This window comes from Thamnophis elegans, chromosome 16 (genome assembly GCF_009769535.1).
Source record: "Thamnophis elegans isolate rThaEle1 chromosome 16, rThaEle1.pri, whole genome shotgun sequence".
NCBI lineage: Eukaryota > Metazoa > Chordata > Lepidosauria > Squamata > Colubridae > Thamnophis > Thamnophis elegans.
In genome coordinates, this window is record NC_045556.1 from 27,867,073 (window position 1) to 27,929,402 (window position 62,330).

Genomic DNA, 62,330 nt, shown 5'->3' on the forward strand with positions numbered 1-62,330 from the left:
GTGATCACAGAAGCTTAATAGACATAAAAGGATCCACACAGGAGAAAAACCATATCACTAGCCTGGAGTGTGGAAAAGAGCTTCAGTCATAGCAGCAGCCTTTATACACATCAAGGATCCACTCAGGAGAAAAACCCTATAGATGCTCTGAGTGTGGAAAGAGCTTCAGTAGGAGAGGATCTCTGTATAGACATCAAATGCTTCACACAGGAAAAGAAATCATATCATGGCCTGAAGTATGGAGTTTCTAGGACAGCGGAAGTCCTTATAACAATCAAGGAATCCACATGGGAAAATAACCAGATACAGCCAGTCCTCGACTTCATTTGATGACATTTGAAGAGAGTGGCTTAATGGCTGTTTTTCACACTGACGTCACTTAATCAAAATTCAGATGCTTGTAAACTGACTCCTTTTTATGACGGTTGCAGTGTTCCCGGGTCATGTCGTCTTTTCAGATCTTCCCGCAAGCAAAGTCAATGGGAAAACCAAATTCACTTAACGCTGTTACAGTTGGAGTGATTTACATAACTGGCAAGAAAGGTCGTAAAATCCACTTCAGTGTTTCACTTAACAAGAAAAATTTGGGACTGAATTATAATTGGTAAATTGAGGGTTGCCTGCAAATGCCTGGATTGTGGCAAGCGATTCACTTCACAGCAATCCCTTAATTCACATCAAAGAATCTACAGAGGAGAAGAACCCGTATAAACCCATTGAATGAGTAGCGCTTCCTTCGATATAAAAGGATTCACATTAAAAAAAAAATATATGTATGTCTGAGTATTTGAGAGTAGAGTAGAATTCTTTATTGGCCAAGTCTGATTGGGCACACAAGGAATCTGTCTTTGGTGCATAAACTCATTGTATATAAAAGCTATGTGAATATCATGATCATAGTAATAAAACTACATGTCAAATTAAATATTTATTTGGTCAAGTGTAATTAGACATGCAAGAAATAAGTCTCCAGTGCAGATACTCTCGGTGTACATGCACAGCAACACAATAAAAACCATAATTGGAAGGAATCCAATCTTTTGGCCCTATACCAATGATAGCTAACCTTTTTCTAAAGGTGTGTGCCCACCCAGCGCTGTATGCGGACGCGACCCTCCATGCGGGGAGGGATTTTTGCCCTCAACAGATTCTGAAGGCTTTCTTGAAGTTGGGGTGGGGGGATCGGGAATGCCATTTTCACCCTCCCTAGGCCTCAGGAAAGCCTCCAGAGCCCAGGGAGGGTGAAAAATAGACCCAACTGGAAGAACAAACTAATTGGCCTATTGGACCTGTTTTTCACCCTCTCCAGGCCTTCCTGAAACCTGGGGAGGACAAAAAGCCAAACACAGGGACGTGCAGTCAGGGGAGGCAGGGCCTCACCACTGTCATCATGAAAAGAAAAGAAAATCTAAAAGGAAAAAGGCTGAGGTAGTTGCTGCCAGAGTCACCATGGATGACTCTGCTTAGTACTTAACTGTAAAAAAGCCTCTAACAAAGTTCCCTCTACAGGAGGCAGCAGGAGAACAAGGTGCCTCATTTAGTCTGACTTTATGATCACTCGAGCAGAGCTAAGCAAGGGTTAAAAGCCAAAAAGTTCCTTATGTAGATGAGGCACCTGGTTCTCTCCCCTCCTGTAGAGGGCATTTTTTAAACTGTCCTCTTGATTATTCATGAGCCAATTCACCCTTTTCTCTCCCCTTTGCCTCCAACATTATCCAGTGTTACCTTTGCTCTCTTGTTAGCAATTCAATTTATGCGTTCCATAATGAGTTTCTTGTACTTCCTTTTAACTTTTATATTTTTATCATAATCTTGTAATACAGAAAGTTTCTAGATACTTCTAGCTTTTCAACTGTCCGAGAAGGGACTTTCTCAGGCTGAATAATAAAGGACTTTTTTGATTGTACTCGCTATAAAGTTTCAGTTGATGAAAATCATCAGGACGCTTAGGAGACTCGTGACACCTTTTCCCATGCGAGGGTTCTTTTAGTACAATGCTCATTTCAATGCTGCCCCATGCAGTTAATGTGGCTCTTGCACCCTCATCCTGGATTTGCTTGCCATTTTCATTTCTCCTCCTGGAATTGATGAGATGGGCAGCTTTAGTTATTGGTTTGATCACCCACTAAAGGCATTTGCCTAGCATTGGTATGTGTAGAAAGGATGGAACAGGTGAGCTTTGGAAGCGACCTGTCAACTCCATTGGAATTCTGATGGCTCTATGACCTCATCCATGCAGGCTAAACTGCCAGTTGTCAGAGTGAAGATGCCCTCCAAGAGGTAAGTTAGTCTTCAGAAGGACTCCCGAAGTCTGGGAAATCATCCCTCTATTTGCAGCCAATTTATCAGAGTTGTATTGCAAGAGCGAAAATGCCCATTTGGGCCCTTCTTACAGGGAAGCAGGGTGAAACTGAGAGCACCCAGCTTTTTTTCTGTTGCTTTTCATTATTTGAATTCTTTTTTTTTTTTCATAGCAATAGCATAGACTTATACCGCTTCATAGGCCTTTCAGGTCTCTCTAAGCGGTTTACAGAGAGTCAGCATATTGCCCCCAACAATCTGGTCCTCATTTTACCCCCTCGAAGATGGAAGGCTGAGTCAACCCTGAGCCGGTGATATTTGAACCGCTGACCTGCTGATCTAGCAGTAGCCTGCAGTGCTGCATTTAACCACTGCGCCACCTTTTTAATCAAGTATTAATCTCCAACCCGACACCATGTTTTCTATAGTTTATATAGCTTATATATATATTGATTACCTGAATTTGAGAGACTTGAGAGGAGCAAAGGGGCTTTTTGTCCCCCTGAAAATTGGAGATCATCAAAAATCCAAGCAAGCAAAACATTTATGAAGGATGGGGTTTCAAATGGTACTTCGATTCAGGGGCAGTAAAGCATGATGAAAAGATAAAATACACTGATTGCTGGTGAAGTTTAAACAACAAAGATATTGATTCTAGATAATATTCCACAAGGGACGTAAAGTCATGGTTACATTAGTCTCCCCCAGTTGGGTTGGGGTGTTTTCTTGAAAGTTGCAGATGTATGTGAAAGAAACTCAGAATATTCTGTTGTGTAGTTCCTGAAAAAGCAAGTTCTCACATACAGATAAGAGCCTTAGTCAAGGAGGAAAACATGCAAAAAACGGGATACTGCATGTTAAAATGCCATTTAAATTAGTGATGAAGGCTAAAATGGAGGCAAAGGGATCAATCAACTTGCTTTCTTAGGCTTTGCCTCAGTTTTCTCCTCTCTTCTAGGCCTTTCCTTAAGGAGTTTTCTTGCTGGGGGATGGGAGATGGGAGGGATGCTGGTTGTATAGGACATCTGTAGGAGGATGTTCAACGTTTTCCAAAGGAACCAATATACCCAGTGCAGGATACTAATAATTATAGGGAGCAAAGGGGAAAATCAATTCTTTATATCTAAAATTATTACTATTCCTGGTTCCTTGTGTTTGGGAGCTTTTGCTCTCTGATGGGGGACTGTGAGAGGTAGTGTAGGGAATCAACCAGAGAGATTTATAGAGAGGAGCATCTCTCTCTTTCCCAAATGAAAGGTTGCCCAGAGATGGAGCGTAGGCCGAGCCTTTTCTGAGCCACCACACACAGTTAACCATAATGTTTATAAGTCACTTGTCAGGGATTTCTGTTCTCTGAAACAAACAATGCATTGTTAAGCTATCAGCATTAATAAGGAAACCAAGTTGCTTATATGAAACAAAATAAAGCTGCATCAAAAGCTTTTTGGAGGGAAGGGTTGAATCTGGTAATAGGAAACTACCAGGAAGGAAGCAGCTTTGGACACTGCAACCCACACATCTGCCTTCCTTGGCTTCTTGCCTACCAGCTGTGTTGGGACAGATGTGTTCCAGGCAAGACAGAAGGCCGAGATGCCAGTGGATTCTTCCATGAAAAGGAGGCAGAGGGGTGTAGACCAACCCTGCTGAGAGATACATTAAATACAGCACTATTGAGTGGCTGAATTACATTTGCGAGGGAGATATAGGAATGTACACTGAATACAGTTGAACTCACATCCCTTGCACAATCTGCAAGAGTTACAGCGCTTATTTTATTTATTTATTTATTTATTAGGACTTGTATGCCGCCCACTCCCTAGGCTAGGGACTCTGGGCGGCTCACAACAATAAAAATAAAGCATTTAAAATATTTAAAAATACAGAATTAAAAACAATACAACGTCCATTCCATCAAGTGGGGCTGGAAATACTCAACAGTCCCAGGCCTGCTGGAACAGCCAGGTCTTGGTTGCTTTACGGAAGGCCGGGAGAGTGGTGAGGGTCCGGATCTTGGCAGGTAGTTCGTTCCACAAGGCCGGTGCAGCTACAGAAAGGCCCTCCCAGGGGAGCCGCCAGCCGACATTGTCCGGTCGACGGCACCCGACGATGCCCAACTTGTGCAATCTTATTGGTCATTGGGAGGTAAACGGCAGGAAGCAGTCTCTCAGGTAGCCAGGTCCAATACCATGTAGGCTTTAAAAGTAACGACTAGCACCTTGAAGCGGGTCCGGAGACCAATGGGAAGCCAGTGCAGCTCAGAGGATAGGTATAACATGGGTGTACACCCATTATCGCTCGCGCGGCTGCATTCTGGACCAGCTGTAGTCTTCGGACACTCTTCATGGGTAGCCCCATGTAGAGTGCGTTACAGTAATCCTTTCTTGAGGTGACGAGGACGTGAGTGACTGTATGAAGTGCCTCCTGGTCCAGACAGGGCCGCAACTGGTGCCCCAGGCGAACCTGGGCAAAGGCCCCCCTGGTCACAGCCGACCAAAGAAAACATGCGATGACACAAAACAATTTTTAAATAATTGGTGATGTGAGGCCAGTTAAACTATTGAGGTAAGAGAGAATAGGGAAAACACTGAACATACCATAAGAATAAAGGAAATAGTGAAACGGTCCTTCTACTGAAGCTGAAACCAATAGTAAAGCTTATATTTTTTGACCCACGAAATATGGCCTTGGGCTTATTAGAGGGGATGGGACTATTATTTTTCCAGTGCAGGAAGCAGCAAGCACACCAGCCCCACCCTCTCCATCCCACCATCTGCAAGTTCTCTTTGCATCCTGGCCTTTGCCTGCCCTGCTTGCCTGCTGGGGGCGGGGGGCTGTTCCTGGCAGAACGAACAAACACACACACCAAACATACACACTCCCCTTCCAAGGCAGCCACATCCCTTCACTAACTTGATTTCTAGCTCCATTCTCCGCTCCACGTGCAGGACAAGAAAAGTAGACACTGTGCCTATGGTAAAAAAACAAAAACCAGAAAATACCTTCCAAGTCCTCACAAAAAAATAATAAGATCTCGTTAAGTTGGAAGTAAACTAACAAACTACTTTTCTTGCCCTGCACCTGGTAGTGGAGGATGGAGCAGGAAAGCAGGTTACTGGAGGGATGTGGCTTCCTGGGGAGGGGGGGGGTTAGGGATCTCTTTCTCACACACATACACAACATCCTTTCCTTGGTCGCTCTCTACAGACACAGAGAAGGCTTTGGATAGAGCATTTGGGGTATGTGCGTCTGCGATGAGATTCCCACGTAAAGAATGATTGCCAGCAAAGGGGGGGGGGGTGAGTTTGCCTCTTATCCTGTTCTGAGTCTGCTGAGCTTCAGAACAGGGTAAAAGGAAGGAAAATCTCCCCATTTTCAAGCTGTTCGCAAAAATGCCTCATTCCAAGCCTTCAGTCCTGCAATATGCTGAAGGTTCGACATGGAACGTTTTTGCAAACCGTTTGAAAATATGGAGGGGGCTATTCCTGCCTCTCCCCTTGTTCTGAAGGTAACAGACTAAAACAGGATAAGAGACAAAATCCTCCCTCCCGCCTGCCTTCAGTCCTAGAATATGCTGAAGGCTCGAAATGGAAATTTCAAATTTTCAAACCTCTTGAAAATAGGGAGGGGAGATTCTGTCTCTTATCCTGTTCTCAGTCTGTGCTGACCTTCAGAACATGGGGGGGGGGAGGCAGGAATATCTCCCTCCCCATTTTTCAAGCCATTTGCAAAAACTCTCCCTTTCGAGCCTTCAAAGTGAATATGCAGGTGAGAAGCGACCTTTTGTAGGCATTAAAATCCATACATTTGGGACATCGGAATACCTGCGAAGATATGCTGCTGCCGAAGTGCAGGAAATCTACACACACACACACCTGCAGATCGTCCTTTCAAAGAGGAGTTTCACCAGGACGAAGGTGGCTGAAGGCGGCATTTGTGTCGCCTTCATCCTGGTGAAACTCCTCTTTGAAAGGACGATCTGCAGGAAAGTGGGGCGAGATTTCCTGAACTTCGGCAGCAACATCTCCTTGCAGGGCTTCTTCCATTGTCCCAAGTGTATGGATTTCCATGCCTTCTTCCACTCGTGGGCCTGTCTCGCCAAGAACCAAGGGGTGTTTCATGTGAACCCCCCTTACACGTGAAGAGCTGTCAGGAGTCCTTATGGCCTTTGCAAGCCAGTCCTCCCAACTGCTTCCGCATTTCTGGCCCCAGTCAAGGCTCATGGCTTGAAAACAGGGGCAGAGAATGATGGAGAAACTCTTGGCCCACATCCCCCAAACTGACCAACCCTCAATCTCCCAGGTTTTAGCTTTTCAGGCCCCCAGAATTGAATACCTTATTTCAAGTGTGGGGGATGGATGCATGTATGACATTTACACAAGGACACGCTTTAATAGAAGCAGAAAAATAAGATAGAAGCCAATGAAGACTCTGCCAGCTCCTCCAAACACAGCATATTCCTACTTGTCTGGGAATATCCTGAATGTCTATGGAGATTCTCCGTCATCCACGTCCTGGTTGTCCCAAAGGTGATTTTTCAAGAGGCAGCTGGACTTTCTGGTTTTCCTTTGAAGGTGTTTTGCTTGTCATCCAAGAAGCTTCTTTGGTATGAAAGAACGGAGGAAGCTTCTTGGATGAGAAGTGAAACGTCTTAAAAAAAAAGCAAATGAAGTCCATCTGCCTCTTGAAAAAGCACCTGTGGGATAAGATCTCCTGCTTGAGAAGGGGGTTGAACTAGAAAGCCTCCAAGGCCCCTTCCAGCTCGCTTGTTCTTACTCTGTTAGCTGACAGGGGAACTTCCTCCAGAGGTCTAAAAACGCCTTCAAGATCTCACTGGGCTCCAGCCTCAGACACCTCAGGGATTTCCTGCAAAAACAAGAACATTAAAATGAAGTCAAACCTTGAAAGTTGCCATTGGGGAGATGGTTGACAGGGTTAAAGACTTATGGAGGGGCTCCATCAGGATTGCCTCCCAGCCGAGGAGGAGCTGCAGTGCAAGAGAGCAGAAGGACCAGGAGCCCCTCCAGCCTTTGGGGCGACGCATCAACCAGGAAAAGCCCCCCAAGGCGGTGGGGGCCCTCCAGTCCCGGGCCCCTCTTCCTGGGGAGGGAGGGGGCGAGTGGGGGGAGATGGGGATGGGCTGCAAGGGGCCTTCCTGGAGGCCAGAAGAGGCTGAGTGTCCACATATTAAGGCGAGGGTCCTGGGGGGATTCTGCGGCCCCGGCATATTTGCAAAGGGGGCTTTGGGGGCTTAGGAGCTGCAGGGAGGAGCCCCCACCCCAGATTGCCACCCCACCCTGCCTAGGGAGAGACCCCGGTATCTCCAAGGTCAAATGGAGATCTCCGCTTCACCTCCGAACGGAAGGAAAGCAATCCTCGGCACTGCACAGGGGCTCTCTGGCTTGAAGGAAAACGGAAGCCGATTGGTCTCTCTGGAGATTGGCAGGATGACTCTTAGGGGCGGAACCTCTGAAAAAAAAAAGGGCGTGAAGCCTCCACTTCCGGAAAAGAAACGGGAAACGAGGGAGCTGCCTGAAACGGCGACAGAGGAGCCCGGATGATGCAGGTTTGGCGCAGGGGATGCTGGGAGTTGCAGTCTGGGAGAGTCTCTTATGCGTCCGAAGGCTGCGGAGGCTTCGGCCTGGGCCTCTCCTGACGGGAAGCGGGCGGTACTGTGACACCCCCCCTCTCTCTCTCTCCCCCTCTGCAGGAGGACGGAGGAGCCCGGCGGGGAAGGAAGGAAGGAAGCGCCGCCTGGGAGTAGGAGATCGCGGCGCAGCTTCTCAGGAAGACGGCGGGGAAAGGCCGGAGGCTCCGGGGCTGCAGGAGGGATGAGCCCAGGGGCCCCGGGAAAGGAGCTGCCTGGAGGGCGATGCGGGAAGGAAACGGGCGGAGACCGCGAGACGGTCCTGGAGAGCGAGAGTCCTTCGGAAGACCCCGGAAGACCCAAAGGATCCAGGAGGAAGGAAGGAAATATCAGTGCCCGGAATGTGAAAAGTCCTTCAACAAAAACGACCATCTTGAGAACCATCTAAAAATCCACTCATTTGGAAACCCATATAAATGCTTTGAGTGTGGAAAGAGCTTCAGTCATAGCAGCAGCCTTTATACACATGAAAGGATCCACACAGGAGAAAAACCTCATACATGTCTTGAGTGTGGAAAGAGCTTCAGTGGGAGGGGCAACCTTTATCAACATCAAAGGATCCACACAGGAGAAAAACCTCATACATGTCTTGAGTGTGGAAAGAGCTTCAGTCAGAGGAGCAACCTTTATCAACATCAAAGGATCCACACAGGAGAAAAACCTCACACATGTCTGGAGTGTGGAAAGAGCTTCAGTATAAGGGCCAACCTTTATCAAATCAAGGGATTCACACAGGAGAAAAATCTCATATATGCCTGGAATGTGGAAAGAGCTTCAGTCAGAAGAGCAACCTTTATAGACATCACAAGATCCACAGGAGAGAAACCTCATAAATGCCTGGAGTGTGGAAAGAGCTTCAGTCACAGGAGCAGCCTTTATCAACATCAAAGGATCCACACAGGAGAAAAACCTCATGAATGCCTGGAGTGTGGAAAGAGCTTCAGTCAAAGTCGCAGCCTTTGTACATCAAAGGATACACAGGTGAAAATCCTCATAAATGCCTGGAGTGTGGAAAAGCTTCAGGCAGAGATCAAAACTTACCCAACATGCAAGAATACATACCGGAGAGAAACCATTTCAATGCTGGAGTGTTTAAAGAGCTTCAGTCAGAAGAGCCACCTTAATGAACATCAAAGGATCCACACAGGAGGAAAACATACATGCCTAGAATGTGGAAAGAGCTTCTGTCAGAGGAGCAAGCTTTATCAACATCAAAGGATCCACACAGGAGAAAAACCTCATACATGTCTGGAGTGTGGAAAGAGCTTTGGTCATAGCAGCAGCCTTAATAAACATCAAAGGATCCATAGAGGAGAAAAACCTCATACATGTTTGGAGTGTGGAAAGAGCTTCAGTCAGAGGAGCAACCTTTATCAACATCAAAACATACACACAGGAGAAAAACCTTATATGCCTGGAGTGTGGAAAGAGCTTCAGTCAGAGGAGCAACCTTTATACACATCAAAAGATCCACACAGGACGGAAACCTCATAAATGCCTGGAATGTGGAAAGTGCTTCAGTCGGAGGGACAGCCTTTATAACATCAAAAGATCCACACAGGAGAAAAACCTCATATATGCCTGGAGTGTGGAAAGAGCTTCAGACGAAGGGCAACCTTTATCAACATCAAATGATCCACACAGGAGAAAAACCTCACAAATGTCTGGAGTGTGGAAAGAGCTTCAGTAACAGGAACCATCTTTATACACATGAGTGGATCCACACAGGAGAAAAACTTCATAAATGCCTGGAGTGTGGAAAGAGCTTCAGTCAGAAGAGCAGCCTTTATACACATCAAAGGATCCACTCAGGAGAAAACCTCTTAAATGCCTGGAGTGTGAAAGAGCTTCAATTGGAGGAGCAACCTTTATCAACATCAAAGGCGCCACACAGGAGAAAAACCTCATAAATTCCTGGAGCGTGGAAAGAGTTTCTAGGAGAGCGGAAGTCTTTATAAACATCAAAGAATCCACATGGGAGAATAACTAGATACCGTCAGTCCCCAACTTACAGCAGTTCATTTAGTGATGTTCAAAGTTACAATGGCTCTGAAGAGAGTGGCTTATGGCTGTTTTTCACACTGACGTCACTTGATCAAAATTCAGACGCTTGTAAACTGACTCCTTTTTTTTTCTTTTTATAAATTTTTATTTTAAACACACAAGCACATCAACAGAAACAAACACATGAGTTAAAAACAACATAGGAACAATAGTTCCATCGAATATCATACAGAAGTTCCGAATCGGTTTCTTTGCAGTAGTGTTTTCCCTTCTGTACATTTCTATCTTGCGTTCATAATCTCCTTATTCGTTATCCATTTTTATGTACAATTCTTTATTTATTTATACTTAGCTACTTATGACCAAATATTATTTACCTATATTGTGGTTTATATTTTTACTGTCATTTATTCTCTTATGTACAGTTATAGGTATATAGGTTCTTTTTCTTTGCCATTCTTATATTATTATTCCATTTAAAAGGTTATAAGGTATAGTTTGAAATGCTTTGTTTACCATCTTCGCACCTGCTATGATACCACCTTATTTTCTCTTTCTTTTCTTCTCTCCCTCCCTTCCTTCCTCTACTTCCCCTTCTTCCTTCCCTTACCTCTCCCCTCTACCCTACCCTCTTCTCCTTCCTACCCTCTCTCCTTCTTTCTCTCTTCCTCCCTCCTCTCCTTCTCTTTCTCTCCCTTCCACCCACCTCTCCTTACCTCTTTCTTCTTCCCCTACCTCTCCTCCACACTTTTTCTTCCTCTCCTTCTCTTCTCTCTCTTCCACCCTCCACTCTTTTCCATTCCTTCGTCCCTCCATTCTCTACCTTCCTCCCCTCCTTTCCTTCCTCCTTCCCTTCCTTTCTTTTTCTATTGTTATAGGTGTCTCTTTCAAATCCCAGTTTATGTTCATTTGGGGATGGTATTTCCACAAGCCCATTTTGTTTCATATCATTTCCTTTTTTCTCTATCATTCTACAGTCTATATGCCAGCTATCGTCCTGATTTGATTTCACAATCAGGACCACCAAGCTATCGTCCTGATTTGATTTTCACCAATCATGACCCCCTTGTTTTACTCATAACTATTATTTTTGAGTGTTGTTCTATTCTTTCATTGCTTTTATTTCTTTGCTTCATCCATCTATACCAATTATCCTATATTTGGTAGAATTCTGAGTCAGCATATTGCCCCCAACAATCTGGGTCCTCATTTTACCCACCTCGGAAGGATGGAAGGCTGAGTCGACCTTGAGCCGGTGAGATTTGAACAGCCGAACTGCAGAACTGCAGTCAGCTGAAGTAGCCTGCAGTGCTGCATTTAACCACTGCACCATCTCAGCTCCTTTTCCTGTATTTCTTTCGTTAATTTATCCATTTCGCACAGTCCATAATTTTTCTTATTATTTCATCTTCATTTGGGGTTAGTTTGTTTTTCCACTTCTGGGCAAAAGCGATCCTTGCTGCTGTAAGTATATGCAGTATTAGATATTGTATTTCTTTTTTGTATTTCACCGACATAATTCCTAATAGAAAAACTTCAGGTTTCCAATCTAATTAAACCCTTGTTATTTCCTCCAGCCAATTTTTGATCCTTTTCCAGAATTTTTTTGCCTCTTCACAGGTCTATCATAATGATAATATGTTCCATGTACCGAATCACATTTCCAGCATTTTGGGGAGGTATTTGTTGAAATTTTAAACTGACTCCTTTTTGGGACAGTTGCAGTGTTCCGGGGTCATGTCAACTTTTGTGACCTTCCTGCAAGCAAAGACAATGGGAAAACCATATTCACTTAACGCTGTTACATTTGGAGTAATTTATGTAACTGGCAAGAAAGGTGGTAAAATCCACTTCAATGTTTCACTTATAAAGAAAAATTTGCGGCTGAATTGTAGTTGTAAATCGAGGGCTGCCTACAAATGCCTGGATTGTGGTAAGCGATTCACTTCACAGCAATCCCTTAATTCACATCAAAGAATCCACAGAGAAGAACCCGTATAAACCCATTGAATGAGTAGCACTTCCTTCGATATCAAAGGATTCACATTTTATATATACATGTATCATGACTGAAGGTCTTTCCACACTCAGGCAATATATATATATATACTTACCTGAGTGTGGAAAGACCTTCAGTCATGATACATGTCTGAGTAATTGAGAGGAGAGAGTTTTTTTTGTCCAAGTCTGATTGGACACACAAGGAATCTGTCTTTGGTGCATAAATTCATTATACATAAAAACTATGAGATAATCATGATCATAGTAATAAAACTACAGATCAAATTAAATATTTTATTTGGTCACATTAATTAGATATGCAAGGAATATGTCTCCAGTGCAGAAGCTCTGGGTGTACATTCATAGCAACACCATAACAATGGTGTATGCCCACCCACCTATACATGCACGCGAACCTCCATGCGGGGAGGGATTTTTGCTTTCAACAGCCTCTGAAGGCTTTCCTGAATCCGGGGGAGGTGGCCGGGGGAGGTTTTTAGAGACACTTGACAGTCACTTGCCTGAGATGGTCTGGGCTCTCCTGCTTGAGCAAGGGGCTGGGATAGAAGACCTCCAAGGTCCCTTCTAGTTCTTTCTGAATTTTCTTTGCTCCAGAAGGTGGTCTAGGAACAATGGTTTAAATTACACATATTTTTATAGACTTTGGGGGCTCTAGAGGCCTTGTCTGGGTGTTAATCTGTCAGTAGTTCAGAAATTGGATTCCCAATTGGGCAGCTGTGGACGAGATGCTTGCCTGATCCCTGTCCAAGGACTGCAGTTGAGAGCTGCTCTGACACGGGGTCCAGTCCTCCCTCTACCCGGCCTAAAGCCAGTGCTGCTGTGCCCGGAATTGTAGGCTGTCTGCCCCAAATGGAGATCAACACAATCATCCAGCCATTAATTCAATCCAGTTCACAATTTGAGGAGAAAAATTCTCTCCCCATCTTTAAACTCTGCACCATCTAACAATACTTTGGAGTTCAGAAAAAGGTTCTCAGCTAAGCAGAAATAATGGAGGAAGCTCATCTGTGATGGAACACAACAGCATGGCAGCACAAAAGGAATGCGATGGGAAGTTCATCCAGAGCTACTTTAATGAGTGGAGTTTCCCTTAACAAAGACAGTCTACATCCAAAAGTAAGCCTTTTGTGCAAAACTCAGAGAAATGGGCAGTTTTAGTTATCGGTTTGGTCTCTTACTAAAGACATTTGCCTAGCATTGGTGTATGTAGAAAAGGTGGAGCAGGTGAGCTTTGGAAGCCACCTGTCAACTCCTTGGGAATTTTGATGGCTTTATGACCTCATCCATGCAGGCTAGAAAGCCAGTTGTCAGAGTAAAGATCCCCTCCAAGAGGAAAGTTAGTTTTCAACGGACTCCCGAAGTCTGGGAAATCATCCCTTTATTTGCAGCCAATTTATCAGGGTTGTATTGAAAGGGCGAAAATGCCCATTTGGCCCCTTCTTAGAGGGAAGCAGGGTGAAAATGAGAAGACCAGCTCTTTTTCTGTTGCTTTTCATTTCTGATCCTTTTAAATCAACTCTTCCTCTCCAAACTCAGGCACCAAGATTACTATAGAACTTGATTACCTGAATTTGAGAGACTGAGAGGAGCAAAGGGGCTTCTTTGTCCAACTGAAAATGAAGATCATCAAATAATCCAAGCCAAGCAAAAACATTTATTAAGGATGGGGTGTCAAATGGTACATACATTCAGTGTCAGTAAAGAAATAATGAAAGGATAAAATACACTGATTGCTCGTGAAGTTTAAACAACAGAAGACATTGATTCTAGATAACATGCCACAGGAAACAAATGTATGGGCTACATTAGTCTTTCCCAGCTGGGTTGAGGTGTTTCTTGAAAGTTGCAGATGGATTCAAAGACGGTCAGAATACTCTGTTGAGCAATTCCTGAAAAAGCCAAGTTCTCACACACAGAATAAAGGGCCTTAGTCAAGAAGAAAAACGGCACACTGCCTGTTAAAATGTCATTTTAAATTGCCTCAGTCTTCAACTTCTCTCTTCTAGGTCTTTTCTCAAGGGGTTTTTCTTGCTAGGGGAGGGAGATAGAGGGGATGCTGGTTGTATGGGACATCTATGGGCTGATGTTCAAAGGTTTCCAGAGGAACCACTGTACCCAAGGCAGGACACTAATTATAGAGATCAAAGGGGGGGGGGGAGAATATATCTAAAATTATTACTATTCCTGGATCCTTGTGTTTGGGAGAGCTTTTGCTCTCTGATGGGGAACTATGAGAGGTAGTGTAGGGAATCAACCAGAGAGATTTATATAGAAGGAGCCTCTCTCTCTTCCCAAATGAAAGGTTGCCCAGAGATGAAAAATAGGCCAAGCCTTCTCTGAGCTACCAACTCAATTAACCATAATGTTTATAAGCCACTTGTCAGGGATTTCTGTTCTCTGAAACAAACAATGCATTGTTAAGCTATCAGCATTAGTAAGGAAACCAAATTGCTTATATGGAACAAAATAAAGCTGCATCAAAAAGTTTTTTGGAGGGAAGAGTTGCATATGGGCACTAGGAAACTACCAGGAAGGAAGCAGCTTTGGACACTGCAACCCACACGTCTACCTTTTTTGGTTTCTTGCCTACCAGCTGTGTTGGGACAGATGTGTTCGAGGGAAGACAGAAAGGCAGAGATGCCAGTGGCTTCTTCCAGGAAAAGGAGGCAGAGGGGTGTAGACCAACCCTGCTGAGAGATACATTGAAATACAGCACTGTTGAGTGGCTGAATTAAATTTGCGAGGGAGATATAGGAATGTACACTGAATACAATTGAACTCACATCTCTGGCACAATTTGCAAGAGTTGCAGCCCTTCAAAGAAAACATGCGATGACACAAAAGAATTTTTAAATAATTGGTGATGTGATCCCAGTTAAACTATTGAGGCAAGTGAGAATAGCGCAATCACTAAAGAAACCATAAGAATAAAGTAATTGGTAAAATGGTCCTTCTCCTGAAGCTGAAACCAATAGTAAAGCTGAACCAATATTAACCGTGGTTGTTGTTTTGCAGTTGAGGGGCTGCCCTACCTCGCAGGGGTGATTACTGGGGAAACGGAGAAACCATGATGGTCTCCTGCAAAGGGAGAGACACACCTGGGGGGAGAACAGCTGTTGATGGCTCCCCAGGTGTTTTCCCACCAGATGCGACCCCTGGGAAGGGAAGCACCCACGGCTGCATTTGCATGGCCTGCTCAGCTTGGCAGGTGTCAGGTTAGCTTTCCTTGCAGTCAGCCTGTGAACCCAGCCGGGGCTCAGGATGTGCAAAGCCAGGAGTGGGAGGTGTGTTGTGTGAATGGGGTGTCTGGTCCCACCGAGTCCTTTCAGGCAATGGCCTAGTTCACCTCCTTCCCCGTGAACGGCCTTGAGCAAATATGTCTCCCTTGGCTTCCCTATTTCTGCTGGCTGCAAGGATGGCATGGAGGGCTACTCTCCCTGCTGCTTCCCCTCCCTCCTGCTTCAAAGGCGGAGCCCCCCCTCCACTGCTTCCAATCTTGGGCCTCTGTCTCTCCAAGAGCCAAGGGGCGCGTTTCATGTGAAGCCGCCTTACATGTGAAGAGCTGCCAGGAGTCCTTATGGCCTTTGCAAGCCAGTCTTCCAAATTGCCCCTGGGGAGGAAGGGGACGAGTGGGAGAGGGAAGCTGAGGTGCCTGCAGGAGCCTTCCTGGAAGCCAGTAGAGGCTGAGGGTGAATTTCAAACATAAATGATTATGTTTGAAATTCAAAAATTACTAGTAGCAACAGAAAAAATTGAGAAGAGATTGGAGAACATGGAATACAAAACAGAAAATTTGATGGAAAAATTGAGGATGTTTATCAAATGAAGAAAGTGGAGAACAGAGTTCAGAAAAATGAAGAAAAAAATGGCAAAGAGGTAGGAAAATTGTGGATACTGACAACAATTGAGTGTGGGTGGAAATGCAAGAGTGGAATATGGGAAGGGGAGATAGATGGACTGGAACTCTACCTCAGATTTCAAAGTATAGAAGGAGAAAAGAGAGAAAAATTAATGGAGTTAAGGAGAGAAATCTTGAACAGATACTCAATGATAACCAGACAAGCTGATAGAAGGAGCAGATGGTGGGTTCGAGCAGAGGTGGGTTCCTACCAGTTCGCACCTATTCGATAGAACCGTTCATCAAATCTACGACACTGGTTAGAAGAGGTTCCACCAGTGGACCCGGAAAGCAGGCCACACGTACAGAAGAGGTTCCAATTTTTTTTAAAAACCCACCACTGGTTTCGAGGTTTCATGAGATACGAAATGAACATCACGTTGTGAAGAAGAAGTCCATACAAGACTTATCAAGAAAGTAACAGAACACTAATGCTACAAATGTCGAGAAATAGTAAGACTGTACTATTACTGGAAACATACAGGTTGATGAATGAAAGCGTATAATAAAAATTAAGTTAAATCTAGTTAAATTAGAGTATTATGCTTGAAGATGTGATAATAGTTTATAGTCAGATGATTAATAATGATAATTGAATGCATATATATATATATTAGTTTGATACATGAATTTTATATAAACTACAAATGGAGATTATGAGAGAGGTTTAAAGCTTTGGTATTTAAATATAACAAATTTTTACTTAGAACATGTTATAAAGATGCAATGTTATGGATGATTTTAGGAAGATCTAATAGAATGCCATTATATATTTTACTTTAGATTAGAATAGTTCATATAACAGGATGTTAAAAACAATCATAGTCAAATTAGTTTGGGTACAATAATCGATATATATCGGCTGATTATAAATATTCTGTGCATCCCTTCCATAGTCATCACCAATTCATATCAAATCACATATTTTTAAAATCAAATATATATATACACACTTTTACAATTTATAATGATGCGTTTATATATTTTGTTTTTGTTAGGTTCTTTTTGGTGTATTTCAAAAATTAAAAATGTTTATAAAAAAAGGAGGCTGAAGGTCCTCATATTAAAGGGGGGGGGTCCTCGAAGGGATTCCCCCACTGCAGATGTGCAAAGGAGCCCCCCCCCAGCCCCTCCGCCTTGCCTAGGGGAAAAGACCCTGGTGGGGGAGCGGAGCACAAAAGGGGGGGGGGAGAAGATGCACCCAAAAGATCAAAGGGAGGACCTCCGCCTCACCTCCCCGCGGGAGCAAAGCCAACCTCGGCACTGCGCAGGAGCCCTCTGCTGGTTTGAAGGAAGGCGGAAGCCGATTGGTGGCTCTCGTGAGGGAGGCGATTGGCAGGAGGATTTTTTGGGGCGGTTCCCTGCAAAGGAACAGGCGGATCTTCTGGAACAAAAAGGGCGTGAAGCCACCACTTCCGGAAAAGAAACGGGCAACGAGGGAGATGCTTGAAACGGCGACTGAGGAGACCGGATGGTGCAGGTTTGGCGCAAGGTATGCTGGGAGTTGCAGTCTCGGAGATTAACTCGGGGAAAGGAGGCCTGGGAGGCCGAGGTCTAGTCTGACGGAGGGGCGGGCGAGAAGGCTCATGAGAGGCGGAGGCTGCGGAATGCAGCCGTCACCCGCCTCTCTCTCTCCCGCACCCCCCTCCAGGAGGACGGAGGAGCCCGGCGGAGGAAGGAAGGAAGCGCCACCTGAGAGCAAGAGGTCCCGGCGTGGTTTCCCGGGAGACGGCGGGGAAGGCCAGGCGCCTCCGGGCTGCAGGAGGGATGAGCCCAGGGGCATTCCGAAAAAGGTGGTTGCGTGGAGGGCGATTGCGGGGAGTAGGAAACGGGCGGAGACCCCGAGACGGTCCTGGGGTGCGGAGGGGTCCTTCGGAATGACCCCGGAATCGCCAAAGGAACCAGAGGAAGGAAATGGAAATGCCCGGAATGTGGAAAAACCTTCAAGAGAAACGACCTTCTTAAAAGGCATCTAAGGATCCACACAGGAGAGAAACCCATTTAAATGCACGGAGTGTGCAAAATCCTTAAGGGAAAAGACTTCTTCAAAGCCAATCTAAAAATCCACATGGGAGAAAAGAAATACCAATGCCCAGAATGTGGAAAAACCTTCAAGAGAAGTGAACATCTTCAAGGCCATTTAAAAATCCACTCAGGAGAAAAGGAATATCCATGCCCAGAATGTGAGAAATACTTTAGAACCAAAGACCTTCTTAAAAGCCATCTAAAAATCCATACAGAAGAAAAACCTTATAATGCTTTGAGTGTGGAAAGAGCTTCCGTCACAAGAGCACCCATGAGAGACTCAAAGGATCCACACAGGAGAAAAACCTTATAAATGCTTTGAGTGTGAAAGAGCTTCAGTCAGACAAGCACTCTTTATACTCATCTAATAATCCACACAGGAGAAAACCTCATAATGTCTGGAGTGTGGAAAGAGCTTTGGTCATAGCAGCAGCCTTTATAAACATCAAATAATCCACACAGGAGAAAAACCTTATAAATGCTTGAGTGTGAAAGAGCTTCCGTCACAAGAGCACCCATGAGAGACATCAAAGAATCCACACAGGAGAAAAAACCCTACAAATGCCTGGAGTGTGGAATGAGCTTTAGTCAGACGAGGCACCATTATCCACATCAAAGGATCCACTCAGAGAGAAAACCTCAATGCCTGGAGTGTGGAAAGAGCTTCAGTTCGGAGGAGCAGCCTTTATATACATCAAAGGATCCACTCAGGAGAGAAAATCTCATAAATGCATTGAGTGTGGAAAGGAAGCTTCAGTTCGGAGGAGCACCTTTATCAACATCAAAGGAAAGTTCCACTCAGGAGAGAAACCTCATAAATGCCTGGAGTGTGGAAAGGGGTTCAGTCAGAGAGCCACCTTTATACACATGAGAGGATCCACAACAGGAGAAAACCTCACACAATGCCTGGAGTGTGGAAAGAGTTTCAGTCAGAGGAGCCACCTTATACACATGAGAGGATCCACACAGGAGAAAAACCTCATAAATGTCTGGAGTGTGGAAGAGCTTCAGTCAGTGGAGCAGCCTTTATATACGAAAAGGATCCAATTCAGGAGAGAAACCTCATAAATGTCTGAGTGTGGGAAAGAGCTTCAATCGGAAGGAGCAAACCTTTATCAACATCAAAGGCGCCACACAGGAGAAAAACCTCATAAATTCCTGTAGTGTGGAAATAGTTCCTAGGAGAGGTGGAAGTCTTTATAACCATCAAAGAATCCACATGGGAGAATAACCAGATACAGTCCAATTCCAATTTACAGCAGTTTATTTAGTGACTGTTCAAAGTTACAATGGCTCTGAAGAGAGTGGCTTATGGCTGTTTTTCACACTGATGTCACTTGATCAAAATTCAGACCCTTGTAAACTGACTCCTTTTTGTGACGGTTGCAATGTTCCGTGGTCATGTCACCTTTTGTGACCTTCCTGCAAACAAAGTCAATGGGAAAACCAAATTCACTTAACCCTGTTACAGTTGGAGTGATTTAGATAACTAGCAAGAAAGGTCGTAAAATTCACTTCAATGTTTCACTTATAAAGAAAAATTTGCGGCTGAATTGTAGTTGTAAATCGAGGGCTGCCTCAAATGCCTGGATTGTGGCAAGCGATTCACTTCACAGCAATCCATTAATTCACATCAAAGAATCCACAGAGGAAGGAAAAACCGTGTAACCCCTTGAGGGAAGAGCGTTTCTTTTGATATCAAAGGATTCACACTAAAAAAAGCTATAAACTTGCCTGGAGTGTGGAAAGACCTTCAGTCATGATACATGTCTGAGTAGTGAGAGTAGAGTAGAATTCTTTATTGGCCAAGTGTGATTGGACACACAAGGAATCCGTCTTCGGTGCATAAAGTCATTGTACATAAAGCTTTGAGATAATCATGATCATAGTAATAAAACTACAAATCAAATTAAAATATTTTATTTGGTCAAGTGTAATTAGACATGCAAGGAATATGTCTTCAGTGCAGAAGCTCTAGGTGTACATGCAGAGCAACACTATAACAATAACAACATAATTGGAAGGGATCTTGGAGGTCTTGTGTTCTACCTTTTGGCCCTATACGAATGATTGCTATCTTTTTCTAAGGTGTGAGAAAATGGTGTATACCCACCCACCTATACATGCACGCGCAACCTCCATGCGGGGAGGGATTTTTGCTTTCAACAGCCTCTGAAGGCTTTCCTGAATCCTGGGGAGGGGGCCAGGGAGGTTTTTAAGAAGACACTTGACAGTCACTTGCCTGAGATGGTCTGGGCTCTCCTGCTTGAGCAAGGGGCTGGGATAGAAGACCTCCAAGGTCCCTTCTAGTTCTTTCTGAAATTTTCTTTGCTCCAGAAGGTGGTCTAGGAAACAATGGTTTAAATTACACAGATTTTTATAGACTTTGGGAAGGCTCTAGAGGCCTTGTACTAGCCTGGGTGTTAATCTGTCAGTAGTTCAGAAATGTTGGATTCCCAACTGGGCAGCTGTGGACGAGATCCTTGCCTGATCCCTGTCCAAGGGCTGCAGTTGAGAGCTGCTCTGACACGGGGTCCAGTCCTCCCTCTGCCCGCCTAAAGCCAGTGCTGCTGTGCCCGGAATTGTAGACTGTCTGCCCCAAAAGGAGATCAACACAATTGTCCAGCCATTAGTTCAATCCAGTTCACAATTTGAGGAGAAAAATTCTCTCCCCCGTCTTTAAACTTGGCACCATCTAACAATACTTTGGGGTTTAGAAAAAGGTTCTCAGAAAGCAGAAATAATGGAGGAAGCTCACCTGGGACGATAGAACAAAACACACAACAGCATGGCAGCACAAAGGGATGCGATGGGAAGTTCATCCAGAGCTACATTAATGAGTGGAGCTTCCCTTGACAGAGGCTTTCTATATCCAAAAATATGCCTTTTGTGGAAAAAATGAGAGTTGGGCAGCTTTAGTCATCGGTTTGGTCACCTACTAAAACATTTGCCTAGTATTGGTTTGAGTAGAAAGATGGAGCAGGTGAGCTTGGAAGCCACCTGTCATCTCCATTGGAATTCTGATGGCTTTATGACCTCATGCATGCAGGCTAAAAAGCCAGTTGTCAGAGTGAAGATCCCCCTCCAAGAGGTAAGTTAGTCTTCAGGACTCCCGAAGGCTGGGAAATCATCCCTTTATTTGCAGCCAATTTATCAGGGTTGTATTGAAAGGGCGAAAATGCCCATTTGGCCCCTTCTTAGAGGAAGCAGGGTGAAAATGAGAAGACCAGCTCTTTTTTCTGTTGCTGTTGCTTTTCATTTCTGATCCTTTTAAATCAACTCTTCCTCTCCAACTCAGGCACCAAGATTACTATAGAACTTGATTACCTGATTTAAGAGACTGAGAGGAGCAAAGGGGCTTCTTTGTCCAACTGAAAATGAAGATCATCAAATAATCCAAGCCAAGCAAAAACATTTATTAAGGATGGGGTGTCAAATGGTACATACATTCAGTGTCAGTAAAGAAATAATGAAAGGATAAAATACACTGATTGCTCGTGAAGTTTTTCTGTTGCTTTTCATTATTTGACTTTTAAGCAAGTCTTAATCTCCAGACTCAGGCCCAAAGTTTTCTATAGTTTATATATCTTATATATATATTGATTACCTGAATTTGAGAGACATTGAGAGGAAGGAGCAAAGGGGCTTCTTGGTCCACCTGAAAATGCAGATCATCAAATAATCCAAGCAAACATTTATTAGAGGGGGTGGTCAAACGATTCTGGGTTAGTAAAGAAATGATGAAAGGATAAAATACACTGATTGTTCAAAGAAACACAGAATATTCTGTTGTGTAGTTCCTGAAAAAGCAAGTTCTCTGATATGGAATAAAGAGCCTTAGTCAAGAAGGACAACATGCATACAATGGGATACTGCCTGTTAAAATGCCATTTTAAATTAGTGATGAAGCCTAAAATGGGGGGTCAAAGGATCACACAGTATAACTTGCTCTGAATCAACTTGCTTTCTTAGACTGTGCCTCAGTTTTCTCCTGTTTTAGACCGTTTTTCAAGTGGTTTTTTTTGCTTGGGGGAGGGGAGATGGGTAGGATGCTGGTTGTATAGGACATCTGTGGGCGTTTTTCAGAGGAACCAATGTACCCAGTGCAGGATAGTAATAATTTCAGGGAGCAAAGGGGACAAACAATTCTTTATAATTTGCGAGGGAGATATAGGAATGTACACTGAATACAGTTGAACTTGCATCCCTTGCACAATTTGCAAGAGTTGCAGCCCTTCAAAAAAAAAATGCGATGACGCAAAACAATTTTTAAATAATTGGTGATGTGATGCCAGTTAAACTATTGAGGTAAGAGAGAATAGGGAAAACACTGAACATACCATAAGAATAAAGGAAATAGTGAAACGGTCCTTCTACTGAAGCTGAAACCAATAGTAAAGCTTATATTTTTTTGACCCACGAAATATGGCCTTGAGCTTATTAGAGGGGGTGGGCTTATTATTTTTCCGGTGCAGGAAGCAGCAAGCACACCAGCCCCACCCTCTCCATCCCACCATCTGCAAGTTCTCCTTGCATCCTGGCCTTCGCCTGCCCTGCTTGCCTGGTGGGGAAAAGCTGACTGTGCTGCTCTGGCCAAGGGGGGGGCACTTCCTGGCAGAACGAACGAACACACACACACACACACACACACACTCCCCCTCCAAGGCAGCCACATCCCTTCACTAACTTGCTTTCTAGCTCCATTCTCCGCTCCACGTGCAGGACGAGAAAAGTAGACACTGTGCCTATGGTTAAAAAAAAATATACCAGAAAATACCTTCCAAGTCCTCCCCCCCCCCCCAAAAAAAAATCTCACGAAGTTGGAAGTAAATTAACAAACTACTTTTCTTGCCCTGCATCTGGTAGTGGAGGATGGAGCAGGAAAGCAGGTTACTGGAGGGATGTGGCTGCCTGGGGAGGGGGTGGGGGTTATGGATCTCTTTCTCACACACACATACACAACATCCTTTCCTGGTCGCTCTCTACAGACACAGAGAAGGCTTTGGATAGAGCATTTGGGGTATGTGCGTCTGCGATGAGATTCCCACGGAAAGAATGATTGCCAGGAAAAGGGAGGGGGGGAGTTTGCCTCTTATCCTGTTCTGAGTCTGCTGAGCTTCAGAACAGGGTAAGAGGAAGGAAAATCTCCCCATTTTCAAGCCGTTCGCAAAAATGCTTCATTCTAAGCCTTCAATCCTGCAATATGCTGAAGGTTCGACATGGAACGTTTTTGCAAACCGTTTGAAAATATGGAGGGGGCTATTCCTGCCTCTCCCCTTGTTCTGAAGGTAACAGACTAAAAACAGGATAAGAGACAAAATCCTCCCTCCCGCCTGCCTTCAGTCCTGGAATATGCTGAAGGCTCGAAATGGAAATTTCAAATTTTCAAACCTCTTGAAAATAGGGAGGGGGGATTCTGTCTCTTATCCTGTTCTCAGTCTGTGCTGACCTTCAGAACGGGGGGGGGAGGCAGGAATATCTCCCCATTTTTCAAGCCATTTGCAAAACGCCCCCTTTCGAGCCTTCAATGTGAATATGCAGGTGAGAAGCGACCTCTTGTAGGCATTAAAATGCATACATTTGGGACATCGGAATACCTGCGAAGATATGCTGCTGCTGAAGTGCAGGAAATCTCTCCCCACACACACACACCTGCAGAACATCCTTTCAAGAGGAGTTTCACCAGGATGGAGGTGGCTGAAGGCGGTGTTTGTATCACCTTCATCCTGGTGAAACTTCTCTTTGAAAGGACGATTTGCAGGAGAGGGGGTGAGATTTCCTGCACTTCGGCAGCAGAAACTCCTCGCAGGGCTTCTTCCAATGTCTCAAGTGTATGGATTTCCATCCCTTTGTCAGGCCTGCATTTATATTCCTTTTAGAATTTTGGCCTGGAAGAAGGTGGGGCTTAGCAGTGAGAAGACGGATTTTCAGGCTATTCCTGAAATTCCTCTATTCCGAAGGAAATTGGACGGTCCTTTTCGGACCCAAGCTGTCCTGGAGAGACAGTGAAAGGTTGGAGGAGATCCAGTGACCCCAGAGACATTCGCAAAGTCTCTGGGGGGCTTGGAATTTAACCTCCTTTGCCAGTGACTTCTGGATTAGCTGTAAGCTAACCGAAACTGCAGGTTGCCCCTAAGAAGGGCGTAAGTGTTTCCAACTGGTAAGGTGATTTTATTACTCAGAGAGACATGGTCCGCATAAAAATTTAAGCTAATTGAAACCAAGAACAGAAGAATCTAGCGGCAAATTGGATTTTTTTTATGTCTTTTTGGCCGGTGGTTACCCTATTTCTTAAATGTTTTAAATGCTATTTACATGGACAAAGGAAAGATTACTTCAACATCTCCTCTGACTCCCTGTAAGTGGGCTGTAAACCAATTTACTATAATTTGGCTCCCTACAATTTGACACTTTTATTGCTTGGCTGTGTTGGTCTAAGATCAGATAAGATTGCACAGCTCCCAGCTTGCTTTTACTTGCAAATAACTTAAAGCCTCTAAAGGAAAAAATACTAACTGCGTCACAAATATGGCGTCTATGCCAGTTTCAAATGATTCATTTCAAATGATTTTTTCCGCGTTACAAAAGTTGTCTGACACGTATGATAGATTTGAAAGAAAACTGGACTATTTGCTGTTTTTAACATCAAAATATGAAGAAAAAAGTGAGAATGTTGAATGTTTGAATGTTCCTGAAATACAAATGAAGGATGTCAGAAATGAAGATTCTCAATTTGCTGACATTCCGGACATCTGGCTTAAAGATTCTCAACTTGCTGACACTCCAGGCATCTGGTTTACTTCGGAGGGAGAAAGAGATGCAACGTTTGAAGGGGGGGGCAGCCATATAGAAGATTTATTTCAAAAGACAGAGCGCAGGAGGAATGAGAAGCATTAAATAATTTATACTTTATGAAACATCATTTGCAAAATTTTCGATACCACCACTAAGAATTAAAGACAAGATGAAAAGTGCAACAAGTGTAGGACAACGCGTAGGACATTATATGAGAGGCATCTTAAGCAAAAAGGTGCAAAAATATTCCTGTTTGGACTTGCTTATAAAGACGTTTGTAGAACTTGTTCCACGAATGGTAATAGGATTAAGGAGGTTTTGTTATTGGAGAGACACAGGCTGATAGATGGAAGAATACAATTCAAAATTAGCTAAACCTAATTATCCTTATTTGTAATAGACATAGTTGAATAATAAATGATAATGATAGTAATGTATATAATGTGGAGTTGATATGATAAATAATAATTGGATATGAGAAGGGAAGGTTGGAAATATTTTTGGACCATATACAAAGGTTATTAATCACAATAATTATCACTATTAAAAAATAAAACTATATACAGTTAAATGTTAACTAATATGGGGAAAATGTTACGATATACGATATAATTACATAAAGAAAGAATGATAATAAACTATATACATGGAAGATGGAATTTTTGGTATTAAATATTATGGATGTTTAGCTAAAACAGGATATGAGGATTTGATGCTAATAGAGGATTTTACAAACAAGTAAATGAAATGCTAGCATGTGGTTATGGATTAAATCTTTGGCATAGTTAAGGATGAAAGATGTTTAAATAACTGTAGTCAACTAAAAGTGGAGGTATAATGATGGTAATATGGTAAACATTTGAGTTAAGATATTTGAATTAATATGAATTAATGGAAGAGATGCACCAAAACATGTTGTAACCAGCTGATATACTTCTTTATAATATTTACCTGTGTTGTTGTTTTTTTCTTTTTCTCTTTTGTCTTTCCTTTTTTTCCCCTGCCTTGTTTTTTGTCTTTTTTGTTTTTTGATTTTTTCTTTTCCCACTGGTGTGGGCATGTGTTGTTTATGTAACAAAATAAAAAAAAAAATTTTTTTTAAAGAATTTTGGCCTGCCACATTTTCTCTTATTTCATTATGCTGTTTCTTTAAGTTTATTCAATGGAGGGGGGGGGGGTTAGAAGGAGTAGGATTTTGGAATGTATTGTTTTTCATTCTTTGCTAGAAGCCAAGGTCATCCTTTGTCTCCACATCAGTACACCTGACCGGAAGAAGCTGGGCATGGACGCCAGGTGGAAGAAGGAGATTGGACCATGTGATGGACTGTGGGTGTGGGGACAAGATCATTAACTTTTAACTGGGTGGGATTCTGATGTATCTTCCAGAATTGGAATCCCCACAGCACTATGCTGTTGTAATATAGTTCCTTGTGTAGGTGTGGGTCACCCATGGCCCAGTGGATAACGGGGCATGCAGAGCCACGCTGAACCACACAGGAGAAAACAAACTCCTAAAACTCCATAACATCCTGATAGTTCATAACATAACATCCTGAGATGTGCCCTACCAATGACGCCCAGGATTTGACCATACATAGACAGAACTTCCCTGAGCAGTAGATTAGAAATTGTACTTTTACAGGCTGTTTTAACCACATGCTATTGCTCTTCCTGCTGTGTCCTATCTCAATAAAAGGGGCTCTCAGACCCCCAATCTGGGTCGCTCCATCCCGAGAAAGATTGTATCCTGTCTTTTCTCCACATTGGCCTCATGGACGAACCACGGGAACATCGCACTATGCCAACATGCCTGCTTTATTAAATTGAAACTTTAAGCATAGTTTTGCCTTTGACTCTGATTTAATTCTACATGGTATTTGGAACGCTGACATCATTCCAACTCTCTTTTCAAAATAATCACCAGCACCTCACTCTCACGGCAGGGGGGTGGGGTGGGGGGCTTGTGAGGTTTGCTGTTTCTCCAATGCTGAACCACACCAGTCAGCGTAAAACATCAACGAACAATTAGGAGAAAGCCTTTTGAGATAAGAAGTTGAGATGAGGCGTTCCTCTGCAAATCTGCAAAGGTAAAAGCAGTTTCGCTTTTAAATTTATTACCGTTGGCAAGAAGCCCAGCCTGTGGGGGATACAAAGAAGTGGAATGGAGGAGCTTATTTTCAACGCGGAGAATAGATGGCATGAAGATCTGATGGAGATTCCAGCCACCCACATGCAATCAGCTCCGATGGAGATCCCGGACCATTCCGGACAACTAAATGTGAGTGCATACTACTATTCCTTCCCCCCAGCCGAGGCTTGGAAAAAACCCTGGAGATTTTGACTCCTACCAAACGGGGATATTTGGAATGAGCCAATGCCCTGCAACTGAGTGGAAGACAGAATTCCTAGCAAGATGGGATTTTCAACCCAGCCAGCAAGAAGGGATTTGGCAAACATCCTCCACTTACCAGCCACCAGAAATTGGGCTGCAGCTAGTGGATGAAACACCACTAAATTGGGCTTGCTTCCCATAGTATGGATGGTTAAGATTCCAGTGGGTAACTCCTGGACCATCAACATGGGAAAGTCCCCCAAAATTTCTGGGCCAGAAATCCTCCAAGCCAGCAGAGGGGCCCTTGGCACATAAACCCCCCTAACCAGCCATCATTGGGTGAACTGCACCCTGTGAATCAGGCACCCTCGGGATGGGTCTTAATCCCAGGTCATGCCTGGATTTTGAAGACAGGATTGCTGGAACAGTTATAAATGTGAAAACTGGTCACGGTTACTTTCTTCAGTGCTGCTAGAACTTTGGAGAGTCAATAAGCAAATAGTTATAACTCAAGGACTATCTGTACAGAACTTTAAAAATACTCCAAAATAGCCCCTAAATTGGAACGCACAAAGGTCAAAATTTTTCCTGCAATAAATCTGCAAAACTAGCCCAATTTGGTAGAAAAATGATCCAACTGTCCACAGTTTCCAGCTAGCATTTCCACTCAATCGCCAAACTTTGAGAGGGTCGTTGAGGCCAGTTGGAGATTTATCTTTGTCCTCAGGGTCACCTTATGGTTCTTGTAGTCTGCAATTTCCCCCCTGGTAATCTATTCCTACCCCCACGCCATCCAAAGGGTGTTCATCCCAAATTGCATAGCTAAACGTCTGTAGAGATTCTCCGTCCTCCAGGTCAGGGTGGGTTTTCCCCCCCCCCAAGAGGCAACTGGACTTTCTTATTTTTGAAGATGTTTCACTCCTCATCCAAGAAGCTTCCTCGGTTCTGACTGAAGATGTCACAACTGAAGAAGCTTCTTGGATGAGGAGTGAAACATTTTCAAGGGAAAACGAAGTCTAGTTGCCTCTTGAAAAAGCTCCTTTGGGATAAGATCTCCTGTTTGAGCAGAGGGTTGGACTAGACGACCTCCAAGGCCCCCTCCAGCTTGGTTGTTCTTATTCTGTTAGCTGAGAAGGGAACTTCCTCCATATGGCTAAAAACACCTGGAGAATCTCACTGGGCTCCAGCCTCAGATTACCTCAGGTTTTAGTGCAAAACAACAAGAACATTAAAATGAGGTCAAATCTGTGGCCCCTTCAGCGCTCTCTTGGTTGGTTGCTCCCGACCTCCACATACCCCCGGCCTTGTCTAGGAAGGGGCCCGGATGGGGGGGAAAGTCAGAGGCCCTGAACGTCCCCTCAACCGTCGCCTGCCTGGATGTGGGCGGGGGGAGACGGAGGAAATCCGGGACCTCAAAGATCAAAGGGAGACGCCCCTCGCCTCGGCACGTGAACAGGGAGGGACTTGGGGGGGCAGGCACTCTCTGGAGGACGCAAATTGGTTGCTCTGGAGATGGCGGCGATTGGTTGAAGGACGCCTTGGGGCGGTCCCTCCAAAAGAAAGGTGTCGTCCCCCCCGAACTTGCCTAGGGCGAGACCTCGAGTGGAGGGGGTGAAGCCACAGCCACAGAAGCCCCACCCCATCTGTCTGCCTGGATGCGGGTGAGGGGGAAGCAAACCGGCTCCTCCTTGGGGGAACCTTAACAAGACTCGGCAACGCGCAGGCGCCTTATGGCGCTTTGAAGGAAGGCGGCCGCCGATTGGTTGCTCTTGGGAAGGCGGCGATTGGCAGGACCACCTTTGGAACCAGCTGAGTTTCTGGCAAAAAGGGCGCGAAACCTCCACTTCCGGAAACTAAACGGAGAACGGGGAAACTGCCAGAATCCGCGACAGAAGAGACCGGATGATGCAGGTTTGGCGCAGGGGATGCTGGGAGTCGCAGTCCGGGAGGGTCTTTCTCGGAGAAGGGGGGCCTGAGAGCCGGAAGCCTAGCCGGGCAGCCAGGTGGGCCGGGAGGGAGATGGGACGCTGCGAAGGAGGCCGTGTCTGTCTCCAGCATCCTTAGAATAAGGTGACCAGATTTTCAGATTGGTAAAGAGGGACACCATTGACCGGGGGCGGGGGGGGGGGAGCGGCGGCGGCTTGATTAAAAAAATTATATTTTGTCAAAAGGTCACACAAGGCGATTACATGACCCCAGGACACTGAAAGCATCATAAATGTGAATCTGTTGCCAAACATCAAAATTTTGATCACGTGACCATGAGGATGCTTCAACGGTCGCTAAGTGTGAAAAATGGTCGCTAAGTGTGAAAAATGGTCATCAGTCACTTTTTTCAATGCCATTGTAACTTTTGTCACTAAATGAACTGTTTGAAAGCTAAAGCTAGCTTGCATTATGCTAGCTTACATTTTCAAGAGAGAGCAGCTAAACTCCTCATTAGAATTGAAATAGAAATGAGTAGAGTAGAGTAGAATAGAATAGTTTATTAGCCAAGTGTGATTGGACACACAAGGAATTTGTCTTCGGTGTACTTAAAAAAAAAAGAATAAATTCATCAAGAATCATAAGCTACAATACTTAGTGATAGTCTCTCTCTCTCTCTCTCTCTCTCACACACACACACACAAACACACACACACACAAACACACCCCTCCTCTGGATTCAATGGGACTTTTAGAAAATCCCCACTCCTGTGCACACACTCCCTCTTTCTCTCTCTCTCCCCCCTTCTCTGAATTCAATGGGACTTTTAGAAAATCCCCACTCCTGTGCACACCCTCCCTCTTTCTCTCTCTCTCTCTCTCCCCTCCTCTGGATTCAATGGAACTTTTAGACAATCCCCACTCCTGTGCACACACTCCCTCTTTCTCTCCCCCTCTCCCCTCCTCTGGATTCAATGGGAGTTTTAGAAAATCCCCACTCCTGTGCACACCCTCCCTCTTTCTCTCTCTCTCTCTCTCTCTCCCCTTCTCTGGATTCAATGGAACTTTTAGACAATCCCCACTCCTGTGCACACACTCCCTCTTTCTCTCTCTCTCTCCTCCTCTGGATTCAATGGGGTTTAGAAAATCCCCCCTCCTCACACACTCCTCCCTCCTTCCCTCTGTCTCTCTCTCTGTCATTCTCTGTGTGTCTGTCTCTCCTCCCTCCCTGTGTGTGTGTATGTGTGTGTGTGTGGATCCCTGCCCCCGTGGATGGGCTCTGGACTAGTAGAGCCTCCTCTTCCTCCTTTTAACCAGGCGATCTTCGGCTGTTGCACAATCCTAAGGGCATGCGCTGCCCTATTTGCTGAATCTGGCGCGGCTTCAGAGAAAGAAGGCGTGCAAGAAAGCCCCCCCCCCCACATCCCCGCTGCCTGAACGTTTGAATGAAGGAGGCTGCAGGCTCCTTTGTTCTCGGCTATGCAATTTTCTTTCATTCTCTGCTGCCTGAACGAGTGAATGAGGCAGAGGGAGAATGAAAGGAGATTGCGTCCCTTCTGTCTCCCCGTTGCTCAGAAAAGCAACTCCGGGAAGGTCCTTTGGTGGTGGCAGGCATCCTAGAACCTGCCTGCTAGCAAAGGACCTTCCCAGAGTTGCTTTTCTGAGCAACGGGGAGACAGAAGGGACCAAATACTGGCCAGCTGGGACGGGTATACAGAGCTGGGGGCGGGGCAGGCTTACTTCCGGGTCCAGTCACAAAAATCGGGTCTTTTTAAGAACGCCCCGGGACAAGGGACAAATTGTGCGGAAGCGTGATTGTCCCGCGAGAATCGGGACGTCTGGTCACCTTACCTTAGAAGGACCGTAAGAGGAGGCGGCTTTGGCCTGGGCCTCTCCTTTGGGGAAGGGGACGCAGCCCTGACCTGCCTCTCTTTCTCTCTCCCCTGCAGAAGGACGGAGGAGGAAGGAAGCGCCGCCCAATAGCAGGAGGTGCTGTGGCTGAATCTACAGCTGATTTGGCCTTCATTGTGCCAGATGTGAAAGAGCTTCTCCCTGTTTGATACAATTTACATGGGTTTTGCAAATGTCAGTAGAGACTCTCCCCAGATATCTGAAACTCCTGTCAGTTGGATTTCCTGGATGGTCCCCTTGTCTTCCAGCAGAAACCGCTGCAAGGGACAGTTGTCAGGATAGTTAAAAGTCCCCCATTTCTATGCTTTCTTTTGACTTTTCTCTTGCAAAGCCCATAAGGACTCCTGGCAGGGGGGGGGGTCCATCCTTGAAGCAGGAGGGAGGGGGAGCAGCCTGGAGAGTAGCCCTCCATGCCATCCTTGCAGCCAGCAGGAGGAGGGAAGCCAAGGGAGACATCTTTGCCTCAGGCCATCCACTGGGAAGGAGGGGAACTGGGTCATCGCCTGAAAGGACCTCAAAGGGGACTCGGTAAGAGTCCCCTTTGAGGTCCACAACAGCTTCCCACTCCTGACTTTGCACATCCTGAGCCCCAACTGGGTTCACAGGCTGACTGCAAGGAAAGTTAACCTGACACCAGCCAGCCGGCCATGCAAATGCAGTCGTGAGGACTTCCCTTCCGGGGGTGGGGGTGGGTATCACATCTTGGGGAGGGGGGAAATTGGCTTGGGAGTCATCATGATTGTGCTATAAAGGGGTCTTAATGTCTGTATTTTCCAACATTTTAAGAATGCTTTGGACTAGGATTGATTTAGGATGCCATATTATATGCAAGGATGCCACCTTATTTTTTGGCATACTTTTTGGATTTTTGTCATAAAATAAGAACTATAGTATTATTACTTTACAAGTATTTATTTAGATTTGTTTGCCTCAAGGTGAATGATTAATTTCTAAACTTTGAGGTTTATGTTTTTTCATTGACCAAACCCCAATGGACTGTCCATGATTGCAATAAAGGTTTGATAAGATATCCTTTATTGTCCAGTTTTCCTGTGAACATACTGGTACCCATTAAAAAATGGAATTCTGATACCCACACCATAGCCTATTTGGAATACATAATGGAAAAAAGAGATTTGGGAGTTCACGGGGTTGATACTTGTTCATATGGAAGAAAAGTGACAATCTAATATGCTGCTTCGGATACCGGAGTCTCTTTTCTCTTCCCAGGAGGTAACACAGCGGTTGTGGAGAGGATGTGTCGTGTGCCAGATAATCCTGCAGAACTTGCTCATATCTAGTTAGTACTATCTGTACAGTTGGGGGCAATATATCCAACTGTCATGAAAAATAACTGCAAAATACATCCCAGAGACAGTAAGCATTGTTGGGTCTGCCAGCCCTTCACCCCTCCAGCTGCCTTACCAGCCCCTCCCTCCCTGTATCCACCTTTTCCTTTCTCATCCTTCCTTTCTGCCTTCTTAAAAAAAAAAACCCAGCAGAGGGGGAAATCCCCTTCAATACTGCCCTCTTTTTATTTGGAAGGGACTCGGGTCACCTGGAGTCACTGGGAGTTAGGCTGCTCCCCAAATTTAATAAAAAGTCACACCTAAATAAATGGGCAAGTCTCCCAAACTTCCCTGAGGATCCTGGCTTCTCTTTCAGGTACGCAGGACACAATCTCAAAAAACTCCTCATCCTGGAGTCTTGATAGTGAAGTGATCTGGGTGCTACAACCATAAAGATATAAAGAGTTGTTTTTTCTCCTTTGCTATATGTAGCGATGAGCATCCTGCACTGGATACGTTGGTTCCTAGGGATAACTTTGCACATCAGCTCACAGATGTCCTATTCAGCCCAGCCCCCCCTCAAGAAAATTCTAGAACCATAGAAGGGAAAAGGCCTAGAACAGAGAAGGAGAAGGCTGAGGCAAAGTCTAAGAAAGCAAGTTAATTCACAGCAAGTTAAACGGAATATGTGATCCTGTTGCTTCACATCTTAGGCTTTATCATAAATTTAAAATGACATATTAGCCCTTTTAATGTGACATTCTTAACCTTTAAAAAACCTCTTTTTAAAGTTTAAGATGCATGTTTTCCCCTTCTTTACTAAGGCTTTTTATTTGGTATGTGAGAACAAAAGTATTCTGAAAGTGTTTGAATACAACTGCAACTTTCAAGAAATACAAACCCTGGTATAAAAGACTAATGAAACACATAAATTTGTCATTTATGGAATGTTATCTAGAACCAATGTCTTCTGTTGTTTAAACTTCACAAGCATTCAGTGTATTTTATTGTTTCATCATTTGTTTCCTGACAGTGAATATGTGTCATTTGTTTCTGTACACTCTTTAAAAACATTAGTTTTGCTTCGCTTGAATTACTTGATGGTCTGTATTTGCAGAGGTAAAAGTCTCAAATTCAAGAAATCAAGTTCTTTTCAATTCCACACCACACTTGGGGCCTGAGTTTGGAGATTAGACATGATTTAAGATGATCGACAAATAAATAAAAGTAATAGAAAAAGAGCAGAGTTCTCATTTTCTCCCTGGTAACCAACTTACCTCTTGGAAGGCATCTTCAACAGTGCTGGGTTTGTACCGGTTTTGCTACCAGTTCGTTCGTGTGCTCTCTCGTGTGCGTGATGTCTGCACTACCGGTTCAGCCGAACTGGGAGCAACCCACCTCTGATATTTACTCTGATAACGGGCAGTTTAGCCTGCATGAATGATGTCATAAAGGCATCAGAATTCCAAAGGAGACGATAGGCGGCCTATCAAACCTCACCCGTTCTACCTTTTTTTAGCAGTTTTTTTTAATTTTTCCCTTCTACAACACCTTACAGTCATTACATCAACATTGTTATGTCATCATACCTGTACATGTTTCACGTCTACCTTTTCTACATACCCCAATGCTAGGCAAATATCTGTAGGAGGTGACCAAACCAATTATTAAAGTTGCCCATTTCTCTCAAAAGGCAGATTATTGGGTGTAGACTGCCCCTTTGCAGGGAAGCTTCCCTAAGACTCATTTATACAGTCTCAGGTCAACCTCCCATTGCATTCCCTTTCTGTTGCCATGCTGTTTTGTGTTTTGTAACATCATCCCAGGTAAGTGGCCTCTATTTCTGCTTAGGTGAGAATCCAGTAATGCAGCCATCCACGACAGGAAAAAAAATCCTGTCACCCTTGAACAACTTTCAAAAGAAAATGCTGCGTAGGTTAATGATGCTGAACCCCCCCCCAAGGCACATGACTTTCTTTTGCCAAGTTCCAAATATTGAGGGATCCAGCAATTAAAGAGACTCAGAAAAAAATCCAACTTAGATCTTATCAAAATTGCACAATTTTATGCTCCTTTTTCCACACAATAATGTGTTGGAATGAGAGGAAATTCACCAGCAGGAACCATTGGAAGGACCTTAAAGAGGCCAATGAAGAATTCTCCCCTCCCCACAATTACTCAGACATACATCATGACTGAAGATCCTTCCACACACAGGCAAGTTTATAGTTTTTTCCCCATGTAAATCCTTTGATATGGAAGGAAGAGCTCTTCACTCAAGGCATTTACAGGGTTTTTCTCCTCTGTGGATTCTTTGATTTGAATTAAGGGTTTCTTGTGAAGTGAATTGAAGTGATTGGAACACAATACCTCCAAGATCTCTTCCATTTATTATGGTTGTTATTCTGTTGCTGTCCATGTACACCGAGAGCTTCTGCACTGGAGACATATTCCTTGCATGTCTAATTACACTTGACCAAATGAAATATTTAATTTGACATGTAGTTTTATTACTATTATCATGATTATCTCAAAGCTTTTATATACAATGAGTTTATGCACCGAAGACGGATTCCTTGTGTATCCAATCAGACTTGGCCAATAAATAATTCTATTCATTCTACTCTCAATTACTCAGACAAAACGTTTTTCCATACTCAGACAAGTTTATAGTTTTTTCATGTGAATCCTTTGATATCGAAAGAAGCACTCTTCGCTCAAGGGGTTTCTATGGTTTTTCTCCTCTGTGGATTCTTTGATGTGAATTAAGGGTTTGCTGTGAAGTGAATCGCTTGCCACTATTCAGGCATTTGCAGGCAGCCCTCGATTTACAACTACAATTCAGCCCCCAATTTTTCTTGCTAAGCGAAACATTGAAGTGAATTTTATGACCTTTCTTGCCAGTTCTGTAAATTACTCCAATTGTAACAGAGTGAAGTGAATTTGGTTTTCCCATTGACTTTGCTTGCAGGAAGGTCACAAAAAGTGACATGAACCCGGAACACTGCAACTGTTATAAAAAGGAGTCAGTTTACAAGCATCTGAATTTTCATCAAGTGATGTCAGTGTGAAAAACAGCCATAAGCCACTCTCTTCAGAGCCATTGTAACTTTGAACAGTCACTAAATGAACTGCTGTAAGTTGGGGACTGACTGTATCTGGTTATTCTCCCACGTGGATTCTTTTGTGGTTATAAAGACATCTCTCCTAGAAACTCTTTCCACACTCGAGGCCCTGATATGGTTTTTCTCTTATGTGAAGCATTTGATGTCTATACAGAGAACTTCTCCTTTTGAAGCTCTTTTCACACTCAGGGCATTTATACGGTTTTGCTCCTGAGTAGATCCTTTGATGTTTGTGAAGGTTTCCCAAAAGACTGAAGGTCTTTCCACACTCTTTGGAAGGATTTTTCACATTCTGGGCATTCATATTTCTTTTCTCTGTCCTGGACCATTTAATGATTCCCGGGTCTTCCGAAGGACCCTCCGCCCTCCACGCATTTCTTCAGTTTCTTTTAGATGTCTATAAAGGCTGCTCCTATGACTGAAGTTCTTTCCACACTCCAGGCATTGATATGGTTTTTCTCCTGTGTGGATCCTTTTATGTCTATTAAGGCTTTTGCGATCACCAAAGCTCTTTCCACACTCCAGGCATTTATGAGGTTTTTCTCCTGTGTGGATTATTAGATGTGTATAAAGGGTGCTTGTCTGACTGAAGCTCTTTCCACACTCAAAGCATTTATAAGGTTTTTCTCCTGTGTGTATTCTTTGATGTCTGTCATGGGTGCTCTTGTGCCGGAAGCTCTTTCCACACTCAAAGCATTTATAAGATTTTTCTTCTGTATGGATTTTTAGATGGCTTTTAAGAAGGTCTTTTGTTCTGAAGGATTTTTCACATTCTGGGCACTCATATTCCTTTTCTCCTGAGTGAATTTTTAAATGGTCTTGAAGATGTCCATTTCTTTTGAAGGTTTTTCCACATTCTGGGCATTGATATTTCCTTTCTCCCTCTTTGATCCTTTGAGGACTCTCGGATCTCCCAGACCCTCCGCCCTCCAGGCATTTATTCAGTTTCTTTTCCGAGTGGATTCTTTGATGTTTTTCAAGGATTTGAATTGTTCTGAAATATTTTTCACATTCCCTGCATTGGTAAGGGATTTGTAAATGGAGTCTTTTATGTTTATAAAGGCTGCTGCTGTGACAGAAGCTCTTTTCACACTCCAGGCACTTGTAAGGTTTCTCTCCTGTGTGGATTCTTTGGTGTTGTGTAAGATCTCTTGTCCGACTGAAGTTCTTTCCACACTGAAAGCATTTATATGGGTTTCCAACTGAGTGGATTCTTAGATGCCTTTGAAGATTTCCATTTGTTTTGAAGGATTTTTCACATACCGGGCATTTATTTGTTTTCTCTACCAAGTGGATCTTTTCATGTCTATAAAGGGTTCCCAATTCACTGAAACTCTTTCCACACTTGAGGCATTTAAATGGATTTCCTAATGAGTGGATCCTTAGATGGCTCTGAAGATGCCCATTGTTTTTGAAGGATTTTTCACATCTGTATTTCTTTCCTCCCTCCTGGATGCTTTGGGGATTCTGGGATCTTCCTCCGTCCTCCAGGACCGTCTCGGGGTCTCCGCACGTTTCCTCCTCCTTGCATCGCCCTCCAGGCAGCGCCCTTTCCCGGGGTCCCCGTGGGCTCATCTCTCCTGCATCCCCGGAGCCCCCCGGCACATCCCGGCCTTTCCATCGCTCGGGGCTGCCCGCTCTCCTCCTCCTCTCAGGCGGCGCTTCCATCCTTCCCCCGCCGGGATCCTCCGTCCTCCTGCAGGGGGAGAGAGAGAGGCGGGTAACGGCTGCATCCCCTTCCCCGCAGGAGGGCCCAGGCCTCCGCCTCCGCCTCTCACAGTCCTTCCCCGCCCGCCCCCCTGTGTGACTCCTTTCACCGGGAGAGACCCTCCCAGACTGCAACTCCCAGCATCCCCTGCGCCAAACCTGTATCTTCCGGCCACCTCTTTCGTCGATCCAGGCAGCTCCCTCGTTGCCCGTTCCGTTCCCGGAAGTGGAGGCTTCACGCCCTTTTCTCGAGAAGTACCGCCTTTTCCTTTGGAGAAACCGCCCAAACAGTCCTCCTGCCAATCGCCGTCCTCCAAGAGCGACCAATCGGCTTCTGCCTTCCTACAACAAGCCAGAGGCCGCCTGCGCAGTGCCGAAGGTTGCTTTCCTTCAGTGCGGAGATGAGGCCGAGGTCTCCCTTTGATCTTGGAGGTGCCTCTTTTGCCCCACCCTTTGTCCCCCTCCCCCACCCGGGGGGCAATTGGGGAGGGTCCTCCCTGCAGCTCCTGAGCCCCCAAAGTCCCCTTTCCAAATCTACAGGGGCAGAATCCCCTCCAGGACCCCCCCTTAATATGTGGACACTCAGCCTCTTCTGGCCTCCAGGAAGCCCCTCCCCCAGCTCCCCCCCACGCGCCCCCTCCCTCCCCAGCAAGAGGGGCCCAGGGCTGGAGGGCCCCCACCACCTTGAGGGGCTTTTCCTGGTTGATGCATCGCCCCAAAGGCTGGAGGGGCTCCTGGTCCTTCTGCTCTCTTGCACTGCAGCTCCTCCTCGGCTGGGAGGCGATCCTGATGGAGCCCCTCCATAAGTCTTTAACCTTAGATGTCAACAATCTCCCCAATGGCAACTTTTAAGGTTTGACTTCATTTTAATGTTCTTGTTTTTGCAGGAAATACCTGAGGCGATCTGAGGCTGGAGCCCAGTGAGGTCCGGAAGGCGTTTTTAGACCTGTGGAGGAAGTTCCCCTGTCAGCTAACCCAATAAGAACATGTGAGCTGGAAGGGGCCTTGGAGGTCTTCTAGTCCAACCCCCTTCTCAAGCAAGAGATCTTATCCCAAAGGTGCTTTTTCAAGAGGCAACTGGACTTTATTTGCTTTTCTTTGAAGATGTTTCACTTCTCATCCAAGAAGCTTCCTCCGTTCTTTCGTACCAAAGAAGCTTCTTGGATGACAAGCGAAACACCTTCAAAGGAAAACCAGAAAGTCCAGCTGCCTGCCATAGGCATAGGAATGTCTCCATAGACATTCAGGATATTCCCAGGCAAGTAGGAATATGCTGTGTTTGGAGGAGTTGGCAGAGTCTTCATTGGCTTCTATGTTATTTTCTGCTTTTATTAAAGTGTGTCCTTGTGTAAATGTCATACATTTATCCATGCTCCACACTTGAAATAAGGTATTTAATAAGGTCTGAGAAGCTGAAGCCTGAGGGCTAGAGGGGTGGCCAGTTTGGGGGATGGGGGCCAACAGCTTCTCCTTCATCATTCTCTGCCCTTGTTTTCAGGCCATGAGCCTTGACTGAGGCCAAAAGTACGGAAGCAATTGGGAAGACTGGCTTGCAAAGGCCATAAGGACTCCTGGCAGCTGTTCACGTTAAAGGGGGCTTAACATGAAACGCGCTGTGGCTCTTGGCGAGACAGAGGCCCACGAGTGGAAGCAGTAGAGGGGGGGGGCTCCGTCTTTGAAGCAGGAGGGAGGGGAAGCAGCAGGGAGGGTAGCCCTCCATGCCATCCTTGCAGCCAGCAGAAATAGGGAAGCCAAGGGAGACATATTTGCTCCAGGACGTCCACTGGAAAGGAGGTGAACTAGGCCATTGCCTGAAAGGACTTGGTGTGACCAGAGACCCCATTCACACAACACGTTTCCCACTCCTGGCTTTGCACATCCTGAGCCCCGGCTGGGTTCACAGGCTGATTGCAAGGAAAGATAACCTGATATCAGCCAAGCTGAACAGGCCATGCAAATGCAGCCATGAGGGCTTCCTTTCCGGGGGACGCATCTGGTGGAAAAACACCTGGAGAGCTATCAAAAGCGCCCTTCTCCCCCCAGGTATATCTCTTCCTTTGCAGGAGACCCTCATGGTTTCATTGTTTCCCCAGTAATCACCCTTGCGAGGTAGGGCAGCCCCACAACTGCAAAAACAATAACAATGGTTACTATTCAGCTTTACATTTGCTCTGTAGAAGGACCATTTTACTATTTTCTTTATTCTTATGGTTTGTTCAGTGTTTTTCCTATTCTCTCTTGCCTCAATAGTTTAACTGGCATCACATCACCAATTATTTAAAAATTGTTTTGCATCATCACATATTTTCTTTGAACAGCTGCAACTCTTGCAAATTGTGCTAAGGATGTGAGTTCAATTGTATTCAGTGTACATTCCTATATATCCCTCGCTAATTTAATTCAGCCACTCAGTGGTGCTGTATTTCAATGTATCTCTCAGCACCCCTCTGCCTCCTTTTCCTGGAAGAAGCCACTGGCATTTCGGCCTTTCTGTCTTGCCTGGAACACATCTGTCCCAACACATCTGGTAGGCAAAAAGCCAAGGAAGGCAGATGTGTGGGTTGCAGTGTCCAAAGCTGCTTCCTTCCTGGTATCTTCTTAGTGCCCATATGCAACCCTTCCCTCCAAAAAGCTTTTTCATGTAGCTTTATTTTGTTTCATATAAACAACTTGGTTTCCTTATTAATGCTGATAGCTTAACAATGCATTGTTTGTTTCAGAGAACAGAAATCCCTGTCAAGTAAGTTATAAACATACGCTCCATCTCTGGGCAACCTTTCATTTGGGAAGTGAGAGATGCTCCTCCTATATAAATCTCTCTGGTTGATTCCCTACACTACCTCTCACAGTCCCCCGTCAGAGAGCAAAAGCTCTCCCAAACACAAGGATCCAGGAATAGTAATAATTTTAGATATAAAGAATTGTTTTTTTCTCCTTTGTTCTCTGTAATTATTAATATACTGCCTTGGGTACAGTGGTTCCTCTGGAAAACTTTGAACATCAGCCCATAGATGTCGTATACAACCAGCAACCACCATCTCCCCTCCCCTAGCAAGAAAAACCCCTTGAGAAAATGCCTAGAAGAGAGGAGAAAACTGAGGTAAAGCCTAAGAAAGCAATTTGATTCACAGGAAGTTAAACTATTTGTGATCCTTTGCCTCCCATTTTAGGCTTCATCACTAATTTAAAATGGCATTTTAACAGGCAGTCTGTTTTCCTTCTTGACTAAGATTCTTTATTCTGTATCAGAGAACTTGCTTTTTTAGGAACTACACAACAGAGTATTCTGAATTTCTTTGAATACATCTGCAACTTTCAAGAAACACCCCAACCTGCTGAGAAAGACTAATGTAGCCCATACTTTTGTCCCTTGTGGAATCCAGTGACGTGCAGTGAGGTTTATGGCTGGTGAGGCAAGGGGGCAAAAACTGCCCTATGTCGGACACAGCACTGGCGCTTTGGTGGGGCTTTCCGAAAGCCCCGCCGAAGCCCTACCGCTGTGTCCAATATACCACACCAAGGGAGAACCCATCTTTCTCCCTTCTCCTACAAAACAACATTAGGAGAAAGGGGCAGATTATATTAATGAAGACACCCCGCACTTAAAGTGGTTCCCCTTAGATAGGAAACGGAAAATGATTATAAACATGCCTGCTGAATGGTCAGCCTCCTCGCTTTAACAGTTTTGGGTTGTCGGAACAAAAAAAAAGTGCCAGCCCTCACACCAGCAGAGGTGGGTAAAACACACACACAAATTACTTACAATAATACAATTAATTACAAATTACAATAATTTTGAATTCCTCCTCCTCCCTCTGACCCACATACCTTTTTCAGCTGTTTCACAGAGGATTTAAACTCTGCTCGTCTGCTGTGATAAAAATATAAAAGGAAAAAGGTAAGAACTGCTGAGGTCAGGCTGGGTTAGCTGCTGCCAGTCTCCAATGGATGACTCTGCTTAACTGTTTAAAAAAGCCTCTTTAAAAAGTGCTCTCTACAGGAGGGGGCGAGAGAACCATATGCCTCATCTACATAAGGAATTTTTTGGCTTTTAACCCTTGCTTAACTCTGCTCGAGTGATCATAAAGATAGACTAAATGAGGCACGTAGTTCTCCCTCCTCCTCCTATAGAGGGCACTTTTTAAAGAGGCTTTTTTAAACAGTTAAGCACTAAGCAGAGTCATCCACTGTGACTCTGGCAGCAACTACCTCAGCCTTTTTCCTTTTACATTTTTTTTCTTTTCATGATGACAGTGGTGAGGCTCTGCCTCCGCTGCCTGTACGTCCATGCTGGAATCTTGTCTAGAATCAATGTCTTCTGCTCTTTAAACTTCACGAGCAATCAGTGTATTTTATCGTTTCATTTCTTTCCTGACTGTGAATCTATATACCATTTGACACCCCTTCCCCAATAAATGTTTTTGCTTTGTTTGGATTACTTGATGATCTTCATTTTCAGGTGGACAAAGAAGCCCCTTTGTTTCTCTCAAAGTCTTCCGGTTGGCCATTTCGGCCTGTTTTTCACCCTCCCCAGGTTCTGGAGGCTTTCCTGAGGCCTAGGAAAGGTGAAAATGGCTTCCCCCAACCCCCTCCCCAGGATTCAGGAAAGCATTCAGAGACTGTTGAGGGCAAAAATCCCTCCCTGCATGGAGGTTGTGCGTGCATGCACAGGTGTCAACGTTTAAAAACAGTTAACCATCACTGGTATAGGGCAAAAGATTAGAACACAAAACCTCCAAGATCCCTTCCAATTGTTGTTTTTATTGTGTTGCTGTGCATGTACACCCAGAGCTTCTGCATTGGAGACATATTACTTGCATGTCTAATTACACTTCATGAAATAAAATATTTAATTTCATTTGTAGTTTTATTACAATGATCATGATTATCACATAGCTTTTATGTACAATTATGCACCGAAGACAGATTCCTTGTGTGTCCAATCACACTTGGCCAATAAAGAACTCTCCTCTCCTCTACTCTCAATTACTCAGACATGTATCATGACGGAAGGTCTTTCCACACTCAATCAAGTTTATAGCTTTTTTTAGTGTGAATCCTTTGATATTGAAAGAAGCGCTCTTCACTCAAGGGGTTTATATGGTTTTTCTCCTCTGGATTCTTTGATGTGAATTAAGGGATTGCTCTGAAGTGAATCGCTTGCCGCAATCCAAGCATTTTCAGGCAGCCCTCAATTTACAACAATTCAGCTGCAAATTTTTCCTGCTAAGTGAAACATTGAAGTAGATTTTATGACCTTTCTTGCCAGTTTTGTAAATCACTCCAACTGTAACAGCGTTAAGTGAATATGGTTTTCCCATTGTCTTTGCTTGCTGGAAGATCACAAAAGGTGACATGCCCTCCGAACACTGCAACCGTCACAAAAAGGAGTCAGTTTACAAGCGTCTGAATTTTGATCAAGTGATGTCAGTATGAAAAACAGCCATAAGCCACTCTCTTCAGAGCCATTATAACTTTGAACAGTTACTAAATGAACTGCTGTAAGTTGGGGACTGACTGTATCTGGTTATTCTCCCATGTGGATTCTTTGATGTTTATAATGACTTCCGCTCTCCTAGAAACTCTTTCCACACTCCAGGATTTTATGAGGTTTCTCTCTTGTGTGGATCCTTTGATGTATATAAAGGCTGTCCTTCCGACTGAAGCACTTTCCACATTCCAGGCATTTATGAGGTTTTTCTCCTGTGTGGATTCTTTGATGTGTATAAAGGTTGCTCCTGTGACTGAAGCTCTTTCCACACTCTAGGCATTTATGAGGTTTTTCTCCTGTGTGGCTCCTTTGATGTCTATAAAGGCTGATCCTCAGACTGAAGCTCTTTCCACACACCAGGCATTTATGAGGTTTTTCTCCTGTGTGGATCATTTGATGTCTATAAAGGCTGCTCCTCTGACTGAAGCTCTTTCCACACTCCAGGCAATTATGAGGTTTTTCTCCTGAATGGACCCATAGATGCCTTTGAAGATGGTATTTTGTCTTGAAGTATTTTTCACATTCCAGACACTGATATTTCCTTCCTCCCTCCTGGATCCTTTGGGGCTTCCATGGTCTTATGAAGGACCCTCCGCCCTCCAGGCATTTCTTCCCTTTCTCTCCCCAATGAATCCTTTGATGTCTATAAAGGTTTCCCAAATTACCGAAGCTCTTTCCACACTCCAGACATGTATGAGGTTTTTCTCCTGTGTGGATCCTTTGATGTATATAAAGGTTTCCCAACTGACTGAAGCTCTTTCCACACTCTGGGCAATTAAATGGTTTCTCTCCCGTGTGGATTCTTGCATGTTGCGTAAGCTCTCCTCTCTGAGTGAAGCTCTTTCCACACTCCAGGCATTTATGAAGTTTTTCTCCTGTGTGGATCCTCTGATGTGTATAAAGGCTGCTCCTCTGACTGAAGCTCTTTCCACACTCCAGGCATTTATGAGGTTTTTCTCCTGTGTGGATCCTCTGATGTGTATAAAGGCTGCTCCTCTGAATGAAGCTCTTTCCACATTCCAGGCATTCATGAGGTTTTTCTCCTGTGTGGATCCTTTGATGTCGATAAAGGTTTCCCAACTGACTGAAGCTCTTTCCACACTCCAGGCATTTAAATGGTTTCTCCCCAGTGTGGATTCTTGCATGTTGCATAAGTTCTGCTCTCCAATTGAAGCTCTTTCCACACTCAAAGCATTTATGTAGGTTAATAAATGAGTCGATTTTTAGAGGGTTTTCAAGATGGTTGTTTCTCTTGAAGGATTTTTTGCATTCTGGGCACTGATATTTCCTTCCTCCCTTCTGGATCCTTCGGGGATTCTGGAGTCTTCCGAAGGACCCTCCGCTCTCCAGGCATTTCTTCCGTTTCTCTCCCCAATGGATCCTTTGATGTTTATAAAGGTTGCCCCTCCAACAAAAGCTCTTTTCACACTCGAGGCATTTAAATGGTTTCTCCCCTCTGTGGATCTTTTGATGTATATAAAAGATACTCCTCCAAACGAAGCTCTTTCCACACTTCGGGCACTTATGAGGTTTTTCTCCTGAATGGACCTTTAGATGGCTCTGAAGATGCTCTTTGCTCTTGAAGAATTTCTCGCATTCCGGGCACTGATATTTCCTTCCTTCCTCATGGATTCTTTGGGGATTCCGGGGTCTTCCGAAGGACGCCCCGCCCTCCAGGACCGTCTCGGGGTGTCCGCCCGTTTCCTCCTCCCCGCATCGCCCTCCAGGCAGCCGCGTTTCCCAAAGTCCTTCTGGGCTAATAATCCCTCCTGCAGCCCCGGAGCCTCCCGGCCTTTCTCCGCCGTCTCCGGGGGAAGCCGCGCCAAGACAGGGCATAGCTGCTCCGGGGGTACCGCTCTCCTCCTTCTCCTCCCGGGCGGCGCTTCCTTCCATTCCCCGCTGGTGTCCTCCGTCCTCCTGCAGGAGGGGAGAGAGAGAGAGAGGCGGGTCACAGTACCGCCCGCGTCCCGTCAGGAGAGGCCCAGGCCGAAGCCTCCGCAACCTTCGGACGCGAACGAGACCATCCCAGACTGCATCGCCCAGCATCCCCTGCGTCAAACCTGCATCATCCGTGCTCCTCTGTCGCCGTTTCAGGCAGCTCTCTCCTTGCCCGTTTCTTTTCCGGAAGTGGAGGCTTCACGCCCTTTTTTCTCCAGAGGTTCCGCCTGTTCCTTTGGAGACACCGCTCCTAAGAGTCATCCTGCCAATCGCTGGCCTCTCCAGAGCGACCAATCGGCTTCCGCCTAACTTCAAACCAGAGGGCGCCTGCGCAGTGCCGAAGATTGCTTTCCTTCCGTCCGGAGGTGAGGCGGAGGTCTCCCTTTGATCTTGGAGGTGCCTCTTTTGCCCCCCCCCTTTGTCCCCCTCCCCGCCCCCACCCGGGGTCTCTCCTTAGGCACGGCGGGTGGGGAATTCGGGGGGAGGGTCCTCCCGGCAGCTCCTGAACCCCCAAAGCCCCCTTTGCAAATATGCCGGGGGGGCAGATCCCCCCCCTTAATATGTGGACCCTCTGTCCTCCATGAAGGACGCTTGCAGCCCCTACCCCAGCTCCCCCCCCCACGCTCCCCCTCCCTCCCCAGGAAGAGGGGCCCGGGGCTGGAGGGCCCCCACCACCTTGAGGGGCTTTTCCTGGTTGATGCATCGCCCCAAAGGCTGGAGGGGCTCCTGGTCCTTCTGCTCTCTTGCACTGCAGCTCCTCCTCGGCTGGGAGGCGAGCCTGATGGAGCCCCTCCATAAGTCTTTAACCTTAGATGTCAACAATCTCCCCAATGGCAACTTTTAAGGTTTGACTTCATTTTAATGTTCTTGTTTTTGCAGGAAATACCTGAGGCGATCTGAGGCTGGAGCCCAGTGAGGTCTGGAAGGCGTTTTTAGACCTGTGGAGGAAGTTCCCCTGTCAGCTAACCCAGTAAGAACAAGCGAGCTGGAAGGGGCCTTGGAGGTCTTCTAGTCCAACCCCCTTCTCAAGCAAGAGATCTTATCCCAAAGGTGCTTTTTCAAGAGGCAACTGGACTTTCTTTGCTTTTCTTTGAAGATGTTTCACTTCTCATCCAAGAAGCTTCCTCCGTTCTTTCGTACCAAAGAAGCTTCTTGGATGACAAGCGAAACACCTTCAAAGGAAAACCAGAAAGTCCAGCTGCCTCTTGAAAAATCACCTTTGGGGCAACCATGACGTGGATGATGGAGAATCTCTATAGATATTCAGGATATTCCCAGACAAGTAGGAATATGCTGTGTTTGGAGGAGCTGGCAGAGTCTTCAATGGCTTCTATGTTAGTTTCTGCTTTTACTAAAGCGTGTCCTTGTGTACATGCATCCATGCTCCACACTTGAAATAAGGTATTCAATTCTGGGGTCCGAGAAGCTGAAGCCTGAGGGCTAGAGGGGTGGCCAGTTTGGGGGATGGGGGCCAACAGCTTCTCCTTCATCATTCTCTGCCCTTGTTTTCAGGCCATGAGCCTTGACTGAGGCCAGAAGTACGGAAGCAATTGGGAAGACTGGCTTGCAAAGGCCATAAGGACTCCTGGCACCTCTTCACATCTATGGGGGGTTCACACGAAACGCCCCTTGGCTCTTGGCGAAACAGAGGCCCACGAGTGGAAGCAGTGGAGGGGGGGGCTCTGTCTTTGAAGCAGGGGAGAGGGAGAGCAGCAGGGAGAGTAACCCTCCATGCCATCCTTGCAGCAGGCAGAAGGAAGGAAGCCAAGGGAGACATATTTGCTCCAGGACGTCCACTGGGAAGGAGGTGAACTAGGCCATTGCCTGAAAGGAGTCGGTGGGACCAGAGACCCCATTCACACAACACGCTTCCCACTCCTGGCTTTGCACATCCTGAGCCCTAACTGGATTCACAGGCTGACTGCAAGGAAAGTTAACCTGACACCAGCCAAGCAGAGCAGGCCATGCAAATGCCGCCATGGGGGCCTCCGTTTCCAGGGATTGCATCTGTTGGGAAAACACCTGGGGAGCCATCAAAAGGGACATTCTCCCCCCCCCCCCCAGGTGTGTCTCTTCCTTTGCAGGAGACCATCATAGTTTCTCCGTTTCCCCAGTAATCACCCCTGCGAGATAGGGCAGCCCCTCAACTGCAAAACAACAACCACGGTTACTATTGGTTTTTCTTTTCTGTCGCTTCAATAAAAGGACCATTTTACTATTTCCCTTTTTCGTATTGTTTGTTTAGTGTTTGCCCAATTCTCTCTTGCCTTAATAGTTTAACTGGTATCACATCACCAATTATTTAAAAATTGTTTTGCATCATCGCACGTTTTCTTTGAAGGGTTGCAACTCTTGCAAATTGTGCCAGGGGTGTGAGTTCAATTGTATTCAGTGTACATTCCTATATATCCCTCGCTAATTTAATTCAGCCACTCAGTGGTGCTGTATTTCAATGTATCTCTCAGCACCCCTCTGCCTCCTTTTCCTGGAAGAAGCCACTGGCATTTCGGCCTTTCTGTCTTGCCTGGAACACATCTGTCCCAACACAGCTGGTAGGCAAGAAGCCAAGGAAGGCAGATGTGTGTGTTGCAGTGTCCAAAGCTGCTTCCTTCCTGGTAGTTTCCTATTAACAGATTCAACACTTCCCTCCCAAAAGCTTTTTGATGCAGCTTTATTTTGTTTCATATAAGCAACTTGGTTTCCTTATTAATGTTGATAGCTTAACAATGCATGGCTTGTTTCAGAGAACAGAAATCCCTGTCAAGTGACTTATAAACATTATGGTTGACTGTGTTGGTGGCTCAGAAAAGGCTTGGCCTATGCTCCATCTCTGGGCAACCTTTCATTTGGGAAGAGAGAGATGCTCCTTCTATATAAATCTCTCTGGTTGATTCCCTACACTACCTCTCACAGTTCCCCATCACAGAGCAAAAGCTCTGCCAAACACAAGGATCCAGGAATAGTAATAATTTTAGATATAAAGAATTGGTTTTTTTCTCCTTTTTTTTCTGTAATTATTAGTATCCTGCCCTGGGTATAGTGGTTCCTCTGGATATATTTGTATTTGTATTTTATTATTTGTATGCCGCCCTTCTCCGGGAGGACTCAGGGCAGCGAACAATTCAAGGGGGAAAGGGGGAACATAAAAAGACAAAATACAATTAATAAAAGTAGACAACAGTCGCACAACCATACATGTCGAGAGGGGAGGGAAATCATCACCCCCAGGCCTGCCGGCAAAGCCAGGTTTTGACGGCTTTTCAGAAGGCCTTGAGAGAGGTGAGGGTCCGAATCCCTGCGGGGAGTTCATTCCAGAGGGCCGGAGCTGCCACAGAGAAGGCCCTCCCCCGGGTAATAGCCAGGTGGCATTGGCTGGTAGATGGCACCCGGAGGAGGCCAACCCTGTGAGATCTAATGAGTCTGTGGGAGGTAATTGGCAGCAGGCGGTCTCTCTTGTACATGAGCCCATAGATGTCCTATCTAGCATCTCTCCCATGTCCCCTCCCGCAGCAAGAAAAGCCCTTGAGTAAAGCCCTAGAAGAGAGGAGAAAACTGAGGCAAAGCCTAAGAAAGCAAGTTGATTCACAGCAAGTCAAACTGTGATCCCTTTGCTTCCCATTTTAGGCTTCATCACTAATTTAAAATAGCATATTAATAGGCAGTCTCCCCTGTTTTCCTATTTGACTAAGGCTCTTTGTTCTGTGAGAACTTACTTCTTCAGGAAATACACAACAGAGTATTCTGACTGTCTTTGAATACATCTGCAAATTTCAAGAATCACATCAACCCAGCTGGGAAAAACTAATGTAGCCCATATATTTGTTCCATGTGGCATGTTATCTAGAATCAATGTCTTCTGTTCTTTAAACTTCACGAGCAATCAGTGTATTTTATCGTTTCATCATTTCTTTACTGACCCAGAATCTATGTACGTTTGACACACCGCCCCCCTTAATAAATGTTTTTGTTTGGCTGGGATTATTTGATGATCTGCATTTTCAGGTGGACAAAGAAGCCCCTTTGCTCCTTTCAATGTCTCTCAAATTCAAGTAACACAGGTCTGCAATTTTTTTTTTGAGAGCTGTTTTCGTTATTCCACGTAATCTTTTATGTTTTTTGGTGCGCTAAATCCAAAAATGACCTCCATGGGACATGACGTTCCTGACAATTTAGGTAACTATGTTAAATAAGGTAATACCTCAAAATGAAGAAATAGACATAAAATTAAAGTTTTATTAAATATTTTCATGAAAATCCTTTTTTGAACTGAAATGAGCTCACCTACACACACTAAACTCGATTCTTCTTCCTTGTGAGGCTCCTTTTGGTGCATTTACGCTTGTAAGTAGCATCAGGAATCTCTATTTGAAGCATCCAACAGTAGTCTGCCATCATTGTAATGCTCCATTTTCCCTGGTATCTCCTTTCCATCCCTTTAATGTCTTGGTGGAATTGTTCACCTTGTTCCTCACTCACAGCTCCCAAATTTTCAGGAAAGTAGTCAAGGTGGAACTGGAGGAAATGCACTTTCAAACTCCTCAGGTAACCTAAAGCTTGAAAGGCTTTCAGCATTCTTCTGACGATCTTTTTGTAGTGAGGATCTTTGTTATTGCCTAAAAATTTCTGTACGATTTCTTTAAATGCAATCCACCCTTCCTTTTAGGATCCGTCATGGTATTGACAAACTCTTGATGAACTATAATCCTTCTAATGTCTGGTCTGACGAACACACCTTCTTCCCATTTTGCCTCCGACAGGCATGGAAACTTGGTGATCAAGTATTTGAAGCATTCTCCATCTCTTGGAAGTGATTTTACGAATTGCTTCATCAATCCCAATTTTATGTGGAGAGGTGGTAGAAGAACTTTATGGGAAGGTAGAAAGTTTCTCCCATGTGGATTTTTGATGGTTATAAAGACTTCCTCTCTCTTAGAAACTCTTTCCATACTCCAGGCCCATATGGTTTTTCTCTTGTGTGAAGCATTTGATGTCTATACAGAGAACTTCCCCTATTGAAGCTCTTTCCACACTCAGGGCATTTATAAGTGTTTTTCTCCTGAGTAGATCCTTTGATGTCTATAAAGGTGGCTCCTCTGACTGAAGCTCTTTCCACACTCCAGGCATTTATAAGGTTTTTCTCCTGAGTGGATCCTTTGATGTTTATTAAGGGTACTCCTATCACTGAAGCTCTTTTCACACTCAATGCATTTATGAGGTTTTTCTCCTGAGTGGATCCTTTGATGTGGATAAAGATGGCTCTTCTGACTGAAGCTCATTCCACACTCCAGGCATTTGTAGGGTTTTTCTCCTGTGTGGATTCTTTGATGGGTCTCAAGACCTACCCTTTGACAGAAGCTCTTTCCACACTCCAGGCATTTATGAGGTTTTTCTCCTGTGTGGATTATTTGATGTTTATAAAGGCTGCTGCTATGACCAAAGCTCTTTCCACACTCCAGACATTTATGAGGTTTTTCTCCTGTGTGGATTATTAGATGAGTATAAAGAGTGCTTGTCTGACTGAAGCTCTTTCCACACTCAAAGCATTTATAAGGTTTTTCTCCTGTGTGGATCCTTTGATGTCTCTCATGGGTGCTCTTGTGACGGAAGCTCTTTCCACACTCAAAGCATTTATAAGGTTTTTCTTCTGTATGGATTTTTAGATGGCTTTTAAGAAGGTCTTTGGTTCTAAAGGATTTCTCACATTCTGGGCATGGATATTCCTTCTCTCCTGAGTGGATTTTTAAGTGGCCTTGAAGATGTTCATTTGTCTTGAAGGTTTTTCCACATTCTGGGCATTGGTATTTCTTTTCTCCCATGTGGATCCTTAGATGGCTTTGAAGACGGTCTTTACTCTTAAAGGATTTTGCACACTCCGTGCATTTAAATGGTTTCTCTCCTGTGTGGATCCTTAGATGCCTTTTAAGAAGGTCGTTTCTCTTGAAGGTTTTTCCACATTCCGGGCATTTCCATTTCCTTCCTCCTGGTTCCTTTGGCGATTCCGGGGTCATCCGAAGGACCCTCCGCCCCCCAGGACCGTCTCGGGGTCTCCGCCCGTTTCCTACTCCCCGCATCGCCCTCCACGCAACCACCTTTTTCGGAATGCCCCTGGGCTCATCCCTCCTGCAGCCCCGGAGGCGCCTGGCCTTTCCCCGCCGTCTCCCGGGAAACCACGCCGGGACCTCTTGCTCTCAGGTGGCGCTTCCTTCCTTCCTCCGCCGGGCTCCTCCGTCCTCCTGGAGGGGGGTGCGGGAGAGAGAGAGGCGGGCTGCGTCCCCTTCCCCGCAGGAGACGCTGAGGCCTCCGCCTCCGCCTCTCACGGTCCTTCCCCGCCCGCCCCTCCGTCGGACTAGACCTCGGCCTCCCAGGCCTCCTTTCCCCGAGTTAATCTCCGAGACTGCAACTCCCAGCATACCTTGCGCCAAACCTGCACCATCCGGTCTCCTCAGTCGCCGTTTCAAGCATCTCCCTCGTTGCCCGTTTCTTTTCCGGAAGTGGTGGCTTCACGCCCTTTTTGTTCCAGAAGATCCGCCTGTTCCTTTGCAGGGACCGCCCCAAAAAATCCTCCTGCCAATCGCCTCCCTCACGAGAGCCACCAATCGGCTTCCGCCTTCCTTCAACCAGCCAGAGGGCTCCTGCGCAATGCCGAGGTCGCGGGGAGGTGAGGCGGAGGTCTCCCTTTGATCTTTTGGGTGCATCTTTCCCCCCCCACTTTGTGCCTCTCCCCTCCCCCACCAGGGTCTTTCCCTAGGCAAGGCGGGGGGGGGGGTGCTCCTTTGCAAATCTGCAATGGGGGAATCCCCTCGAGGACTCCCCCCCTTTAATATGTGGACCCTCAGCCTCTTATTTTTATAAACATTTTTTAATTTTTGAATAAACACAAACAGACCTAACAAAAAACAAAAAAATATAAAAGCATCTTCCATTAAAAATTGTAAAAAGTGCGTGTTTGTACATATGTATATATATACAGTTTTATTTGTGCTGATAAATAAATGAAGGGAGACTAGTATAGACCTATTTCAAGCTATTTAGCTCTCATCAGCTAGCCATACCCTTACTGGGATTCGAACCTGTGCTGTATTGTATCTTAGGCAAACGTCTTAGCCATTATGCCACAGGCCTCCTCCTTATCAGCTGAAGCCAGGGAAGAAGGTATATATTTAATGTCACAACCCCTGGTAAGCCCCAATTATGGGCGGAAGCTAACTGCTTCCATCATCTGTCAATCAGCTCGTCACAAGAGTCCATCACGACAGAAACCCAATATTTTTACTGTTTGCACTAAATATATACCTTCTTCCCTGGCTTCAGCTGATAAGGAGACCTCTGGCATAATGGCTAAGACAAGACGTTTGCCTAAGATGCAATACAGCACAGGTTCGAATCCTAGTGAGGGTATGGCTAGCTGATGAGAGCTAAATAGCTTGAAATAGATCTATAGTAGTCTCCCTTTATTTATTTATCAGCACAAATAAAACACAAATATAACAAAGGCAACAGTAAAAATATGGGGTTTCTATCGTGATGGACTCTTGTGATGAGCCGATTGACAGATGATGGAAGCAATTAGCTTTCTCCCATAATTGGGACTTACCAGGGGTTGTGACACTAAATAAATAAATTTATTTATTTATAAAATAAATATTTATAAAATAAATTTATAAAATAAATAAATATATATATAATGTGTATGTATGTATGTATATATATATTCGATTCCCAGCAAGGGTATGGCTAGCTGATGAGAGCTAAATAGCTTGAAATGGATCTATACTAGTCTCCCTTTATTTATTTATCAGCATATATATATATATATATATATATATATATATATATATATATATATATATATATATATATATATATATATATATATACATACATACACACACACACACACACACACACACACACACACACACACATATATATATATATATATATATATATATATATATATATAATAAAATTTATAAAATTTATATGCCGCCCAATCCTGCAGAACTCTAGGCGGCTTACAAAAAAGAGAGAAAAAAAAGAGAGAGAGAAAAAAAGACAGTTTAAAATCACAACACCATGTACATTCATTCTAATCGGGGCTGGACCTCAACAATGAGGTCAACAGCCTCAGGCCTGCCGGAACAACCAGGTTTTTACAGCTTTCCTGAAGGCCATGAGAGTGGGTATGGTCCGGATCTCTGGGGGTAGCTGATTCCAAAGAGTCGGAGCAGCCACAGAGAAGGATCTCCTCCGGGGGCCCGCCAGCAGACACTGTCTGGCTGACGGCATCTGAAGGAGACCCAATCTGTGGGATCTTACTGGCCGCTGGGAGGTATGTGGCAGTAAGCCATGTAGGGCTTTAAAGGTAATAACCAACACCTTGAATTGCATCCGGAGACCAATTGGTAGTCAGTGCAGCTTGCGGAGGATAGGTGTAACGTGGGTGTACCTTGGTGCACCCAATATCGCTCGCATGGCTGCATTCTGGACTAGCTGCAGTCTCTGAACGCTTTTCAAGGGTAGCCCCATGTAGAGCGCGTTGCAATAATCCAGCCTTGAGGTGAGAAGGGCGTGAGTAACCGTTTGAAGTGCCTCCCGATCCAAATAGGGCCGCAATTGGTGCACCAGGCAAACCTGGGCAAAGCCCCCCCTGGTCACAGCCAATAGATGATGTTCCAGTTTCAGCTGCGAATCCAGGAGGACCCCCAAATTGCGGACCCTCTCTGAGGGGAGTAAATTTTCACCCCCCAGGGTTAAGGATGGACTGTCTAAGCTGTCCTTCGGGGGCAGCATCCAAAGCCACTCAGTCTTATCGGGATTGAGCACAAGTTTGTTCACCCCCATCCAGATCCTAACAGCCTCCAGGCATCGGCAAATCACGTCTGCCGCTACACTGAGCTGACATGGGGCAGAAAGATACAGTTGAGTATCATCCGCGTATTGGTGGTACTTTACCCCATGCTGTCGCATGATCTCACCCAGCGGCTTTATGTAGATGTTAAATAGGAGGGGGGACAAGACCGAACCCTGTGGCACACCACATTTGAGGGGCCTAGGGGTCGACCTTTGCCCCCCAACCAACATCGACTGCGACCTGTCAGAGAGGTAAGAGGAGAACCACCGTAAAACGGTGCCTCTCACTCCCACCTCCCCTAGGCGTCGCAGAAGGATAGCATGGTCGATGGTATTGAAGGCCGCTGAGAGGTCAAGAAGCACCAGGATAGAGGAATGTCCTCTATCCCTGGCCCGCCAGAGATCATCGGTTAGGGCGACCAAAGCGGTTTCCGTGCTGTACCCAGGCCTGAAACCGGAATGAAAGGAGTCTAGATAATCTGTTTCATTCAAGGTCCATCGGAGTTGAAGCGCCACCATCTTCTCAACAACCTTCCCCCAAAAAGGAAGGTTGGAGACAGGACGATAGTTTTTCAAAATAGCTGGGCCCAGGGAAGGCTTCTTGAGGAGGGGTCTTACCACTGTTTCCTTTAATGGTTGCGGGAAAGTCCCCTCCTGCAAAGATGAGTTAGTAATCGTCTGGAGCCACCCTCGTGTCACCTCTCTGCTGGTCGAAACCAGCCATGAGGGGCACGGGTCCAATAAACAGGTGGAGGCACTCATCGCTCCCATGGCCTTGTCCACTTCCTCAGGGGTGACAAATTCAAACTCATCCCAGAAAATCCGATTAAGACTTACCCTCGGCATCTCGGCTGGTACTGCCCAAGCGGAGTCCAGGTCTGTCCGAATCTGAGTGATTTTATCCGACAGAAGCTGAATGAACTCCTCACCTCTTCCCTGCAGGGGTTCCCCCGCTTCCTCATCTTGCAGGAGGGAGTGGGTCACCCTAAACAGAGCGGCTGGGCGAGATTCCGTGGACGCAATAAGAGCGGAAAAATGCGTACATTTTGCCGCCCGTATCGCCACTAGGTAAGTCCTGATAAAGGCTCTTAATAGTGATAGATCATCAATAATTAAATTAAAAGTGGGCACATTCTCTCACACATTCATATACTCATACACCCAACAAACCAGCTAAAAAATACAGTTCCTAAATCCGCAGGGAAGGCGCTCAGCGTGAGTCCGAGGCGGTTGGAGCCGGTAGTAGTTTGGAGGGGGTTCCTTGAAATAGATCTATACTAGTCTCTCTTTATTTATTTATCAGCACAAATACAACAAAGGCAACAGTAAAAAATTTGGGTTTCTGTCTGGATGGTCTCTTGTGACGAGCCGAAGGACAGAGAATGTAAGTAGTGATCTTCCTCCCATATTTGGGCATACCGGGGGTTGTAACTCTAGAATAAATAAATAAATATATATCAACACAAATAAAACACACCCACCCACACCCACACCCACACCCACATATATATATGTGTGTGTGTGTGTGTGTGTGTGTGTTTGTGTGTGTGTGTGTGTGTGTTTATTTGTGCTGATAAATAAATAAAGGGAGACTAGTATAGATCTATTTCAAGCTATTTAGCTCTCATCAGCTAGCCATACCCTTACTGGGATTTGAACCTGGGCTATATTGCACACTAGGCATACTAGGCAGAGATCTTAGCCATTAGGCCACAGGCTAGCTGATGAGAGCTAAATAGCTTGAAATAGATCTATACTAGCCTCCCTTTATTTATTTATCAGCACAAATAAAAAAACACAAATATAACAAAGGCAACAGTAAAAATATGGGGTTTCTGTCGTGATGGACTCTTGTGACGAGCCGAAGGACAGATGATGGAAGCAGTTAGCTTCCTCCCATAATTGGGGCTTACCAGGGGTTGTAAAAAATCATATATATATATATATATATATATATATATATATATATATATATATATATATATATATATATATATATATATATATAATGTGATTTGATATGAATTGTGATGACTATGGAAGGGATGCACAGAAATTTTATAACCAGCTGACATATATATATATATAACCATTATTGAACCTCAACCATAATTTGGCTATGATTGTTTTTACATTCTTTTATATGAAATATTCTAAATCTAAATTATATAATGGCATTCCATTAGATCTTCCTAAAATCATCCAATAACATTGCATCTTTATAACATGTTCTAAATAAAAAATGGTTATATTTAATAACAAAGCTTTTAAAACTCCTCTCATAATCTCCATTTGTAGTTTATATAAAATTTCATATTATCAAACATTATATATATGCTCCATCTGCTCCTTCCATCAGCTTGTCTGGTTATCCCTGGTGTTTCTGTCAAGATTTCTCTCCTTAACTCCATTAATTTTTCTCTCTTTTCTCCTTCTATACTTTGAAATCTGAAGTAGAGTTCCAGTCCATCTATCTCCCCTTCCCATATTCCACTCTTGCCATTTCCACCCACGCTCAATTTGTTCGCAGTATCCACAATTTTCTTACCTCTTTGCTCATTTTTTTCTTCATTTTTCTGAACTCTGTTCTCCACTTTCTTCATTTGATAAACATCCTCAATTTTTCCATCAAATATTTCTGTTTTGTATTCCATGTTCTCCAATCTCTTCTCAATTTTTTCTGTTGCTACTAGTAATTTTTGAATTTCAAACATAATCATTTATGTTTGAAATTCACCCTCAGCCTCTACTGGCTTCCAGGAAGGCTCCTGCAGGCACCTCAGCTTCCCTCCCCTCCTCGTCCCCTTCCTCCCCAGGGGCAATTTGGAAGACTGGCTTGCAAAGGCCATAAGGACTCCTGGCAGCTCTTCACATATAAGGGGGCTTCACATGAAACACGCCCCTTGGCTCTTGGCGAGACAGAGGCCCATGAGTGGAAGCAGTGGAGGGGGGGCTCCGCCTTTGAAGCAGGGGGGCGGAGCAGCAGGAAGAGTATCCCCCCATGCCATACTTGCAGCAGGCAGAAGACGTAGGGAAGCCAAGGGAGACATATTTGCTCCAGGCCGTCCACTGGGAAGGAGCTGAACTAGGCCATTGCCTAGTGGGACCAGAGACCCCATTCACACAACACACTTCCCACTCCTGGCTTTGCTATAGTGATCAGATGTCCCCCTTTTGGCGGAACAGTCCCACTGTTTAACAATTTGTCCCGCATCCTGCGGTGTTTTTAAAAAGTCCCGATTTTTCACGCAGCCGCGCACGTGGCAAGAAAACACCGCGCAGCAGTTTGCAACTGCTGTTCAGTAATTTCTACTGTCACAGGCTCCAGAAGCTGGGGAGGTCCTTTGCAGGTGGCTAGAACTGGCCTCCCACAAAGGATCTCCCCGGAATTGTTTTGATGAGCACGGGGTAACTGACGGTAGTTTGCGCTGGCCGCACCCACTCAAACTATCGTCAGTCGCCCTGTGTTCAGCAAAGCAAGCCCAGGAAAATCCTTTGTGGGAGGCCAGTCCTAGCCACTTGCGCCTGGCACTGCGGTTGAAGTGAACCCCCAAAGCCCCCACCACCACTAGAATAAGTGCTGCCACCTCCTCCTCCTCCTCCAACAGCACCACCACATTTGCTGGCAGACGCTGAGGCTGAGGTGAAGCTGCCAAGCTCCCGCTTCCCCCTCCGCTCGGAGCACCTGAGCTGGGCACCGCTTTACCCCTGCCCCCTCCTCCTCCGCCATGCTTTTGAGGAGCCAGGAGGCCGCGGGAGCAAGTAGGAAGGTGGCAGAGTGGGTGGGAGCAAGAAATAAAAGGCCCCATGGCTTTTCAAAAGCATGGCAGAGGAGGCGGCGTCAGTGGTAATGCGGTGCGCAGCTCAGGTGCTCCGAGCAGAGGGGGAGGCACCACCACCGCTGCCATGGGCGGGGGCGCCAGCGGGAGCTTTGGTGGCTTCACCTCAGCCGCAGCACCATTGGAGGAGGAGGCGGCATATAGACCAAATTTTTAATCAAGACACCCGCCCCCCCAACAATGGTGTCCCGCTTTACCAATGTTAAAATCTGGTCACCTTAGGCTTTGCACATCCTGAGCTCCGGCTGGGTTCACAGGCTGACTGCCAGGAAAGCTAACCTGACACCTGCCAAGTTGAGCAGGCCATGCAAATGCAGCCGTGGGGGCTTCCCTTCCCGGGGGTTGCATCTGGTGGGAAAACACCTGGGGAGCCATCAGGAGACGTTCTCCCCCCAGGTGTGTCTCTCCCTTTGCAGGAGACAATCATGGTTTCACTGTTTCCCCAGTAATCACCCCTGCGAGGTAGGCAGCCCCTCAACTGCAAAAACAACAACCACGGTTACTATTGGTTCAGCTTTACTATTGGTTTCAGCTTCAGGAGAAGGACCATTTTACCAATTACTTTATTCTTATGGTTTGTTTAGTGATTGCGCTATTCTCTCTTGCCTCAATAGTTTAATTGGCAGTACATCACCAATTATTTAAAAATTGTTTTATTCATTCCTATATCGCCATCGCAAATTTAATTCAGCCACTCAATAGTGCTGTATTTCAATGTATTGCTCAGCAGGGTTGGTCTACACCCCTCTGCCTCTTTTTCCTGGAAGAAGCCACTGGCATCTCGGCTTTTTTGTGTTGCCTGGAACACATCTGTCCCAACATAGCTGGTAGGCAAGAAGCCAAGGAAGGCAGATGTGTGTGTTGCAGTGTCCAAAGCTGCTTCCTTCCTGGTAGTTTCCTATTACCAGATTCAACCCTTCCCTCCAAAAAGTTTTTTGATGCAGCTTTATTTTGTTTCATATAAGCAACTTGGTTTCCTTTGAATGCTGAGAGATTAACAATGCAGATTTGGTTTCAGAGAACAGAAATCCCTGACAAGGGACTTATAAACATTATGGTTGACTGTGTTGGTGGCTCAGAGAAGGCTTGGCCTACGCTCCATCTCTGGGCAACCTTTAATTTGGGAAGAGAGAGATGCTCCTTCTATATAAATCTCTCTGGTTGATTCCCTACACTACCTCTCACAGTCCCCCATCAGAGAGCAAAAGCTCTCCCAAACACAAGGATCCAGGAATAGTAATAATTTTAGATATATTCTTTTTTCCCCCTTTGATCTCTGTAATTAATATCCTGCCTTGGGTACAGTGGTTCCTCTGGAAAACTTTGAACATCAGCCCATAGATGTCCCATACAACCAGCATCCCCTCTATCTCCCCTCCCCTAGCAAGAAAAACCCCTTGAGAAAAGACCTAGAAGAGAGAAGTTGAAGACTGAGGCAAAGTCTAAGAAAGCAAGTTAATTCATAGCAAGTTAAACTGTGGGATCCCTTTAGGCTTCATCACTAATTTAAAATGGCATTTTAACAGGCTGTCTCCGTTTTCCTTCTTGACTAAGACCCTTTATTCTGTATGTGAGAACTTGCTTTTTCAGGAATTGCACAACAGAGTATTCTGACCGTCTTTGAATCCATCTGCAACTTTCAAGAAACACCCCAACCCAGCTGAGAAAGACTAATGTAGCCCATACATTTGTTTCCTGTGGCGTGTTATCTAGAATCAATGTCTTCTTTTTATATATATATAATTTTTTAAAATTTTTGTTACATAAACAACACATACACACAACAATGGAGAAACAAAAACAAAAAAGAAAGAAAAAAACACGAAAAAGAAAAAAAAACCCATCACATACAGCATATCGTTTGGTTAGAATCAATGTCTTCTGTTCTTTAAACTTCATGAGCAATCAGTGTATTTTACCCTTTCACGATTTTCACCTTGCTTCCCTCTAATAAGGTGCCAAATGGGTATTTTCACCCTTTTAATACAACTCTGATAAATTGGCTGCAAATAAAGGGATGATTTCCCAGACTCCAGGAGTCCTTCTGAAGACTAACTTACCTCTTGGAGGGCATCTTCACTCTGACAACTGGCAGTTTAGCCTGCATGGATGAGGTCTGTTCCTTCCTGGTAGTTTAGTCTGTTGTTTAAACTTTATGAGCCATCAGTTTATTTGTGGAGGCTTTTAAGAAGAGACTGAACTTATCTGGAATGGTAAAGGGGCCGTGATGGTAAACCTAATGCCATAGGTAGCATGCGGAGCCATATTTGCTGGCATGGCCCCCTTCAGCTCTGGCGCACATTATGATTTTCGGCCTTCCATAGGGGCGGGGGGAGGCCGTTTTCGGCCTCCACAGGCTTCAGAAAAGCCCAGAGAGGGCAAAAAAACAGCCCAGTAGGCCAACCAGAAGTTTGTTCTTCTGGTTGGCCATTTCAGCCTGTTTTTCACCCTCCCCAGGCTCTGGAGGCTTTCCTGAAGCCTAGGGAGGGTGAAAATGGCTTCCCCCAGCCCCCTCCCCAGGATTTAGGAAAGCATTCAAAGCCTGTTGAGGGCAAAAATCCGTCCCTGCATGGAGGTTGCGCGCACATGCACAGGTGTCAGAACTTTAAAAAAAGAGTTAGCCATCACTGGTATAGGGCCAAAACATTAGAGCACAAAACCTCCAAGATCCCTTCCAATTATTGTTGTTTTTATTGTGTTGCTGTTTACAGAATTTAAAAGAATTCTGGAGACGAGGTTCGGAGTAGAGTAATAAAATTCTTCTTTATTTTCAAAAATCAAAGCTAATTTGAAAACGGTTTGCAAAGCGTTGGTGGGTCTCACCCTGACTTCACCTGAGTCACAAAGGAGAGCCACACCCACAATGAAAGTGAGACAGCAGTTATACCCTCCCTAACTCCTCCTACTCCCATATCAGCTAGCCTGATCGGGGCGGTCACAAACCAGTCAGCAATAGTAACGCCCTAACTATTACCTTATATAGAATTATGACATTTAACCAATCAACTTCTAACATTGTTTTTCTTTAACCAATTAAATGATTACAAAGTTCTCTTCTAAAACTCTCTCTTGGCTCCCTCTAGTGTTCATACAAAATATTAACTCTTTTTCAATTTCATTCCATCAATTCCCCCATCTCTTATATGGCAATTTTCTTAATATTTTCCCTTATTTCTTTCAACCTTTCTCTTTCTATTATTGTACTTTCCATAGGGAATGTATTCATACTTTCCAATAATTGGATCTGATCCCCAATTTCTTTCAATACCATCATTGACTTTTCATGTTGCTGAGCTTGTATTATGCTTCCCACCGTGGAGGTGACAACATTTCTTATTATGGGAATTAAACATGGTAGCATCATTAATCCAATAAAAATTATACCAACCATGAACAATGCTTGTTTCCAATTGTTAAAAATACCTCCAAGCCAACCATCAGTGTCCAATATGCCTTTCCAAGTTTGTACAGGAACATGTGCAGTTTGTATCATAGTTCGAGTTATTTTTTCTATCACAATTCCAGAATCATCAATTTGTATACAACAATTACTAAGATTAAATTTACCACACACTCCGCCTTCGGCAGCAAGCAAATAGTCTAAGGCTAAACGATTTTGCATAATATAAGTTCTTGACAATACACTTTCTTTTGCAAGCTTAGTTAATGCCAATGCAGTTTCATTTGTAATTATTTCTAATACAGCTTGTAATCTAATAATGCGATTTATCATGTATATAGGCGTTCTATATCCCCACGAACCGTCTTGTGCCCATGTCGCAGGATCATAATATGCAATAATTCTCTCAGGGGGCCACTCATCATCCTTCCAATTACCTATTTTTATCCCTTTGGAAAGATTTATTGTACGTTTACGTCTTTCAAGAGTATCATATACAGGGACTCCCAATTTTTGTTTTTTTCTCTATAGGCATTAGGAAGAATGATGGTTGAATCGCCCCCAAGATGCATGACCCGTACCACCCTACGGGTAACATATTATAGGCAAAATTACCACATATCCAATATAACCCATCAGGTGAATTCCACACAATAGTATCATTTTCAGGGTCTGAAAGTCCTCGTAACTTAGTTACTTCCAGCAATGAGTTTTCAGGTTTGGTCATATTAGTTTGTGAAACCCAAGTGCTATTTTCCCACTCATTAGAACATTTTAAAAATCCCATAGGTTTATTTCTTTTAATCTGATTATTTTTATTTCTGGTATAACATATGTGACCTATTATATGAGAGGTAACTTGCCAGGTTTCATTGAAGTTGTTATTAAAGGTGAAGTTCCCTTTCCATTGAGCTATTTCAGTATAATTTGCTTCTTGTACATGCCATGGCCAGCGATCTCCCATAGTGGTTCCTCCACATACAAAACAATTTTTTAACATAAGTTCTGTAGCAACTTCTTGAGCCAAATTAATAAACATATTTTTTTGCTTTTGGAGGTGTAGGTAGATCGTTAAGTTTAGCAATCTCCTGCTCATAACTCCAAAAAAACTTTACAGGTTGATTTGTCAATTTTGTTGCTTCAGTCTTTACAATGATGTATCCATAAGGATCCTTTCCTGCTTTATCTATACCATACCATAATGATAGTATCGGGTGCCTAAAGTACCTGCTACGTGCGCGGAAAGGCAGAGTGGTGTACAGTGATGGGATTGACAATCAGTAGTGGCCGGAGTAATGGAAAGATTGAAATTATTAGGTCCTCGGCCACTTGTGTACCAATATACACTCGGTTGGGTATAGCCTCCATGCGATGAAAGTGTTGAGCGAGTAAATAGATATTTACGGTTTTGGATATATGATTGTTCCCATGACTGTCCTCCACAGGTTACTCCATCGGATCCTGTTCCTTGCCCTATATCAATTGCTAAACATGCATCAAAACAAACAGTAACAGGTGCTATTCCCTTTGAAACATTATGGGCTATGTACCCTGATGATTTTTGTGCTTGAATAAATTGATCTCTTAAATTAGATGATCCTCCTTTATAGCCATAAACATAGATGCTATTTGTTATAGGTCCTACCGCCTTTGGTTCATAACATTGTATCCCATTTGATGTATAACACTGATTGTATTGTGTATTGTTATGTGTGCATGGTGGTATTATAGTTCCATTACATTCAGGCTTCATAGTATAATATATTAAGGTCATGGAAATTTTTGTGCCTTGTTTGGTTTTTTGTAAACAGGCTGTGCAAATGTCCTCTT

General features: G+C 44.7%; 4 protein-coding genes and 1 long non-coding RNA gene across 5 annotated transcripts; 2 read left to right on the forward strand and 3 right to left on the reverse strand.

The window, feature by feature from the left end:
• Window positions 1-17,937: 17,937 nt before the first annotated feature.
• LOC116519345 (zinc finger protein 572-like) lies at window positions 17,938-19,125 on the forward strand. Its single transcript, XM_032233188.1, has 3 exons — window positions 17,938-18,133; window positions 18,595-18,822; window positions 18,935-19,125. The coding sequence occupies exons 1-3, from the start codon at window positions 17,938-17,940 to the stop codon at window positions 19,123-19,125; spliced, it is 615 nt and encodes a 204-aa protein (XP_032089079.1).
• A 9,374-nt stretch (window positions 19,126-28,499) lies between these two features.
• On the forward strand, window positions 28,500-34,844 carry LOC116518874. The gene is made up of 2 exons (XR_004256594.1): window positions 28,500-28,932; window positions 30,897-34,844. It is a non-coding gene; the product is annotated as an uncharacterized LOC116518874 (long non-coding RNA).
• Window positions 34,845-35,405: 561 nt separating this feature from the next.
• Window positions 35,406-37,406, reverse strand: LOC116519710 (zinc finger protein 501-like). Its single transcript, XM_032233740.1, has 2 exons — window positions 37,139-37,406; window positions 35,406-36,968 (listed from the first exon to the last, which is right to left on the reverse strand). The coding sequence occupies exon 2, from the start codon at window positions 36,938-36,940 to the stop codon at window positions 35,573-35,575; it is 1,368 nt and encodes a 455-aa protein (XP_032089631.1). The 5' UTR covers window positions 36,941-36,968; window positions 37,139-37,406; the 3' UTR covers window positions 35,406-35,572.
• Window positions 37,407-40,470: 3,064 nt separating this feature from the next.
• Window positions 40,471-44,768, reverse strand: LOC116519346 (gastrula zinc finger protein XlCGF57.1-like). The gene is made up of 3 exons (XM_032233189.1): window positions 44,531-44,768; window positions 42,868-44,387; window positions 40,471-40,525 (listed from the first exon to the last, which is right to left on the reverse strand). The coding sequence occupies exons 1-3, from the start codon at window positions 44,537-44,539 to the stop codon at window positions 40,471-40,473; spliced, it is 1,584 nt and encodes a 527-aa protein (XP_032089080.1). The 5' UTR covers window positions 44,540-44,768.
• Window positions 44,769-49,218: 4,450 nt separating this feature from the next.
• Window positions 49,219-50,882, reverse strand: LOC116519227 (zinc finger protein 239-like). Its single transcript, XM_032233034.1, has one exon. The coding sequence runs from the start codon at window positions 50,477-50,479 to the stop codon at window positions 49,448-49,450; it is 1,032 nt and encodes a 343-aa protein (XP_032088925.1). The 5' UTR covers window positions 50,480-50,882; the 3' UTR covers window positions 49,219-49,447.
• Window positions 50,883-62,330: the final 11,448 nt, after the last annotated feature.

Coding starts and splice junctions, on each gene's coding strand:
- LOC116519227 (XM_032233034.1), bottom strand. CDS start 50,479: ATGCGGGGAGTAGGAAACGGGCGGAGACCCCGAGACGGTCCTGGGGGG.
- LOC116519346 (XM_032233189.1), bottom strand. Junction 40,526..42,867: donor AGGAGCAGCCTTTATAGACA/TCAAATGATCCA, acceptor GTTGTTTTGTAG/GAGAAGGGAGAAAGATGGGT.
- LOC116519710 (XM_032233740.1), bottom strand. CDS start 36,940: ATGGAAGCGCCGCCTGAGAGGAGGAGGAGAGCGGGCAGCCCCGAGCGA.
- LOC116519345 (XM_032233188.1), top strand. CDS start 17,938: ATGGGAGAAAAGAAATACCAATGCCCAGAATGTGGAAAAACCTTCAAG. Junction 18,134..18,594: donor AAAACCTTATAATGCTTTGA/GTGTGGAAAGAG, acceptor TATACATCAAAG/GATCCACTCAGGAGAGAAAA. Junction 18,823..18,934: donor GGAGTGTGGAAAGAGTTTCA/GTCAGAGGAGCC, acceptor ATATACGAAAAG/GATCCAATTCAGGAGAGAAA.